Consider the following 72,089-nt stretch of genomic DNA (forward strand, 5'->3'; position numbering starts at 1 on the left):
CAGCTCTTGAGGCGTTTTTATAAAAGAGACCTCCCGCCCTGGGGCCCCTTCTCAGGATCCTCACTCGTCTCTCAAACGCTGCTCTAGTTCCGCCCCCGTTAATTACACGGGATAATGGGTTGGGATCAATGGATTTAACTCAAACACGTGGGTTAGACGTGTGTCACGACTTCCGCCGAAGTTGGTGCCTCTCCTTGTTCGGCGCGGCGTTCCGGCGGTCGACGTCATCCGGTTTTCTAGCCGCCACCGATCTACATTTCCATTTGTTTTGTCTTTATTGTACATACCTGGTTTCCATTACATTATAATGTAATTCTCTATTTAACCCTCTGGTTCCCCCCCTCTGGTTCCCCCCTCTGGTTCCCCCCTCTCTGGTTCCCCCCTCTGGTTCCCCCCTCTGGTTCCCCCCCTCTGGTTCCCCCCTCTGGTTCCCCCCTCTCTGGTTCCCCCCTCTGGTTCCCCCCTCTGGTTCCCCCCTCTCTGGTTCCCCCCTCTGGTTCCCCCCTCTGGTTCCCCCCCTCTGGTTCCCCCCTCTGGTTCCCCCCTCTCTGGTTCCCCCCTCTGGTTCCCCCCTCTGGTTCCCCCCTCTGGTTCCCCCCCTCTGGTTCCCCCCTCTGGTTCCCCCCTCTCTGGTTCCCCCCTCTGGTTCCCCCCCTCTGGTTCCCCCCCTCTGGTTCCCCCCCTCTGGTACCCCACTCTGGGTCCCCCCCTCTTGTTCCCCCCCTCTGGTTCCCCCCCCTCTGGTTTCCCCCTCTGCTTCCCCCCCTCTGCTTCCCCCCCTCTGGTTCCCCCCCTCTGGTTCCCCCCTCTGGTTCCCCCCCTCTGGTGTTGTGCGTGTTTGTTCTGTGTTTAGTTGTCGCTACTATTTTGTGAGCTGGATTGTTTTCCTTGCGTGGAATTTACTTTGTCGTCGTTTTGAGAAAAAGTCCGTTATGACTCGTCCTCCGTGTCCTGCGTCTGACTCCGTCCCACCAGCTGCACATCGACCCTTTTACAAAAAAAGCCGGTAAATCACGCCGGGCGTGGAAGTCGTTTTGGTTATAAACGCTTTACCTGAAAGCTAGTCATCACACCGACATTCATTGTCCTTATAGTAGACTGTGTGGAGGAAATTATTTAATTACCTTCTATGGGGTTTCATTGGATATACTGTTTTTACCCTGAGAATCGGCTGTTATATGTTTTTTTTTTTTTTTTGCTGGTACCCTATATGTGACTTAGTCTGAAGTCTGGTCGACAGATAAGAGCCGTTTGATTACAAACTTAGATGTGTGGAAACGTGCAGGAGGGTTTCTGGACAACGGTGCCAACGTCAGCAATCTTAAACTGAACGGACAAGCTTTTACACACGCCCCCCTGTTTCCACCCATCTGCCGAACTGTACTCTTTCTATAGGAGGAGAGAGACAACTCTGTTCGTTGGGCTTTCCTAACGATGCACTGTTGACTGGTTGTTATCGAAAAATCTTGTAATGAAGTTGTTTTTGAAGAATGCAGTCCTCTCTCCTTTTGGTGAGAATTACCATGACAACTATTGATTGTTAAATGTCTAAGCTGAAGTATGGAATTGTTTTAAGACGGTCGTACCATGGACCATTGAGCTATTTGATTTGGGATTTTAGAACCCCTTTAGATAACAATAAAATATATATTAAACAATTATTTGATAAAATATTGAATTTGGCTTTTACTACTAGAGCCCAGAGAAACTATAGCCCAGAGAAACTATAGCCCAGAGAAACTATAGCCCAGAGAAACTATAGCCCAGAGAAACTATAGCCCAGAGAAACTAGAGCCCAGAAAAACTATAGCCCAGAGAAACTATAGCCCAGAGAAACTGTAGCCCAGAGAAACTAGAGCCCAGAGAAACTAGAGCCCAGAGAAACTATAGCCCAGAGAAACTATAGCCCAGAGAACCTAGAGCCCAGAGAAACTAGAGCCCAGAGAAACTATAGCCCAGAGAAGCTAGAGCCCAGAGAAACTATAGCCCAGAGAACCTAGAGCCCAGAGAAACTACAGCCCAGAGAAACTATAGCCCAGAGAAACTATAGCCTAGAGAAACTATAGCCCAGAGAAACTATAGCCCAGAGAAACTAGAGCCCAGAGAAACTATAGCCCAGAGAAACTAGAGCCCAGAGAAACTATAGCCCAGAGAAACTATAGTCCAGAAAAACTAGAGCCCAGAGAAACTAGAGCCCAGAGAAACTATAGCCCAGAGAACTATAGCCCAGAGAAACTAGAGCCCAGAGTAACTATAGCCCAGAGAAACTATAGCCCAGAGAAACTAGAGCCCAGAGAAACTATAGCCCAGAGAAACTAGAGCCCAGAGAAACTATAGCCCAGAGAAACTATAGCCCAGAGAAACTAGAGCCCAGAGAAACTAGAGCCCAGAGAAACTAGAGCCCAGAGAAACTATAGCCCAGAGAACTATAGCCCAGAGAAACTAGAGCCCAGAGAAACTATAGCCCAGAGAAACTATAGTCCCAGAGAAACTAGAGCCCAGAGAAACTATAGCCCAGAGAAACTATAGCCCAGAGAAACTATAGCCCTGAGAAACTATAGCCCAGAGAAACTATAGCCCAGAGAAACTATAGCCCTGAGAAACTATAGCCCAGAGAAACTATAGCCCAGAGAAACTATAGCCCTGAGAAACTATAGCCCAGAGAAACTATAGCCCAGAGAAACTATAGCCCTGAGAAACTATAGCCCAGAGAAACTATAGCCCAGAGAAACTATAGCCCAGAGAAACTATAGCCCAGAGAAACTATAGCCCAGAGAAACTATAGCCCAGAGAAACTATAGCCCAGAGAAACTAGAGCCCAGAGAAACTATAGCCCAGAGAAACTATAGCCCAGAGAAACTATAGCCCAGAGAAACTATAGCCCAGAGAAACTAGAGCCCAGAGAAACTATAGCCCAGAGAAACTAGAGCCCAGAGAAACTATAGCCCAGAGAAACTATAGCCCAGAGAAACTATAGCCCAGAGAAACTATAGCCCAGAGAAACTATAGCCCAGAGAAACTATAGCCCAGAGAAACTAGAGCCCAGAGAAACTATAACCCAGAGAAACTATAGCCCAGAGAAACTAGAGCCCAGAGAAACTAGAGCCCAGAGAAACTAGAGCCCAGAGAAACTAGAGCCCAGAGAAACTAGAGCCCAGAGAAACTATAGCCCAGAGAACCTATAGCCCTGAGAAACTATAGCCCAGAGAAACTATAGCCCAGAGAAACTATAGCCCAGAGAAACTATAGCCCTGAGAAACTATAGCCCAGAGAAACTATAGCCCAGAGAAACTATAGCCCTGAGAAACTATAGCCCAGAGAAACTATAGCCCAGAGAAACTATAGCCCAGTGAAACTAGAGCCCAGAGAAACTATAGCCCAGAGAAACTATAGCCCAGAGAAACTAGAGCCCAGAGAAACTATAGCCCAGAGAAACTATAGCCCAGAGAAACTATAGCCCAGAGAAACTATAGCCCAGAGAAACTATAGCCCAGAGAAACTAGAGCCCAGAGAAACTAGAGCCCAGAGAAACTATAGCCCAGAGAAACTAGAGCCCAGAGAAACTATAGCCCAGAGAAACTAGAGCCCAGAGAAACTAGAGCCCAGAGAAACTATAGCCCAGAGAAACTATAGCCCAGAGAAACTATAGCCCAGAGAAACTAGAGCCCAGAGAAACTAGAGCCCAGAGAAACTATAGCCCAGAGAAACTAGAGCCCAGAGAAACTATAGCCCAGAGAAACTATAGCCCAGAGAAACTATAGCCCAGAGAAACTATAGCCCAGAGAAACTAGAGCCCAGAGAAACTATAGCCCAGAGAAACTAGAGCCCAGAGAAACTATAGCCCAGAGAAACTATAGCCCAGAGAAACTAAAGCCCAGAGAAACTATAGCCCAGAGAAACTATAGCCCAGAGAAACTATAGCCCAGAGAAACTAGAGCCCAGAGAAACTATAACCCAGAGAAACTATAGCCCAGAGAAACTAGAGCCCAGAGAAACTAGAGCCCAGAGAAACTAGAGCCCAGAGAAACTAGAGCCCAGAGAAACTAGAGCCCAGAGAAACTAGAGCCCAGAGAAACTAGAGCCCAGAGAAACTATAGCCCAGAGAAACTAGAGCCCAGAGAACCTATAACCCAGAGAAACTATAGCCCAGAGATACTAGAGCCCAGAGAAACTAGAGCCCAGAGAAACTATAGCCCAGAGAAACTATAGCCCAGAGAAACTATAGCCCAGAGAAACTATAGCCCAGAGAAACTATAGCCCAGTGAAACTAGAGCCCAGAGAAACTATAGCCCAGAGAAACTATAGCCCAGAGAAACTAGAGCCCAGAGAAACTATAGCCCAGAGAAACTATAGCCCAGAGAAACTATAGCCCAGAGAAACTATAGCCCAGAGAAACTATAGCCCAGAGAAACTAGAGCCCAGAGAAACTAGAGCCCAGAGAAACTATAGCCCAGAGAAACTAGAGCCCAGAGAAACTAGAGCCCAGAGAAACTATAGCCCAGAGAAACTAGAGCCCAGAGAAACTAGAGCCCAGAGAAACTAGAGCCCAGAGAAACTATAGCCCAGAGAAACTAGAGCCCAGAGAAACTATAGCCCAGAGAAACTATAGCCCAGAGAAACTAAAGCCCAGAGAAACTATAGCCCAGAGAAACTATAGCCCAGAGAAACTATAGCCCAGAGAAACTAGAGCCCAGAGAAACTATAACCCAGAGAAACTATAGCCCAGAGAAACTAGAGCCCAGAGAAACTAGAGCCCAGAGAAACTAGAGCCCAGAGAAACTAGAGCCCAGAGAAACTAGAGCCCAGAGAAACTAGAGCCCAGAGAAACTATAGCCCAGAGAAACTAGAGCCCAGAGAACCTATAACCCAGAGAAACTATAGCCCAGAGATACTAGAGCCCAGAGAAACTAGAGCCCAGAGAAACTATAGCCCAGAGAAACTATAGCCCAGAGAAACTATAGCCCAGAGAAACTATAGCCCAGAGAAACTATAGCCCAGAGAAACTAGAGCCCAGAGAAACTATAGCCCAGAGAAACTATAGCCCAGAGAAACTATAGCCCAGAGAAACTATAGCCCAGAGAAACTATAGCCCAGAGAAACTATAGCCCTGAGAAACTATAGCCCAGAGAAACTAGAGCCCAGAGAAACTATAGCCCAGAGAAACTATAGCCCAGAGAAACTATAGCCCAGAGAAACTATAGCCCAGAGAAACTATAGCCCAGAGAAACTATAGCCCTGAGAAACTATAGCCCAGAGAAACTATAGCCCAGAGAAACTAGAGCCCAGAGAAACTAGAGCCCAGATAAACTATAGCCCAGAGAAACTAGAGCCCAGAGAAACTATAGCCCAGAGAAACTATAGCCCAGAGAAACTATAGCCCAGAGAAACTATAGCCCAGAGAAACTATAGCCCAGAGAAACTAGAGCCCAGAGAAACTATAACACAGAGAAACTATAGCCCAGAGAAACTAGAGCCCAGAGAAACTAGAGCCCAGAGAAACTAGAGCCCAGAGAACTTATAGCCCAGAGAAACTAGAGCCCAGAGAAACTAGAGCCCAGAGAAACTAGAGCCCAGAGAAACTAGAGCCCAGAGAAACTAGAGCCCAGAGAAACTAGAGCCCAGAGAAACTATAGCCCAGAGAAACTAGAGCCCAGAGAACCTATAACCCAGAGAAACTATAGCCCAGAGAAACTAGAGCCCAGAGAAACTATAGCCCAGAGAAACTATAGCCCAGAGAAACTATAGCCCAGAGAAACTAGAGCCCAGAGAAATTATAGCCCAGAGAAACTATAGCCCAGAGAAACTATAGCCCAGAGAAACTAGAGCCCAGAGAAACTAGAGCCCAGAGAAACTATAGCCCAGAGAAACTAGAGCCCAGAGAAACTATAGCCCAGAGAAACTAGAGCCCAGAGAAACTAGAGCCCAGAGAAACTATAGCCCAGAGAAACTATAGCCCAGAGAAACTATAGCCCAGAAAAACTAGAGCCCAGAGAAACTAGAGCCCAGAGAAACTAGAGCCCAGAGAAACTAGAGCCCAGAGAAACTATAGCCCAGAGAAACTATAGCCCAGAGAAACTATAGCCCAGAGAAACTATAGCCCAGAGAAACTATAGCCCAGAGAAACTATAGCCCAGAGAAACTATAGCCCAGAGAAACTAGAGCCCAGAGAAACTAGAGCCCAGAGAAACTATAGCTCAGAGAAACTAGAGCCCAGAGAAACTATAGCCCAGAGAAACTAGAGCCCAGAGAAACTAGAGCCCAGAGAAACTATAGCCCAGAGAAACTATAGCCCAGAGAAACTATAGCCCAGAGAAACTAGAGCCCAGAGAAACTATAGCCCAGAGAAACTAGAGCCCAGAGAAACTATAGCCCAGAGAAACTATAGCCCAGAGAAACTATAGCCCAGAGAAACTATAGCCCAGAGAAACTATAGCCCAGAGAAACTATAGCCCAGAGAAACTAGAGACCAGAGAAACTATAACCCAGAGAAACTATAGCCCAGAGAAACTAGAGCCCAGAGAAACTAGAGCCCAGAGAAACTAGAGCCCAGAGAAACTAGAGCCCAGAGAAACTAGAGCCCAGAGAAACTAGAGCCCAAGAAACTAGAGCCCAGAGAAACTAGAGCCCAGAGAAACTATAGCCCAGAGAAACTAGAGCCCAGAGAACCTATAACCCAGAGAAACTATAGCCCAGAGATACTAGAGCCCAGAGAAACTAGAGCCCAGAGAAACTATAGCCCAGAGAAACTATAGCCCAGAGAAACTATAGCCCAGAGAAACTATAGCCCAGAGAAACTATAGCCCAGAGAAACTATAGCCCAGAGAAACTATAGCCCAGAGAAACTATAGCCCTGAGAAACTATAGCCCAGAGAAACTATAGCCCAGAGAAACTAGAGCCCAGAGAAACTAGAGCCCAGAGAAACTATAGCCCAGAGAAACTAGAGCCCAGAGAAACTATAGCCCAGAGAAACTATAGCCCAGAGAAACTATAGCCCAGAGAAACTATAGCCCAGAGAAACTAGAGCCCAGAGAAACTATAGCCCAGAGAAACTATAGTCCAGAGAAACTAGAGCCCAGAGAAACTATAGCCCAGAGAAACTAGAGCCCAGAGAAACTAGAGCCCAGAGAAACTATAGCCCAGAGAAACTATAGCCCAGAGAAACTATAGCCCTGAGAAACTATAGCCCAGAGAAACTATAGCCCAGAGAAACTAGAGCCCAGAGAAACTATAGCCCAGAGAAACTATAGCCCAGAGAAACTATAGCCCTGAGAAACTATAGCCCAGAGAAACTATAGCCCAGAGAAACTATAGCCCTGAGAAACTATAGCCCTGAGAAACTATAGCCCAGAGAAACTATAGCCCAGAGAAACTATAGCCCTGAGAAACTATAGCCCAGAGAAACTATAGCCCAGAGAAACTATAGCCCAGAGAAACTAGAGCCCAGAGAAACTATAGCCCAGAGAAACTATAGCCCAGAGAAACTAGAGCCCAGAGAAACTATAGCCCAGAGAAACTATAGCCCAGAGAAACTATAGCCCAGAGAAACTATAGCCCAGAGAAACTATAGCCCTGAGAAACTATAGCCCAGAGAAACTATAGCCCAGAGAAACTAGAGCCCAGAGAAACTAGAGCCCAGAGAAACTATAGCCCAGAGAAACTAGAGCCCAGAGAAACTATAGCCCAGAGAAACTATAGCCCAGAGAAACTATAGCCCAGAGAAACTATAGCCCAGAGAAACTATAGCCCAGAGAAACTAGAGCCCAGAGAAACTATAACACAGAGAAACTATAGCCCAGAGAAACTAGAGCCCAGAGAAACTAGAGCACAGAGAAACTAGAGCCCAGAGAACTTATAGCCCAGAGAAACTAGATCCCAGAGAAACTAGAGCCCAGAGAAACTAGAGCCCAGAGAAACTAGAGCCCAGAGAAACTAGAGCCCAGAGAAACTAGAGCCCAGAGAAACTATAGCCCAGAGAAACTAGAGCCCAGAGAACCTATAACCCAGATAAACTATAGCCCAGAGAAACTAGAGCCCAGAGAAACTATAGCCCAGAGAAACTATAGCCCAGAGAAACTATAGCCCAGAGAAACTAGAGCCCAGAGAAACTATAGCCCAGAGAAACTATAGCCCAGAGAAACTATAGCCCAGAGAAACTAGAGCCCAGAGAAACTAGAGCCCAGAGAAACTAGAGCCCAGAGAAACTAGAGCCCAGAGAAACTATAGCCCAGAGAAACTAGAGCCCAGAGAAACTAGAGCCCAGAGAAACTATAGCCAAGAGAAACTAGAGCCCAGAGAAACTATAGCCCAGAGAAACTATAGCCCAGAGAAACTATAGCCCAGAGAAACTAGAGCCCAGAGAATCTAGAGCCCAGAGAAACTATAGCCAAGAGAATCTAGAGCCCAGAGAAACTATAGCCCAGAGAAACTATAGCCCAGAGAAACTAGAGCCCTGAGAAACTATAGCCCAGAGAAACTATAGCCCAGAGAAACTATAGCCCAGAGAAACTAGAGCCCTGAGAAACTAGAGCCCAGAGAAACTAGAGCCCAGAGAAACTATAGCCCAGAGAAACTATAGCCCAGAGAAACTATAGCCCAGAGAAACTATAGCCCAGAGAAACTATAGCCCAGAGAAACTATAGCCCAGAGAAACTAGAGCCCAGAGAAACTAGAGCCCAGAGAAACTATAGCCAAGAGAAACTAGAGCCCAGAGAAACTATAGCCAGAGAAACTATAGCCCAGAGAAACTATAGCCCAGAGAAACTATAGCCCAGAGAAACTATAGCCCAGAGAAACTAGAGCCCAGAGAAACTATAGCCCAGAGAAACTACAGCCCAGAGAAACTATAGCCCAGAGAAACTATAGTCCAGAGAAACTAGAGCCCAGAGAAACTAGAGCCCAGAGAAACTATAGTCCAGAGAAACTATAGCCCAGAGAAACTAGAGCCCAGAGAAACTATAGCCCAGAGAAACTATAGCCCAGAGAAACTATAACCCAGAGAAACTATAGCCCAGAGAAACTATAGTCCAGAGAAACTAGAGCCCAGAGAAACTAGAGCCCAGAGAAACTATAGTCCAGAGAAACTATAGCCCAGAGAAACTATAGCCCAGAGAAACTATAGCCCAGAGAAACTATAGCCCAGAGAACCTATAGCCCAGAGAAACTATAGCCCAGAGAAACTATAGCCCAGAGAAACTATAGCCCAGAGAAACTATAGCCCAGAGAACCTATAGCCCAGAGAACCTATAGCCCAGAGAAACTATAGCCCAGAGAAACTAGAGCCCAGAGAAACTATAGCCCAGAGAAACTATAGCCCAGAGAAACTAGAGCCCTGAGAAACTATAGCCCAGAGAACCTATAGCCCAGAGAAACTATAGCCCAGAGAAACTAGAGCCCAGAGAAACTGATTGAATTACATTTTCATAAATGGTAAAATAGACAGTCCAGTAAATCAGAAGAAATAAGGTTTTAAAGTGTGTCCTTTAAATCTAGAACATTACAGTATAAGAAACAAGGTTTTAAAGTGTGTCCTTTAAATCTAGGACATTACAGTATAAGAAACAAGGTTTTAAAGTGTGTCCTTTAAATCTAGAACATTACAGTATAAGAAACAAGGTTTTAAAGTGTCTGTCCTTTAAATCTACTAGATATATATAAAAAACAGAGATTTGTAGACATATTTAACCCCTTTTTGTGTCGTCACAAAACTACCTTCATACGACCTTCATTTGTTGTTTTAAAAGTGGTACCGGTTCCCTTCAGACGAGTCCTGGGACACTTGTGGGAGATATAGAGCAAAACGGAGAACACCATCATGTTTGTGAGAATCTCCCCTTTCCACAGTGGGGTCACATAACATTGCTGTACTAATATTTTGGACGCAACAAACAGAAATTGGCACATCAACGGTACCCGATTTCAGACGAGTCCCGTGACCATTGTGGGGGTCGTAGAGCAAAACGGAGATGACCATCGCGTTGGTGAGAGTCTCCCCTTTCATTAGAGAGGTCATAGTTTCCCCCTTTCCATAACAGTGTTGTAGGTCAAACCGTTTGGACATTACAGACGTTTTTAGCTCTTTCACCTTTGACCTCGGATGAGGTGGATTGAGACTCATCCAAAGCAATGCAACAGAAACCTCTAGCTTAAAGGGACATCGTTGCGTCACTCGACTCTAAGGAGGTTTAACGTAAAATTATGTGTTTACCAGTCAGTCATTTGTCATGATATGTTTCAGTTGAACTACCACTGCTTTTACACAGTCCAACACAAGACTGGACTTCCCTTGGTATTCCCTCTAGGACAGGACTGAATCTGTGTCAGGGGACTTCCCTTGGTATTCCCTCTGGGACAGGACTGAATCTGTGTCAGGGGACTTCCCTTGGTATTCCCTCTAGGACAGGACTGAATCTGTGTCAGGGGACTTCCCTTGGTATTCCCTCTAGGACAGGACTGAATCTGTGTCAGGGGACTTCCCTTGGTATTCCCTCTAGGACAGGACTGAATCTGTCAGGGGACTTCCCTTGGTATTCCCCCTAGGACTGAATCTGTGTCAGGTGACTTCCCTTGGTATTCCCTCTAGGACTTCCCTTGGTATTCCTTCTAGGACAGGACTGAACCTGTGTCAGGTAACTTCCCTTGGTATTCCCTCTAGGACAGGACTGAATCTCTGTCAGCTGACTTCCCTTGGTATTCCCTCTAGGACTGAATCTGTGTCAGGTGACTTCCCTTGGTATTCCCTCTAGGACAGGACTGAATCTCTGTCCGTCACGTCAACCCTAATACTCTAAATATTCATTAAATGAGGTGATTAAATCTGGGTCCTTTAGTTAATAGCTGTGATCATGGAGCACAGCGACAGATTGGTCCGTGTTAGGAGATGATGCTGTTGGCTTGAAACAGGGTGAGGGGGTGAAGAGAGTGACATTCTCTCTCTCTCTCTCTGTGTGTGTGTGTGTGTGTGTGTGTGTGTGTGTGTGTGTGTGTGTGTGTGTGTGTGTGTGTGTGTGTGTGTGTGTGTGTGTGTGTGTGTGTGTGTGTGTGTGACATCCTCAGGTCTAAGGCCCACTGTAGGGAGTCTACCGTATGCCCACCTGGCACGTTGGCATCACCTGAGTCCTGCTGTCCACTTTTCCTCTCTGTGTCACACACACACACACACACATTATTAGTATTTGTTTGTGTGTATGTGTGTGTGTTTGTGTATGTGTGTTTGTGTGTATGTATGATGCGTGTGTGTGGTGTTTGGTGTGCGTGTGTGTGTGATTGTGTGTCTGTGTGTGTGTGTGTGTGTGTTTCTTGTGTGTGTGTGTGTGTGTGTGTGTGTGTGTGTGTGTGTGTGTGCTGTTAGATGTGTGTGTGTGTGTATGTAAGGTGCTATCCAGGTGCTTCCTATCCAGGTGCTTCATATCCAGGTGCTTCCTATCCAGGTGCATTCTGTCCAGGTGCTTCCTATCCAGGTGCATTCTGTCCAGGCGCTTCCTATCCAGGTGCTTCCTATCCAGGTGCTTCCTATCCAGGTGCATTCTGTCCAGGTGCTTCCTATCCAGGTGCATTCTGTCCAGGTGCTTCCTATCCAGGTGCTTCCTATCCAGGTGCTTCCTATCCAGGTGCATTCTGTCCAGGTGCATTCTGTCCAGGTGCTTCTTCTCGATGTCAGGGAGAGGAACAGTTTGTAAACCAGTTAATGACCGAACAGTCAAAGTGACTGACGAGACGTTATATCACAACGTGCCGTGATAGTACAGTTGATGAGCGTGCAGGGTAGATGTTATATCACAACGTGTCGTGATAGTACAGTTGATGAGCGTGCAAGGTAGATGTTATATCACAACGTGTCGTGATAGTACAGTTGATGAACGTGCAGGGTAGATGTTACATCACAACGTGTCGTGACAGTACAGTTGATGATGAGCGTGCAGGGTAGATGTTATATCACAACGTGTCGTGATAGTACAGTTGATGCAATCTAGGGGTTAGGGACTAGGGCAATCTAGGGGTTAGAGGTTAAAGGGGTTAGGGACTAGGGCAATCTAGGGTTAGGGACTAGGGCAATCTAGGGGTTAGGGACTAGGGCAATCTAGGAGTTAGAGGTTAAAGGGGTTAGGGACTAGGGCAATCTAGGGTTAGGGACTAGGGCAATCTAGGGGTTAGAGGATAAAGGGGTTAGGAACTAGGGCAATCTAGGGGTTAGATGTTAAAGGGGTTAGGGACTAGGGCAATCTAGGGGTTAGAGGTTAAAGGGGTTAGGAACTAGGGCAATCTAGGGTTAGGGACTAGTGCAATCTAGGGGTTAGGGACTAGGGGTATCTAGGGGTTAGAGGATAAAGGGGTTAGGGACTAGGGCAATCTAGGGGATAGGGACTAGGGCAATCTAGGGGTTAGAGGATAAAGGGGTTAGGGACTAGGGAAATCTAGGGGTTCGGGACTAGGGCAATCTAGGGGTTAGAGGTTAAAGGGGTTAAGGACTAGGACAATCTAGGGGATAGGGACTAGGGCAATCTAGGGGTTAGAGGATAAAGGGGTTAGGGACTAGGGCAATCTAGGGGTTAGAGGGGTTAGGGACTAGGGCAATCTAGGGCTTAGAGGTTAAAGGGGTTAGGGACTAGGGCAATCTAGGGGTTAGAGGTTAAAAGGGTTAGGGGTTAGTAATACTCCTTCCTGAGGACTGTTACTGTCTTCTAAAGCTGTGTAATACTGCTTCCTGACTCTTACTGTCTTCTAAAGCTGTGGAGTACTCCTTCCTGAGGACTCTTACTGTCTTCTAAAGCAGTGGAATACTGCTTCTTGACTCTTACTGTCTTCTAAAACTGTGGAATACTCCTTCCTGAGGACTTTTACTGTCTTCTAAAGCTGTGGAATACTCCTTCCTGACTCTTACTGTCTTCTAAAGCTGTGGAATACTTCTTCCTGAGGACTCTTACTGTCTTCTAAAGCTGTGTAATACTCCTTCCTGAGGACTCTTACTGTCTTCTAAAGCTGTGGAATACTCCTTCCTGAGGACTCTTACTGTCTTCTAAAGCTGTGTAAAATTCCTTCCTGACTCTTACTGTCTTCTAAAGCTGTGTAATACTCCTTCCTGAGGACTCTTACTGTCTTCTACAGCTGCTTAATTCTCCTTCCTGAGGACTCTTACTGTCTTCTACAGCTGTGTAATACTCCTTCCTGAGGACTCTTACTGTCTTCTAAAGCTGTGTTATACTCCTTCCTGACTCTTACTGTCTTCTAAAGCTGTGTAAAACTCCTTCCCGACTCTTACTGTCTTCTAAAGCTGTGTAATACTCCTTCCTGGGGACTCTTACTGTCTTCTAAAGCTGTTTAAAACTCCTTCCTGAGGACTCTTACTGTCTTCTAAAAGTGTGGAATACTCCTTCCTCAGGACTCTTACTGTCTTCTAAAGCTGTGTAATACTCCTTCCTGAGGACTCTTACTGTCTTATAACGCTGTGTAAAACTCCTTCCTGACTCTTACTGTCTTCTAAAGCTGTGTAATACTCCTTCCTGAGGACTCTTACTGTCTTCTAAAGCTGTGTAATACTCCTTCCTGAGGACTCTTACTGTCTTCTAAAGCTGTGTAAAATTCCTTCCTGACTCTTACTGTCTTCTAAAGCTGTGTAATACTCCTTCCTTGAGGACTCTTACTGTCTTCTACAGCTGCTTAATTCTCCTTCCTGAGGACTCTTACTGTCTTCTACAGCTGTGTAAAACTCCTTCCTGAGGACTCTTACTGTCTTCTAAAGCTGTGTTATACTCCTTCCCGACTCTTACTGTCTTCTAAATCTGTGAAATACTCCTTCCTGACTCTTACTGTTTTCTAAAGCTGTGGAATACTCCTTCCTGAGGACTCTTACTGTCTTCTAAAGCTGTGTAATGCTCCTTCCTGAGGACTCTTACTGTCTTCTAAAGCTGTGTAATACTCCTTCCTGACTCTTACTGTCTTCTAAAGCTGTGTAATACTCCTTCCTGAGGACTCTTACTGTCTTCTAAAGCTGTGTAAAACTCCTTCCTGACTCTTACTGTCTTCTAAAGCTGTGTAATACTCCTTCCTGAGGACTCTTACTGTCTCCTAAAGCTGTGTTATACTCCCTCCTGACTCCTACTGTCTTCTAAATCTGTTTAAAACTCCTTCCTGATGACTCTTACTGTCTTCTAAAGCTGTGTAATACTCCTTCCCGATGACTCTTACTGCCTTCTAAAGCTGTGTAATACTCCTTCCTGACTCTTACTGTCTTCTAAAGCTGTGGAATACTCCTTCCTGACTCTTACTGTTTTCTAAAGCTGTGGAATACTCTTTCCTGAGGACTCTTACTGTCTTCTAAAGCTGTGTAATGCTCCTTCCTGAGGACTCTTACTGTCTTCTAAAGCTGTGTAATAATCCTTCCTGACTCTTACTGTCTTCTAAAGCTGTGTAATACTCCTTTCTGAGGACTCTTACTGTCTTCTAAAGCTGTGTAAAACTCCTTCCTGACTCTTACTGTCTTCTAAAGCTGTGTAATACTCCTTCCTGAGGACTCTTACTGTCTCCTAAAGCTGTGTTATACTCCTTCCTGACTCTTACTGTCTTCTAAAGCTGTTTAAAACTCCTTCCTGATGACTCTTACTGTCTTCTAAAGCTGAGTAATACTCCTTCCTGAGGACTCTTACTGTCTTCTAAAGCTGTTTAATACTCCTTCCTGACTCTTACTGTCTTCTAAAGCTGTGTAATACTCCTTCCTGACTCTTACTGTCTTCTAAAGCACTCCAACCCTAACCCTTACCTTAACCATTCTAAAATTAACCCTAACCTTAACCAATCTAAAACTAACCCTGACCTAAACCACTCCAACCCTAACCCTAACCTTAAACATTCTAAAACTAACCCTAACCTCAACCATCCCATAAAGATAGACACTACTTTAGGTCTCAGGACGTCTCTATAGTTCTCATATGTCCTGATAGATAGACACTACTTTAGGTCTCAGGACATCACTATAGTTCTCATATGTCCTGACAGATAGACACTACTTTAGGTCTCAGGACATCACTATAGTTCTCATATGTCCTGACAGATAGACTCTACTTTAGGTCTCAGGACATCACTATAGTTCTCATATGTCCTGATAGATAGACACTACTTTAGGTCTCAGGACGTCACTATAGTTCTCATATGTCCTGATAGATAGACTCTACTTTAGGTCTCAGGACATCACTATAGTTCTCATATGTCCTGATAGATAGACTCTACTTTAGGTCTCATGACATCACTATAGTTCTCATATGTCCTGATAGATAGACACTACTTTAGGTCTCAGGACGTCACTATAGTTCTCTATGTCCTGATCTCTCTCAGACTCTCTCTGTGTCTCGCTCTCTCTGTGTCTCTTTCTCTTCCTCTCTGTCTCTGTCTCTGTCTCTCTCTCTCTCTCTCTCTCTCTCTCTCTCTCTCTCTCTCTCTCTCTCTCTCTCTCTCTCTCTCTCTCTCTCTCTGTGTGTGTGTGTTTTTTCCTCATTCTGACAGTCCTAGAAAATGCATCTCAACTGGCACCCTACGCCCTATAAAGTGCAGTATGTTTGACCAGAACCCGGGGAATTGGTGACCCAGACATTCACTTTTAAAATGTTATGCAGCCCGGTATCAGTCTGTTTGCCCTCTCTGGTTCAGCCTGGCGTGGTATTTGAAAAGCCGTTCATAAATAGTCTATTGAGCAGAGTTTATTGACACCAGGTCTGATCAATAAAGATATCCTTGGTGGATTGGTGCATCAAGACTGCAGGTGCACCAGATATCCCATTACCCCCCCCCCCCCCCCTCCCTGCCTCCGCCTTTCTCTATCTCCCATGACCTCTCTCTCTCTCTCTCTCTCTCTCTCTCTCTCTCTCTCTCTCTCTCTCTCTCTCTCTAACTCTGACACAGTTGAATCACATATCAATTTCAGGATGGAAAAGGTCAAACATTCCTGTCTCATTCTCTCTCACTCTGACATGAAAAGTCTCACTCTCTCTCTCTCGGAGCTCCAGTCAAAGCCAAAGAGAGAGGGGGAAAGATACTTTGATTTTTTTTGTCTTACTTTAATGAGACTTTAATGAGACATCCTCATTACACTAAAGTCACCTCAAACACCTCCCCCCCATTGTGTGCCACCACCTTCACACAGAAAGAGAGAGAGAGAGAGAGGGGGGGGGAGAGGGAGAGAGAGAGAGAGAGGGAGAGAGAGAGAGAAAGAGACAGAGAGAGAGAGTGGGGGAGAAGGAGAGAGAGAGAGAGATAGAGAGAGAGAGAGGGGGAGAGGGAGAGAGAGAGGGGGGAGAGGGAGAGAGAGAGAGAGAGAGGGAGAGAGAGAGAGAGAGAGAGAGAGAGAGGGGGGGGGGGAGAGAGAGAGGGGGGAGAGAGAGAGAGAGAGAGAGAGAGAGAGAGAGAGAGAGCGAGAGAGCGAGAGAGAGGGGGGGAGAGAGAGAGAGAGAGAGAGAGAGAGAGAGAGAGAGAGAGAGAAAGTATAATGTTTACTGTTAATGTTGTATTGTTTACTTAACTTTTCACGCAAGGGAGTTGTGGATCTGGGGAGTTGTGGATCTAGGGAGTTGTGGATCTAGGGAGTTGTGGAGCTAGGGAGTTGTGGATCTGGGGAGTTGTGGAGCTGGGGAGTGGTGGATCTGGGGAGTTGTGGATCTGGGGAGTTGTGGATCTAGGGAGTTGTGGATCTAGGGAGTTGTGGATCTAGGGAGTTGTGGATCTGGGGAGTTGTGGATCTGGGGCGTTGTGGATCTAGGGCGTTGTGGATCTAGGGAGTAGTGGATCTAGGGCGTTGTGGATCTAGGGCGTTGTGGATCTTGGGAGTTGTGGATCTAGGGAGTTGTGGATCTAGGGCGTTGTGGATCTAGGGAGTTGTGGATCTAGGGAGTTGTGGATCTAGGGAGTTGTGGATCTAGGGAGTTGTGGATCTAGTGAGTTGTGGATCTAGGGAGTTGTGGATCTAGGAAGTTGTGGATCTGGGGAGTTGTGGACCTGGGGAGTTGTGGATCTAGGGAGTTGTGGATCTAGGGAGTTGTGGATCTAGGGCGTTGTGGATCTAGGGAGTTGTGGATCTAGGGCATTGTGGATCTAGGGCATTGTGGATCTAGGGCGTCGTGGATCTAGGGCGTTGTGGATCTAGGGCGTTGTGGATCTAGGGTGTTGTGGATCGTTGTGGACGGGGATGTTGGACGGGCGTAAGCTTTTACCTCTGATTCCAAAAGTTGAAAGTTTAAATCCAGCGATAGTAATTTGGTTCAGAGTTAATGCCTATAAGCACTTGGAAATGTGCCGTTTGGAACAACTTCGCTGTGTGACGTTTGAGAACCATTCCTTCTTGACATGACAACGTGAGAGCTGGTAGCTTCTCTACTGTGTTAAACACTCAGTCCTCATGCAGTGTTGGATCCCTGTACAAGACAGCCAGCAGCTCAACTCTTGATCTCCTTTCTGTGAGGCTGTCTGTCAATGTGAGTTAGAGAGGCTGGCTCCATGGGCCTGCTTGTCTGGAAAATACTGTTCTGCTTCACAGTTACGTAAAGCACGGCTCCACAAGGAACGTTTACAGAGGTCCAAGGGCAATGTGAAACACACACACACACACACACACACACACACACACACACACACACACACACACACACACACACACACACACACACACACACACACACACACACACACACACACACCTACCCATCCAGGAAGGTAACAGCAGAGGACAATTATAAATAATTAACTAGAAATTACTTCCCCTTTTATTAGAGGTGTTTATTGTTTTTATCTTTCTCCCTCTGTTCTCTTTCTCCTTGTCTCCTGTCTCCCTCCCCCTCTGTCCTTTCTCTCTCCCTCTCTCTCTCTCTCTTTCCCCCTCTGTCCTTTCTGTCTCTCTCTCTCTCTCTCTCTCTCTCTCTCTCTCTCTCTCTCTCTCTCTCAGAGAGAGAGAGGGAGAGAGGGAGAGAGGGAGAGAGAGAGAGGGAGAGAGGGAGAGAGGGAGAGAAGGAGAGAGAAAAAGTAGTGGTGCCCAACCAGAGGTACAAGAGGGTGTACTCCAGAGGTAGTTGACCTTTCCAGGCCTCCAGAACTGATAACTGGGTCCCTATACGTCTTGATTACATCAACAGGTGACAGTGGCAGGAACCTGTCTACCAGCTGTTGTTTACGTTCCTTGTCACTCAGACACACACACACACACACACACACACACACACACACACACACACACACACACACACACACACACACACACTCAGACAAAGATATGGAAGACTAAAACCCATCTGTTAAAACACACCTTGGGGCTAATAAAAACACACTCTGCAGGTGTGTGTGTCTGTCAGGTAGCGATGTGTGTACAGTGCATTCGCAAAGCATTCAGACCTCTTCCCCTTTTCTCCACGTTGTGTTACGTTGCAGCCTTTTCTAAAATGGATGAAATACATATAAACAGTTGTTGTTTTTTTTGCAATATTACTATCAATTAAAATGTGAAATATCTTATTTACCTAATTATTTAAACTCTTTGCTATAAGACTCAAAATTGAGCTCAGGTGCATCCTGTTTCCATTGATTATCCTTGAGATGTTTCTACAACTTGCCAGGAGTCCACCTGTTGTAAATTCAATTGATTGGACATGATTTGGAAAGGCACACACCTGTCTATAGAAGGTTCCACAGTTGACGCATGTCAGAGCAAAAACTGGAACTGCATCACAATTCCAGTGGGTCATAAGTTTACATACACTAAGTTGACTGTGCCTTTAAAAAGCTTGGAAAATTCCGGAAAATGATGTCATGGCTTTAGAAGTCTCTTATAGACTAATTGACACAATTTGGGTCAATTGGAGGTGTACCTGTGGATGTATTTCAAGGCCTACCTTCAAACTCAGTGCCTCTTTGCTTGACATCATGGGAAAATCAAAAGAAATCAGCGAAGACCTCAGAAAAAGATTGTAGACCTCCACCTGTCTTTTTAAAATTTTATTTAACAAGGCAAGTCAGTTAAGAACAAATTCTTATTTTCAATGATGGCCTAGGAAGAGTGGGTTAACTGCCTTGTTCAGGGGCAGAAAGACAGATTTGTACCTTGTCAGCTCGGGGATTTGAACTTGCAACCTTCTGGTTACGATTCCAACGCTCTAACCACTAGGCTACCCTGCCGCCCCTGGTTTATCCTTGGGAGCAATTTCCAAACGCCTAAAGGTACCACGTTAATCTGTACAAACAATAGTACGCAAGTATAAACACCATGGGACCTACAGTATCTACAGTAAAACAAGTCCTATATCGACATAACCTGAAAGGCCACTCAGCAAGGAAGAAGCGACTGCTCCAAAACCGCCATAAAAAAGCCAGACTACGGTTTGCAAATGCACATGGGGACAAAGATTGCAATTTTTGGAGAAATGTCCTCTGGTCTGATGAAACAAAAATATAACTGTTTGGCCATAATGACCATCGTTATGTTTGGAGGAAAAAGGGGGAGACTTGCAAGCCGAAGAACACCATCCCACCGTGAAGCACGGGGGTGTCAGCATCATGTTGTGGGGGTGCTTTGCTGCAGGAGGGACTGGTGCACTTCACAAAATAGATGGCTTCATGAGGAAGGAAAATTGGGTGGCTATATTGAAGCAACATCTCAAGACATCAGTCAGGAAGTTAAAGCTTGGTTGCAATGGGGTCTTCCAAATGGACAATGATCCCAACCATACATCCAGAGGTGTGGCAAAATGGCCTAAGGACAACAAAGTCAAGGTATTGGAGTGGCCATCACAAAGCCCTGACCTCAATCCCATAGAACATTTGATGGCAGAACTGAAAAATAGTGTGAAGGATTCCGACAATCCTGACTCAGTTACACCAGCTCTGTCAGAAGGAATGGGCCGAAATTCACCCAACTTATTGTGGGAGGCTTGTGGAAGGCTACCTGAAACGTTTGACCCAAGTTTAACAATTTAAAGGCAATGCTACCAAATACTAATTGAGTGTATGTAAACTTCTGACCCACTGGGGATGTGATGAAAGAAATTAAAGCTGAAATAAATAATTCTCTCTACTATTATTCTGACATTTCACATACTTAAAAGAAAGTGGTGATCCTAACTGACCTAAACAGGGAATTTTTAGCAGGATTAAAATGTCAGGAATTGTGAAAAACTGAGTTTAAATGTATTTGGCTAAGGTGTATGTAAACTTCCAACATAGAGAGAACCTTCTATGACTAGGGTGACTGGAGTAGTTCTCCCTGTACGGAAAAGTGTGCCATTAGTACGCTGCAAAGGACTGTGGGAAAGTCCGGGTAGAGATACTTCCGCCATGTTCTATTAGTGACCTCTGCATGTCCTCCATTAACCTGAAGAAGCAGTGGTGATTCAGCAGGGTTCAACAGGAGAGCTTTTACTTCCTTCATATTTCTCTATATCGGATTTCTAAAAACACGTTTTCATTTTGCCATTGTGGGGTTTTGTGTGTAAGATGGCTGAGATTTCAACTCTTGTGGCATCATGTTCTCTAAATATCACTATCCCCCGCCAAAAATGTTAGATGTTTATTTACAGACGTGGCCATAAGCCAAAATAAACAGTTATCTGTTGCTGAGATTCACTGGCGGGCTCTGTTGGGAATATATATATATATATATATATATATTTATTTTTTTAAACCTTTTGTCATCTGAATTTGTCATTTGAGGCGACTTGAATGTAGATTGGTTTAGCCAGGCCTCAGAACATTTGAAGAAAATGTGTCTTGACTTCAACATGACCCAACTGATTGTAAAACTAATTCACGGGAACAAACCCAGCAAACTCCTCACTGATTGGCCTGATTCTGACCAATAGCCTCCACTAGTACTGTCCAGTGGTGTCTTTGCTAATCATCTCAGTGACCACTGTCCTATTAGAGAGACCAAACAGATGAACCCTAGCAATCCTTAGACCCCAGAAACAAATTAATTTACCTGCATGTTCAGCCCTGAAATTCAACCTGACAATGAAGTGATTTACCATGTTAGTTTCAGGACAACCAGAGCTACAAGCAGAATGTAGAACAATAGTTGCATTCCAGACTTTTATTGACGGAAAATTATTTAATTAAAAAATGTATACATATGAATCCTGTGAGTAAATAAATGGTTTGATCAGTGATGAATATCCAACTAGTCAGTGGGGAGGTGAATATCCAACTAGTCAGTGGGAGATGAATATCCAACTAGTCAGTGGGAGATGAATATCCAACTAGTCAGTGGGAGATGAATATCCAACTAGTCAGTGGGAGATGAATATCCAACTAGTCAGTGGGAGATGAATATCCAACTAGTCAGTGGAGATGAATATCCAACTAGTCAGTGGGGAGATGAATATCCAACTAGTCAGTGGGAGGTGAATATCCAACTAGTCAGTGATGAATATCGAACTAGTCAGTGGGAGATGAATATCCAACTAGTCAGTGGGAGATGAATATCCAACTAGTCAGTGGAGATGAATATCCAACTAGTCAGTGGGGAGATGAATATCCAACTAGTCAGTGGGGAGATGAATATCCAACTAGTCAGTGGGGAGGTGAATATCCAACTAGTCAGTGGGAGATGAATATCCAACTAGTCAGTGGGAGATGAATATCCAACTAGTCAGTGGGAGATGAATATCCAACTAGTCAGTGGGGAGATGAATATCCAACTAGTCAGTGGGAGATGAATATCCAACTAGTCAGTGGGAGATGAATATCCAACTATCCAACTAGTCAGTGGGAGATGAATATCCAACTAGTCAGTGGGAGATGAATATCCAACTAGTCAGTGGGAGGTGAATATCCAACTAGTCAGTGGGAGATGAATATCCAACTAGTCAGTGGGAGATGAATATCCAACTAGTGAGTGGGAGATGAATATCCAACTAGTCAGTGGGAGATGAATATCCAACTATCCAACTAGTCAGTGAAAGATGAATATCCAACTAGTCAATGGGAGATAAATATCCAACTAGTCAGTGGGAGGTGAATATCCAACTAGTCAGTGGGAGATGAATATCCAACTAGTCAGTGGGAGATGAATATCCAACTAGTCAGTGGGAGATGAATATCCAACTAGTCAGTGGGGAGGTGAATATCCAACTAGTCAGTGGGAGATGAATATCCAACTAGTCAGTGGGAGATGAATATCCAACTAGTCAGTGGGAGATGAATATCCAACTATCCAACTAGTCAGTGGGAGATGAATATCCAACTAGTCAGTGGAGATGAATATCCAACTAGTCAGAGATGAATATCCAACTAGTCAGAGATGAATATCCAACTAGTCAGTGGGAGGTGAATATCCAACTAGTCAGTGGGAGGTGAATATCCAACTAGTCAGTGGGATATGAATATCCAACTATCCAACTAGTCAGTGGGAGATGAATATTCAACTAGTCAGAGATGAATATCCAACTAGTCAGAGATGAATATCCAACTAGTCAGTGGGAGGTGAATATCCAACTAGTCAGTGGGAGGTGAATATCCAACTAGTCAGTGGGAGATGAATATCCAACTAGTCAGAGATGAATATCCAACTAGTCAGAGATGAATATCCAACTAGTCAGTGGGAGATGAATATCCAACTAGTCAGAGATGAATATCCAACTAGTCAGTGGGAGATGAATATCCAACTAGTCAGTGGGAGATGAATATCCAACTAGTCAGTGGGAGATGAATATCCAACTAGTCAGAGATGAATATCCAACTAGTCAGTGGGAGATGAATATCCAACTAGTCAGAGATGAATATCCAACTAGTCAGTGGGAGATGAATATCCAACTAGTCAGTGGGAGATGAATATCCAACTAGTCAGTGGGAGATGAATATCCAACTAGTCAGAGATGAATATCCAACTAGTCAGTGGGAGATGAATATCCAACTAGTCAGTGGGAGATGAATATCCAACTAGTCAGTGATGAATATCCAACTAGTCAGAGATGAATATCCAACTAGTCAGTGATGAATATCCAACTAGTCAGAGATGAATATCCAACTAGTCAGTGATGAATATCCAACTAGTCAGTGATGAATATCCAACTAGTCAGTGGGAGATGAATATCCAACTAGTCAGAGATGAATATCCAACTAGTCAGAGATGAATATCCAACTAGTCAGTGGGGAGATGAATATCCAACTAGTCAGTGGGAGATGAATATCCAACTAGTCAGTGATGAATATCCAACTAGTCAGTGGGAGATGAATATCCAACTAGTCAGTGATGAATATCCAACTAGTCAGTGGGAGGTGAATATCCAACTAGTCAGTGGGAGATGAATATCCAACTAGTCAGTGATGAATATCCAACTAGTCAGTGGGAGGTGAATATCCAACTAGTCAGTGATGAATATCCAACTAGTCAGTGGGAGATGAATATCCAACTAGTCAGTGGGGAGATGAATATCCAACTAGTCAGTGGGAGATGTATATCCAACTAGTCAGTGGAGATGAATATCCAACTAGTCAGTGGGGAGATGAATATCCAACTAGTCAGTGGGAGGTGAATATCCAACTAGTCAGTGATGAATATCCAACTAGTCAGTGGGAGATGAATATCCAACTAGTCAGTGGGAGATGAATATCCAACTAGTCAGTGGAGATGAATATCCAACTAGTCAGTGGGGAGATGAATATCCAACTAGTCAGTGGGGAGATGAATATCCAACTAGTCAGTGGGGAGGTGAATATCCAACTAGTCAGTGGGAGATGAATATCCAACTAGTCAGTGGGAGATGAATATCCAACTAGTCAGTGGGAGATGAATATCCAACTAGTCAGTGGGGAGATGAATATCCAACTAGTCAGTGGGAGATGAATATCCAACTAGTCAGTGGGAGATGAATATCCAACTATCCAACTAGTCAGTGGGAGATGAATATCCAACTAGTCAGTGGGAGATGAATATCCAACTAGTCAGTGGGAGGTGAATATCCAACTAGTCAGTGGGAGATGAATATCCAACTAGTCAGTGGGAGATGAATATCCAACTAGTCAGTGGGAGATGAATATCCAACTAGTCAGTGGGAGATGAATATCCAACTATCCAACTAGTCAGTGGGAGATGAATATCCAACTAGTCAGTGGGAGATAAATATCCAACTAGTCAGTGGGAGGTGAATATCCAACTAGTCAGTGGGAGATGAATATCCAACTAGTCAGTGGGAGATGAATATCCAACTAGTCAGTGGGAGATGAATATCCAACTAGTCAGTGGGGAGGTGAATATCCAACTAGTCAGTGGGAGATGAATATCCAACTAGTCAGTGGGAGATGAATATCCAACTAGTCAGTGGGAGATGAATATCCAACTATCCAACTAGTCAGTGGGAGATGAATATCCAACTAGTCAGTGGGAGATGAATATCCAACTAGTCAGTGGAGATGAATATCCAACTAGTCAGAGATGAATATCCAACTAGTCAGTGGGAGATGAATATCCAACTAGTCAGTGGGAGATGAATATCCAACTATCCAACTAGTCAGTGGGAGATGAATATCCAACTAGTCAGTGGGAGATAAATATCCAACTAGTCAGTGGGAGGTGAATATCCAACTAGTCAGTGGGAGATGAATATCCAACTAGTCAGTGGGAGATGAATATCCAACTAGTCAGTGGGAGATGAATATCCAACTAGTCAGTGGGGAGGTGAATATCCAACTAGTCAGTGGGAGATGAATATCCAACTAGTCAGTGGGAGATGAATATCCAACTAGTCAGTGGGAGATGAATATCCAACTATCCAACTAGTCAGTGGGAGATGAATATCCAACTAGTCAGTGGGAGATGAATATCCAACTAGTCAGTGGAGATGAATATCCAACTAGTCAGAGATGAATATCCAACTAGTCAGTGGGAGATGAATATCCAACTAGTCAGTGGAGATGAATATCCAACTAGTCAGAGATGAATATCCAACTAGTCAGAGATGAATATCCAACTAGTCAGTGGGAGGTGAATATCCAACTAGTCAGTGGGAGGTGAATATCCAACTAGTCAGTGGGAGATGAATATCCAACTAGTCAGTGGGAGATGAATATTCAACTAGTCAGAGATGAATATCCAACTAGTCAGAGATGAATATCCAACTAGTCAGTGGGAGGTGAATATCCAACTAGTCAGTGGGAGGTTAATATCCAACTAGTCAGTGGGAGATGAATATCCAACTAGTCAGAGATGAATATCCAACTAGTCAGAGATGAATATCCAACTAGTCAGTGGGAGATGAATATCCAACTAGTCAGAGATGAATATCCAACTAGTCAGTGGGAGATGAATATCCAACTAGTCAGTGGGAGATGAATATCCAACTAGTCAGTGGGAGATGAATATCCAACTAGTCAGAGATGAATATCCAACTAGTCAGTGGGAGATGAATATCCAACTAGTCAGAGATGAATATCCAACTAGTCAGTGGGAGATGAATATCCAACTAGTCAGTGGGAGATGAATATGCAACTAGTAAGTGGGAGATGAATATCCAACTAGTCAGAGATGAATATCCAACTAGTCAGTGGGAGATGAATATCCAACTAGTCAGTGGGAGATGAATATCCAACTAGTCAGTGATGAATATCCAACTAGTCAGAGATTAATATCCAACTAGTCAGTGATGAATATCCAACTAGTCAGAGATGAATATCCAACTAGTCATTGATGAATATCCAACTAGTCAGTGATGAATATCCAACTAGTCAGTGGGAGATGAATATCCAACTAGTCAGAGATGAATATCCAACTAGTCAGAGATGAATATCCAACTAGTCAGTGGGGAGATGAATATCCAACTAGTCAGTGGGAGATGAATATCCAACTAGTCAGTGGGAGATGAATATCCAACTAGTCAGTGATGAATATCCAACTAGTCAGTGGGAGGTGAATGTCCAACTAGTCAGTGGGAGATGAATATCCAACTAGTCAGTGATGAATATCCAACTAGTCAGTGGGAGGTGAATATCCAACTAGTCAGTGATGAATATCCAACTAGTCAGTGGGAGATGAATATCCAACTAGTCAGTGGGGAGATGAATATCCAACTAGTCAGTGGGAGATGAATATCCAACTAGTCAGTGGGAGATGAATATCCAACTAGTCAGAGATGAATATCCAACTAGTCAGAGATGAATATCCAACTAGTCAGTGATGAATATCCAACTAGTCAGAGATGAATATCCAACTAGTCAGTGGGAGATGAATATCCAACTAGTCAGTGGGAGATGAATATCCAACTAGTCAGAGATGAATATCCAACTAGTCAGTGATGAATATCCAACTAGTCAGTGGGAGATGAATGTCCAACTAGTCAGTGGGAGATGAATATCCAACTAGTCAGTGATGAATATCCAACTAGTCAGTGGGAGATGAATATCCAACTAGTCAGTGGGAGATGAATATCCAACTAGTCAGTGGGAGATGAATGTCCAACTAGTCAGTGGGAGATGAATATCCAACTAGTCAGTGGGAGGTGAATATCCAACTAGTCAGTGGGAGATGAATATCCAACTAGTCAGTGGGAGATGAATATCCAACTAGTCAGTGGGAGATGAATATCCAACTAGTCAGTGGGAGGTGAATATCCAACTAGTCAGTGGGAGGTGAATATCCAACCAGTCAGAGATGAATATCCAACTAGTCAGTGGGAGATGAATATCCAACTAGTCAGAGATGAATATCCAACTAGTCAGAGATGAATATCCAACTAGTCAGTGGGAGATGAATATCCAACTAGTCAGTGGGGAGATGAATATCCAACTAGTCAGTGGGGAGGTGAATATCCAACTAGTCAGTGGGAGATGAATATCCAACTAGTCAGTGGGAGATGAATATCCAACTAGTCAGTGGGAGATGAATATCCAACTAGTCAGTGGGGAGATGAATATCCAACTAGTCAGTGGGAGATGAATATCCAACTAGTCAGTGGGAGATGAATATCCAACTATCCAACTAGTCAGTGGGAGATGAATATCCAACTAGTCAGTGGGAGATGAATATCCAACTAGTCAGTGGGAGGTGAATATCCAACTAGTCAGTGGGAGATGAATATCCAACTAGTCAGTGGGAGATGAATATCCAACTAGTGAGTGGGAGATGAATATCCAACTAGTCAGTGGGAGATGAATATCCAACTATCCAACTAGTCAGTGGAAGATGAATATCCAACTAGTCAGTGGGAGATAAATATCCAACTAGTCAGTGGGAGGTGAATATCCAACTAGTCAGTGGGAGATGAATATCCAACTAGTCAGTGGGAGATGAATATCCAACTAGTCAGTGGGAGATGAATATCCAACTAGTCAGTGGGGAGGTGAATATCCAACTAGTCAGTGGGAGATGAATATCCAACTAGTCAGTGGGAGATGAATATCCAACTAGTCAGTGGGAGATGAATATCCAACTATCCAACTAGTCAGTGGGAGATGAATATCCAACTAGTCAGTGGAGATGAATATCCAACTAGTCAGAGATGAATATCCAACTAGTCAGAGATGAATATCCAACTAGTCAGTGGGAGGTGAATATCCAACTAGTCAGTGGGAGGTGAATATCCAACTAGTCAGTGGGATATGAATATCCAACTATCCAACTAGTCAGTGGGAGATGAATATTCAACTAGTCAGAGATGAATATCCAACTAGTCAGAGATGAATATCCAACTAGTCAGTGGGAGGTGAATATCCAACTAGTCAGTGGGAGGTGAATATCCAACTAGTCAGTGGGAGATGAATATCCAACTAGTCAGAGATGAATATCCAACTAGTCAGAGATGAATATCCAACTAGTCAGTGGGAGATGAATATCCAACTAGTCAGAGATGAATATCCAACTAGTCAGTGGGAGATGAATATCCAACTAGTCAGTGGGAGATGAATATCCAACTAGTCAGTGGGAGATGAATATCCAACTAGTCAGAGATGAATATCCAACTAGTCAGTGGGAGATGAATATCCAACTAGTCAGAGATGAATATCCAACTAGTCAGTGGGAGATGAATATCCAACTAGTCAGTGGGAGATGAATATCCAACTAGTCAGTGGGAGATGAATATCCAACTAGTCAGAGATGAATATCCAACTAGTCAGTGGGAGATGAATATCCAACTAGTCAGTGGGAGATGAATATCCAACTAGTCAGTGATGAATATCCAACTAGTCAGAGATGAATATCCAACTAGTCAGTGATGAATATCCAACTAGTCAGAGATGAATATCCAACTAGTCAGTGATGAATATCCAACTAGTCAGTGATGAATATCCAACTAGTCAGTGGGAGATGAATATCCAACTAGTCAGAGATGAATATCCAACTAGTCAGAGATGAATATCCAACTAGTCAGTGGGGAGATGAATATCCAACTAGTCAGTGGGAGATGAATATCCAACTAGTCAGTGATGAATATCCAACTAGTCAGTGGGAGATGAATATCCAACTAGTCAGTGATGAATATCCAACTAGTCAGTGGGAGGTGAATATCCAACTAGTCAGTGGGAGATGAATATCCAACTAGTCAGTGATGAATATCCAACTAGTCAGTGGGAGGTGAATATCCAACTAGTCAGTGATGAATATCCAACTAGTCAGTGGGAGATGAATATCCAACTAGTCAGTGGGGAGATGAATATCCAACTAGTCAGTGGGAGATGTATATCCAACTAGTCAGTGGAGATGAATATCCAACTAGTCAGTGGGGAGATGAATATCCAACTAGTCAGTGGGAGGTGAATATCCAACTAGTCAGTGATGAATATCCAACTAGTCAGTGGGAGATGAATATCCAACTAGTCAGTGGGAGATGAATATCCAACTAGTCAGTGGAGATGAATATCCAACTAGTCAGTGGGGAGATGAATATCCAACTAGTCAGTGGGGAGATGAATATCCAACTAGTCAGTGGGGAGGTGAATATCCAACTAGTCAGTGGGAGATGAATATCCAACTAGTCAGTGGGAGATGAATATCCAACTAGTCAGTGGGAGATGAATATCCAACTAGTCAGTGGGGAGATGAATATCCAACTAGTCAGTGGGAGATGAATATCCAACTAGTCAGTGGGAGATGAATATCCAACTATCCAACTAGTCAGTGGGAGATGAATATCCAACTAGTCAGTGGGAGATGAATATCCAACTAGTCAGTGGGAGGTGAATATCCAACTAGTCAGTGGGAGATGAATATCCAACTAGTCAGTGGGAGATGAATATCCAACTAGTCAGTGGGAGATGAATATCCAACTAGTCAGTGGGAGATGAATATCCAACTATCCAACTAGTCAGTGGGAGATGAATATCCAACTAGTCAGTGGGAGATAAATATCCAACTAGTCAGTGGGAGGTGAATATCCAACTAGTCAGTGGGAGATGAATATCCAACTAGTCAGTGGGAGATGAATATCCAACTAGTCAGTGGGAGATGAATATCCAACTAGTCAGTGGGGAGGTGAATATCCAACTAGTCAGTGGGAGATGAATATCCAACTAGTCAGTGGGAGATGAATATCCAACTAGTCAGTGGGAGATGAATATCCAACTATCCAACTAGTCAGTGGGAGATGAATATCCAACTAGTCAGTGGGAGATGAATATCCAACTAGTCAGTGGAGATGAATATCCAACTAGTCAGAGATGAATATCCAACTAGTCAGTGGGAGATGAATATCCAACTAGTCAGTGGGAGATGAATATCCAACTATCCAACTAGTCAGTGGGAGATGAATATCCAACTAGTCAGTGGGAGATAAATATCCAACTAGTCAGTGGGAGGTGAATATCCAACTAGTCAGTGGGAGATGAATATCCAACTAGTCAGTGGGAGATGAATATCCAACTAGTCAGTGGGAGATGAATATCCAACTAGTCAGTGGGGAGGTGAATATCCAACTAGTCAGTGGGAGATGAATATCCAACTAGTCAGTGGGAGATGAATATCCAACTAGTCAGTGGGAGATGAATATCCAACTATCCAACTAGTCAGTGGGAGATGAATATCCAACTAGTCAGTGGGAGATGAATATCCAACTAGTCAGTGGAGATGAATATCCAACTAGTCAGAGATGAATATCCAACTAGTCAGTGGGAGATGAATATCCAACTAGTCAGTGGAGATGAATATCCAACTAGTCAGAGATGAATATCCAACTAGTCAGAGATGAATATCCAACTAGTCAGTGGGAGGTGAATATCCAACTAGTCAGTGGGAGGTGAATATCCAACTAGTCAGTGGGAGATGAATATCCAACTAGTCAGTGGGAGATGAATATTCAACTAGTCAGAGATGAATATCCAACTAGTCAGAGATGAATATCCAACTAGTCAGTGGGAGGTGAATATCCAACTAGTCAGTGGGAGGTTAATATCCAACTAGTCAGTGGGAGATGAATATCCAACTAGTCAGAGATGAATATCCAACTAGTCAGAGATGAATATCCAACTAGTCAGTGGGAGATGAATATCCAACTAGTCAGAGATGAATATCCAACTAGTCAGTGGGAGATGAATATCCAACTAGTCAGTGGGAGATGAATATCCAACTAGTCAGTGGGAGATGAATATCCAACTAGTCAGAGATGAATATCCAACTAGTCAGTGGGAGATGAATATCCAACTAGTCAGAGATGAATATCCAACTAGTCAGTGGGAGATGAATATCCAACTAGTCAGTGGGAGATGAATATGCAACTAGTAAGTGGGAGATGAATATCCAACTAGTCAGAGATGAATATCCAACTAGTCAGTGGGAGATGAATATCCAACTAGTCAGTGGGAGATGAATATCCAACTAGTCAGTGATGAATATCCAACTAGTCAGAGATTAATATCCAACTAGTCAGTGATGAATATCCAACTAGTCAGAGATGAATATCCAACTAGTCATTGATGAATATCCAACTAGTCAGTGATGAATATCCAACTAGTCAGTGGGAGATGAATATCCAACTAGTCAGAGATGAATATCCAACTAGTCAGAGATGAATATCCAACTAGTCAGTGGGGAGATGAATATCCAACTAGTCAGTGGGAGATGAATATCCAACTAGTCAGTGGGAGATGAATATCCAACTAGTCAGTGATGAATATCCAACTAGTCAGTGGGAGGTGAATATCCAACTAGTCAGTGGGAGATGAATATCCAACTAGTCAGTGATGAATATCCAACTAGTCAGTGGGAGGTGAATATCCAACTAGTCAGTGATGAATATCCAACTAGTCAGTGGGAGATGAATATCCAACTAGTCAGTGGGGAGATGAATATCCAACTAGTCAGTGGGAGATGAATATCCAACTAGTCAGTGGGAGATGAATATCCAACTAGTCAGAGATGAATATCCAACTAGTCAGAGATGAATATCCAACTAGTCAGTGATGAATATCCAACTAGTCAGAGATGAATATCCAACTAGTCAGTGGGAGATGAATATCCAACTAGTCAGTGGGAGATGAATATCCAACTAGTCAGAGATGAATATCCAACTAGTCAGTGATGAATATCCAACTAGTCAGTGGGAGATGAATGTCCAACTAGTCAGTGGGAGATGAATATCCAACTAGTCAGTGATGAATATCCAACTAGTCAGTGGGAGATGAATATCCAACTAGTCAGTGGGAGATGAATATCCAACTAGTCAGTGGGAGATGAATGTCCAACTAGTCAGTGGGAGATGAATATCCAACTAGTCAGTGGGAGGTGAATATCCAACTAGTCAGTGGGAGATGAATATCCAACTAGTCAGTGGGAGATGAATATCCAACTAGTCAGTGGGAGATGAATATCCAACTAGTCAGTGGGAGGTGAATATCCAACTAGTCAGTGGGAGGTGAATATCCAACCAGTCAGAGATGAATATCCAACTAGTCAGTGGGAGATGAATATCCAACTAGTCAGAGATGAATATCCAACTAGTCAGAGATGAATATCCAACTAGTCAGTGGGAGATGAATATCCAACTAGTCAGTGGGAGATGAATATCCAACTAGTCAGTGATGAATATCCAACTAGTCAGTGGGGAGATGAATATCCAACTAGTCAGAGATGAATATCCAACTAGTCAGTGGGAGATAAATATCCAACTAGTCAGTGGGAGATGAATATCCAACTAGTCAGAGATGAATATCCAACTAGTCAGAGATGAATATCCAACTAGTCAGTGGGGAGATGAATATCCAACTAGTCAGAGATGAATATCCAACTAGTCAGTGGGAGATAAATATCCAACTAGTCAGTGGGAGATGAATATCCAACTAGTCAGAGATGAATATCCAACTAGTCAGAGATGAATATCCAACTAGTCAGTGATGAATATCCAACTAGTCAGAGATGAATATCCAACTAGTCAGAGATGAATATCCAACTAGTCAGTGGGAGATAAATATCCAACTAGTCAGTGGGAGATGAATATCCAACTAGTCAGTGGGAGATGAATATCCAACTAGTCAGAGATTAATATCCAACTAGTCAGAGATGAATATCCAACTAGTCAGAGATGAATATCCAACTAGTCAGTGGGAGATGAATATCCAACTAGTCAGAGATGAATATCCAACTAGTCAGTGATGAATATCCAACTAGTCAGTGGGAGATGAATATCCAACTAGTCAGAGATGAATATCCAACTAGTCAGAGATGAATATCCAACTAGTCAGTGATGAATATCCAACTAGTCAGTGGGAGATGAATATCCAACTAGTCAGTGGGAGATGAATATCCAACTAGTCAGTGATGAATATCCAACTAGTCAGTGGGAGGTGAATATCCAACTAGTCAGTGGGAGATGAATATCCAACTAGTCAGTGGGAGATGAATATCCAACTAGTCAGTGGGAGATGAATATCCAACTAGTCAGTGGGGAGATGAATATCCAACTAGTCAGTGGGAGATGAATATCCAACTAGTCAGTGGGAGATGAATATCCAACTAGTCAGTGGGGAGATGAATATCCAACTAGTCAGTGGGAGATGAATATCACACTAGTCAGTGGGAGAAGAATATCCAACTAGTCAGTGGGGAGATGAATATCCAACTAGTCAGTGGGAGGTGAATATCCAACTAGTCAGTGGGAGATGAATATCCAACTAGTCAGTGGGAGATGAATATCCAACTAGTCAGTGATGAATATCCAACTAGTCAGTGGGAGATGAATATCCAACTAGTCAGTGGGAGATGAATATCCAAATTGTCAGTGATGAATATCCAACTAGTCAGTGGGAGATGAATATCCAACTAGTCAGTGGGAGATGAATATCCAACTAGTCAGTGATGAATATCCAACTAGTCAGTGGGAGATGAATATCCAACTAGTCAGTGATGAATATCCAACTAGTCAGTGATGAATATCCAACTAGTCAGTGGGAGATGAATATCCAACTAGTCAGTGGGAGATGAATATCCAACTAGTCAGTGATGAATATCCAACTAGTCAGTGGGAGATGAATATCCAACTAGTCAGTGGGAGATGAATATCCAACTAGTCAGTGGGAGATGAATATCCAACTAGTCAGTGGAGATGAATATCCAACTAGTCAGTGGGGAGATGAATATCCAACTAGTCAGTGGGGAGATGAATATCCAACTAGTCAGTGGGGAGGTGAATATCCAACTAGTCAGTGGGAGATGAATATCCAACTAGTCAGTGGGAGAAGAATATCCAACTAGTCAGTGGGAGATGAATATCCAACTAGTCAGTGGGGAGATGAATATCCAACTAGTCAGTGGGAGATGAATATCCAACTAGTCAGTGGGAGATGAATATCCAACTATCCAACTAGTCAGTGGGAGATGAATATCCAACTAGTCAGTGGGAGATGAATATCCAACTAGTCAGTGGAGATGAATATCCAACTAGTCAGAGATGAATATCCAACTAGTCAGTGGGAGATGAATATCCAACTAGTCAGTGGAGATGAATATCCAACTAGTCAGAGATGAATATCCAACTAGTCAGAGATGAATATCCAACTAGTCAGTGGGAGGTGAATATCCAACTAGTCAGTGGGAGGTGAATATCCAACTAGTCAGTGGGAGATGAATATCCAACTATCCAACTAGTCAGTGGGAGATGAATATTCAACTAGTCAGAGATGAATATCCAACTAGTCAGAGATGAATATCCAACTAGTCAGTGGGAGGTGAATATCCAACTAGTCAGTGGGAGGTGAATATCCAACTAGTCAGTGGGAGATGAATATCCAACTAGTCAGAGATGAATATCCAACTAGTCAGAGATGAATATCCAACTAGTCAGTGGGAGATGAATATCCAACTAGTCAGAGATGAATATCCAACTAGTCAGTGGGAGATGAATATCCAACTAGTCAGTGGGAGATGAATATCCAACTAGTCAATGGGAGATGAATATCCAACTAGTCAGAGATGAATATCCAACTAGTCAGTGGGAGATGAATATCCAACTAGTCAGAGATGAATATCCAACTAGTCAGTGGGAGATGAATATCCAACTAGTCAGTGGGAGATGAATATGCAACTAGTCAGTGGGAGATGAATATCCAACTAGTCAGAGATGAATATCCAACTAGTCAGTGGGAGATGAATATCCAACTAGTCAGTGGGAGATGAATATCCAACTAGTCAGTGATGAATATCCAACTAGTCAGAGATGAATATCCAACTAGTCAGTGATGAATATCCAACTAGTCAGAGATGAATATCCAACTAGTCAGTGATGAATATCCAACTAGTCAGTGATGAATATCCAACTAGTCAGTGGGAGATGAATATCCAACTAGTCAGAGATGAATATCCAACTAGTCAGAGATGAATATCCAACTAGTCAGTGGGGAGATGAATATCCAACTAGTCAGTGGGAGATGAATATCCAACTAGTCAGTGATGAATATCCAACTAGTCAGTGGGAGATGAATATCCAACTAGTCAGTGATGAATATCCAACTAGTCAGTGGGAGGTGAATATCCAACTAGTCAGTGGGAGATGAATATCCAACTAGTCAGTGATGAATATCCAACTAGTCAGTGGGAGGTGAATATCCAACTAGTCAGTGATGAATATCCAACTAGTCAGTGGGAGATGAATATCCAACTAGTCAGTGGGGAGATGAATATCCAACTAGTCAGTGGGAGATGAATATCCAACTAGTCAGTGGGAGATGAATATCCAACTAGTCAGAGATGAATATCCAACTAGTCAGAGATGAATATCCAACTAGTCAGTGATGAATATCCAACTAGTCAGAGATGAATATCCAACTAGTCAGTGGGAGATGAATATCCAACTAGTCAGTGGGAGATGAATATCCAACTAGTCAGAGATGAATATCCAACTAGTCAGTGATGAATATCCAACTAGTCAGTGGGAGATGAATGTCCAACTAGTCAGTGGGAGATGAATATCCAACTAGTCAGTGATGAATATCCAACTAGTCAGTGGGAGATGAATATCCAACTAGTCAGTGGGAGATGAATATCCAACTAGTCAGTGGGAGATGAATGTCCAACTAGTCAGTGGGAGATGAATATCCAACTAGTCAGTGGGAGATGAATATCCAACTAGTCAGTGGGAGATGAATATCCAACTAGTCAGTGGGAGGTGAATATCCAACTAGTCAGTGGGAGGTGAATATCCAACCAGTCAGAGATGAATATCCAACTAGTCAGTGGGAGATGAATATCCAACTAGTCAGAGATGAATATCCAACTAGTCAGAGATGAATATCCAACTAGTCAGTGGGAGATGAATATCCAACTAGTCAGTGGGAGATGAATATCCAACTAGTCAGTGGGAGATGAATATCCAACTAGTCAGTGATGAATATCCAACTAGTCAGTGGGGAGATGAATATCCAACTAGTCAGAGATGAATATCCAACTAGTCAGTGGGAGATAAATATCCAACTAGTCAGTGGGAGATGAATATCCAACTAGTCAGAGATGAATATCCAACTAGTCAGAGATGAATATCCAACTAGTCAGTGGGGAGATGAATATCCAACTAGTCAGAGATGAATATCCAACTAGTCAGTGGGAGATAAATATCCAACTAGTCAGTGGGAGATGAATATCCAACTAGTCAGAGATGAATATCCAACTAGTCAGAGATGAATATCCAACTAGTCAGTGATGAATATCCAACTAGTCAGAGATGAATATCCAACTAGTCAGAGATGAATATCCAAATAGTCAGTGGGAGATAAATATCCAACTAGTCAGTGGGAGATGAATATCCAACTAGTCAGTGGGAGACGAATATCCAACTAGTCAGAGATTAATATCCAACTAGTCAGAGATGAATATCCAACTAGTCAGAGATGAATATCCAACTAGTCAGTGGGAGATGAATATCCAACTAGTCAGAGATGAATATCCAACTAGTCAGTGATGAATATCCAACTAGTCAGTGGGAGATGAATATCCAACTAGTCAGAGATGAATATCCAACTAGTCAGAGATGAATATCCAACTAGTCAGTGATGAATATCCAACTAGTCAGTGGGAGATGAATATCCAACTAGTCAGTGGGAGATGAATATCCAACTAGTCAGTGATGAATATCCAACTAGTCAGTGGGAGGTGAATATCCAACTAGTCAGTGGGAGATGAATATCCAACTAGTCAGTGGGAGATGAATATCCAACTAGTCAGTGGGAGATGAATATCCAACTAGTCAGTGGGGAGATGAATATCCAACTAGTCAGTGGGAGATGAATATCCAACTAGTCAGTGGGAGATGAATATCCAACTAGTCAGTGGGGAGATGAATATCCAACTAGTCAGTGGGAGATGAATATCACACTAGTCAGTGGGAGATGAATATCCAACTAGTCAGTGGGGAGATGAATATCCAACTAGTCAGTGGGAGGTGAATATCCAACTAGTCAGTGGGAGATGAATATCCAACTAGTCAGTGGGAGATGAATATCCAACTAGTCAGTGATGAATATCCAACTAGTCAGTGGGAGATGAATATCCAACTAGTCAGTGATGAATATCCAACTAGTCAGTGGGAGATGAATATCCAACTAGTCAGTGGGAGATGAATATCCAACTAGTCAGTGATGAATATCCAACTAGTCAGTGGGAGATGAATATCCAACTAGTCAGTGATGAATATCCAACTAGTCAGTGATGAATATCCAACTAGTCAGTGGGAGATGAATATCCAACTAGTCAGTGATGAATATCCAACTAGTCAGTGATGAATATCCAACTAGTCAGTGGGAGATGAATATCCAAATAGTCAGTGGGAGATGAATATCCAACTAGTCAGTGGGAGATGAATATCCAACTAGGCTGTGGGAGATGAATATCCAACTAGTCAGTGGGAGATGAATATCCAACTATCCAACTAGTCAGTGGGAGATGAATATCCAACTAGTCAGTGGGAGATGAATATCCAACTAGTCAGTGATGAATATCCAACTAGTCAGTGGGAGATGAATATCCAACTAGTCAGTGGGGAGATGAATATCCAACTAGTCAGTGGGGAGATGAATATCCAACTAGTCAGTGGGAGATGAATATCCAACTAGTCAGTGGGAGATGAATATCCAACTAGTCAGTGGGAGATGAATATCCAACTAGTCAGTGGGAGATGAATATCCAACTAGTCAGTGGGAGATGAATATCCAACTAGTCAGTGGGAGATGAATATCCAACTAGTCAGTGGGAGGTGAATATCCAACTAGTCAGTGGGAGGTGAATATCCAACTAGTCAGTGGGAGATGAATATCCAACTAGTCAGTGGGAGGTGAATATCCAACTAGTCAGTGGGAGGTGAATATCCAACTAGTCAGAGATGAATATCCAACTAGTCAGTGGGAGATTAATATCCAACTAGTCAGTGGGAGATGAATATCCAACTAGTCAGTGGGGAGATGAATATCCAACTAGTCAGTGGGAGATGAATATCCAACTAGTCAGTGGGGAGATGAATATCCAACTAGTCAGTGATGAATATCCAACTAGTCAGTGGGAGATGAATATCCAACTAGTCAGAGATGAATATCCAACTAGTCAGAGATGAATATCCAACTAGTCAGTGGGAGATGAATATCCAACTAGTCAGTGGGAGATGAATATCCAACTAGTCAGTGGGAGATGAATATCCAACTAGTCAGTGGGAGATGAATATCCAACTAGTCAGTGATGAATATCCAACTAGTCAGTGATGAATATCCAACTAGTCAGTGGGAGATAAATATCCAACTAGTCAGTGGGAGATTAATATCCAACTAGTCAGTGAGAGATGAATATCCAACTAGTCAGTGGGAGATGAATATCCAACTAGTCAGTGGGAGATGAATATCCAACTAGTCAGTGGGAGATGAATATCCAACTAGTCAGAGATGAATATCCAACTAGTCAGTGATGAATATCCAACTAGTCAGTGGGAGATGAATATCCAACTAGTCAGTGGGAGATGAATATCCAACTAGTCAGAGATGAATATCCAGCTAGTCAGTGATGAATATCCAACTAGTCAGTGGGAGATGAATATCCAACTAGTCAGTGATGAATATCCAACTAGTCAGTGGGAGATGAATATCCAACTAGTCAGTGGGAGGTGAATATCCAACTAGTCAGTGGGAGGTGAATATCCAACTAGTCAGTGGGGAGATGAATATCCAACTAATCAGTGAAAGATGAATATCCAACTAGTCAGTGGGAGATGAATATCCAACTAGACAGTGGGAGATGAATATCCAACTAGTCAGTGGGAGATGAATATCCAACTAGTCAGTGGGAGATGAATATCCAACTAGTCAGTGGGAGATGAATATCCAACTAGTCAGAGATGAATATCCAACTAGTCAGAGATGAATATCCAACTAGTCAGTGGGAGATGAATATCCAACTAGTCAGTGGGAGATGAATATCCAACTAGTCAGTGGGAGATGAATGTCCAACTAGTCAGTGGGAGACGAATATCCAACTAGTCAGTGGGAGATGAATATCCAACTAGTCAGTGGGAGATGAATATCCAACTAGTCAGTGGGAGATGAATATCCAACTAGTCAGTGGGAGATGAATATCCAACTAGTCAGAGATGAATATCCAGCTAGTCAGTGATGAATATCCAACTAGTCAGTGGGAGATGAATATCCAACTAGTCAGTGATGAATATCCAACTAGTCAGTGGGAGATGAATATCCAACTAGTCAGTGGGAGGTGAATATCCAACTAGTCAGTGGGAGGTGAATATCCAACTAGTCAGTGGGGAGATGAATATCCAACTAATCAGTGAAAGATGAATATCCAACTAGTCAGTGGGAGATGAATATCCAACTAGACAGTGGGAGATGAATATCCAACTAGTCAGTGGGAGATGAATATCCAACTAGTCAGTGGGAGATGAATATCCAACTAGTCAGTGGGAGATGAATATCCAACTAGTCAGAGATGAATATCCAACTAGTCAGAGATGAATATCCAACTAGTCAGTGGGAGATGAATATCCAACTAGTCAGTGGGAGATGAATATCCAACTAGTCAGTGGGAGATGAATGTCCAACTAGTCAGTGGGATACGAATATCCAACTAGTCAGTGGGAGATGAATATCCAACTAGTCAGTGGGAGATGAATATCCAACTAGTCAGAGATGAATATCCAACTAGTCAGTGATGAATATCCAACTAGTCAGTGGGAGATGAATATCCAACTAGTCAGTGGGAGATGAATATCCAACTAGTCAGTGATGAATATCCAGCTAGTCAGTTATGAATATCCAACTAGTCAGTGGGAGATGAATATCCAACTAGTCAGTGATGAATATCCAACTAGTCAGTGGGAGATGAATATCCAACTAGTCAGTGGGAGGTGAATATCCAACTAGTCAGTGGGAGGTGAATATCCAACTAGTCAGTGGGGAGATGAATATCCAACTAATCAGTGAACGATGAATATCCAACTAGTCAGTGCGAGATGAATATCCAACTAGTCAGTGATGAATATCCAACTAGTCAGTGGGAGGTGAATATCCAACTAGTCAGTGGGGAGATGAATATCCAACTAGTCAGTGGGAGGTGAATATCCAACTAGTCAGTGGGAGATGAATATCCAACTAGTCAGTGGGGAGATGAATATCCAACTAGTCAGTGGGAGATAAATATCCAACTATCCAACTAATCAGTGGGGAGATGAATATCCAACTATCCAACTAGTCAGTGGGGAGAAGAATATCCAACTAGTCAGTGGGAGATGAATATCCAACTAGTCAGTGGGAGATGAATATCCAACTAGTCAGTGGGAGATGAATATCCAACTAGTCAGTGGGGAGATGAATATCCAACTAGTCAGTGGGAGATGAATATCCAACTAGTCAGTGGGGAGATGAATATCCAACTAGTCAGTGGGAGATGAATATCCAACTAGTCAGTGGGAGATGAATATCCAACTAGTCAGTGGGAGATGAATATCCAACTAGTCAGTGGGAGATGAATATCCAACTAGTCAGTGGGAGATGAATATCCAACTAGTCAGTGGGGGATGAATATCCAACTATCCAACTAGTCAGTGGGAGATAAATATCCAACTAGTCAGTGGGAGATGAATATCCAACTAGTCAGTGGGAGATGAATATCCAACTAGTCAGTGATGAATATCCAACTAGTCAGTGGGAGATGAATATCCAACTAGTCAGTGGGAGATGAATATCCAACTAGTCAGTGGGGAGATGAATATCCAACTAGTCAGTGGGAGATGAATATCCAACTATCCAACTAGTCAGTGGGAGATGAATATCCAACTAGTCAGTGATGAATATCCAACTAGTCAGTGGGAGATGAATATCCAACTAGTCAGTGGGAGATGAATATCCAACTAGTCAGTGATGAATATCCAACTAGTCAGTGGGAGATGAATATCCAACTAGTCAGTGGGGAGATGAATATCCAACTAGTCAGTGGGGAGATGAATATCCAACTAGTCAGTGGGGTATGAATATCCAACTAGTCAGTGGGAGATGAATATCCAACTAGTCAGTGGGAGATGAATATCCAACTAGTCAGTAGGAGATGAATATCCAACTATCCAACTAGTCAGTGGGAGATGAATATCCAACTAGTCAGTGGGAGATGAATATCCAACTAGTCAGTGGGAGGTGAATATCCAACTAGTCAGTGGGAGATGAATATCCAACTAGTCAGTGGGAGGTGAATATCCAACTAGTCAGTGGGAGATGAATATCCAACTAGTCAGTGGGAGGTGAATATCCAACTAGTCAGTGGGAGGTGAATATCCAACTAGTCAGAGATGAATATCCAACTAGTCAGTGGGAGATGAATATCCAACTAGTCAGTGGGAGATGAATATCCAACTAGTCAGTGGGGAGATGAATATCCAACTAGTCAGTGGGAGATGAATATCCAACTAGTCAGTGGGGAGATGAATATCCAACTAGTCAGTGATGAATATCCAACTAGTCAGTGGGAGATGAATATCCAACTAGTCAGAGATGAATATCCAACTAGTCAGAGATGAATATCCAACTAGTCAGTGGGAGATGAATATCCAACTAGTCAGTGGGAGATGAATATCCAACTAGTCAGTGGGAGATGAATATCCAACTAGTCAGTGGGAGATGAATATCCAACTAGTCAGTGATGAATATCCAACTAGTCAGTGATGAATATCCAACTAGTCAGTGGGAGATAAATATCCAACTAGTCAGTGGGAGATTAATATCCAACTAGTCAGTGAGAGATGAATATCCAACTAGTCAGTGGGAGATGAATATCCAACTAGTCAGTGGGAGATGAATATCCAACTAGTCAGTGGGAGATGAATATCCAACTAGTCAGAGATGAATATCCAACTAGTCAGTGATGAATATCCAACTAGTCAGTGGGAGATGAATATCCAACTAGTCAGTGGGAGATGAATATCCAACTAGTCAGAGATGAATATCCAGCTAGTCAGTGATGAATATCCAACTAGTCAGTGGGAGATGAATATCCAACTAGTCAGTGATGAATATCCAACTAGTCAGTGGGAGATGAATATCCAACTAGTCAGTGGGAGGTGAATATCCAACTAGTCAGTGGGAGGTGAATATCCAACTAGTCAGTGGGGAGATGAATATCCAACTAATCAGTGAAAGATGAATATCCAACTAGTCAGTGGGAGATGAATATCCAACTAGACAGTGGGAGATGAATATCCAACTAGTCAGTGGGAGATGAATATCCAACTAGTCAGTGGGAGATGAATATCCAACTAGTCAGTGGGAGATGAATATCCAACTAGTCAGAGATGAATATCCAACTAGTCAGAGATGAATATCCAACTAGTCAGTGGGAGATGAATATCCAACTAGTCAGTGGGAGATGAATATCCAACTAGTCAGTGGGAGATGAATGTCCAACTAGTCAGTGGGAGACGAATATCCAACTAGTCAGTGGGAGATGAATATCCAACTAGTCAGTGGGAGATGAATATCCAACTAGTCAGTGGGAGATGAATATCCAACTAGTCAGAGATGAATATCCAGCTAGTCAGTGATGAATATCCAACTAGTCAGTGGGAGATGAATATCCAACTAGTCAGTGATGAATATCCAACTAGTCAGTGGGAGATGAATATCCAACTAGTCAGTGGGAGGTGAATATCCAACTAGTCAGTGGGAGGTGAATATCCAACTAGTCAGTGGGGAGATGAATATCCAACTAATCAGTGAAAGATGAATATCCAACTAGTCAGTGGGAGATGAATATCCAACTAGACAGTGGGAGATGAATATCCAACTAGTCAGTGGGAGATGAATATCAAACTAGTCAGTGGGAGATGAATATCCAACTAGTCAGTGGGAGATGAATATCCAACTAGTCAGAGATGAATATCCAACTAGTCAGAGATGAATATCCAACTAGTCAGTGGGAGATGAATATCCAACTAGTCAGTGGGAGATGAATATCCAACTAGTCAGTGGGAGATGAATGTCCAACTAGTCAGTGGGATACGAATATCCAACTAGTCAGTGGGAGATGAATATCCAACTAGTCAGTGGGAGATGAATATCCAACTAGTCAGAGATGAATATCCAACTAGTCAGTGATGAATATCCAACTAGTCAGTGGGAGATGAATATCCAACTAGTCAGTGGGAGATGAATATCCAACTAGTCAGTGATGAATATCCAGCTAGTCAGTTATGAATATCCAACTAGTCAGTGGGAGATGAATATCCAACTAGTCAGTGATGAATATCCAACTAGTCAGTGGGAGATGAATATCCAACTAGTCAGTGGGAGGTGAATATCCAACTAGTCAGTGGGAGGTGAATATCCAACTAGTCAGTGGGGAGATGAATATCCAACTAATCAGTGAAAGATGAATATCCAACTAGTCAGTGCGAGATGAATATCCAACTAGTCAGTGATGAATATCCAACTAGTCAGTGGGAGGTGAATATCCAACTAGTCAGTGGGGAGATGAATATCCAACTAGTCAGTGGGAGGTGAATATCCAACTAGTCAGTGGGAGATGAATATCCAACTAGTCAGTGGGGAGATGAATATCCAACTAGTCAGTGGGAGATAAATATCCAACTATCCAACTAATCAGTGGGGAGATGAATATCCAACTATCCAACTAGTCAGTGGGGAGAAGAATATCCAACTAGTCAGTGGGAGATGAATATCCAACTAGTCAGTGGGAGATGAATATCCAACTAGTCAGTGGGAGATGAATATCCAACTAGTCAGTGGGGAGATGAATATCCAACTAGTCAGTGGGAGATGAATATCCAACTAGTCAGTGGGGAGATGAATATCCAACTAGTCAGTGGGAGATGAATATCCAACTAGTCAGTGGGAGATGAATATCCAACTAGTCAGTGGGAGATGAATATCCAACTAGTCAGTGGGAGATGAATATCCAACTAGTCAGTGGGAGATGAATATCCAACTAGTCAGTGGGGGATGAATATCCAACTATCCAACTAGTCAGTGGGAGATAAATATCCAACTAGTCAGTGGGAGATGAATATCCAACTAGTCAGTGGGAGATGAATATCCAACTAGTCAGTGATGAATATCCAACTAGTCAGTGGGAGATGAATATCCAACTAGTCAGTGGGAGATGAATATCCAACTAGTCAGTGGGGAGATGAATATCCAACTAGTCAGTGGGAGATGAATATCCAACTATCCAACTAGTCAGTGGGAGATGAATATCCAACTAGTCAGTGATGAATATCCAACTAGTCAGTGGGAGATGAATATCCAACTAGTCAGTGGGAGATGAATATCCAACTAGTCAGTGATGAATATCCAACTAGTCAGTGGGAGATGAATATCCAACTAGTCAGTGGGGAGATGAATATCCAACTAGTCAGTGGGGAGATGAATATCCAACTAGTCAGTGGGGTATGAATATCCAACTAGTCAGTGGGAGATGAATATCCAACTAGTCAGTGGGAGATGAATATCCAACTAGTCAGTAGGAGATGAATATCCAACTATCCAACTAGTCAGTGGGAGATGAATATCCAACTAGTCAGTGGGAGATGAATATCCAACTAGTCAGTGGGAGGTGAATATCCAACTAGTCAGTGGGAGATGAATATCCAACTAGTCAGTGATGAATATCCAACTAGTCAGTGGGAGATGTATATCCAACTAGTCAGTGGGAGGTGAATATCCAACTAGTCAGTGGGAGATGAATATCCAACTAGTCAGTGGGAGATGAATATCCAACTAGTCAGTGGGAGATGAATATCCAACTAGTCAGTGGGAGATGAATATCCAACTAGTCAGTGATGAATATCCAACTATTCAGTGGGAGATGAATATCCAACTAGTCAGTGGGAGATGAATATCCAACTAGTCAGTGGGAGATGAATATCCAACTAGTCAGTGGGAGATGAATATCCAACTAGTCAGTGGGAGATAAATATCCAACTAGTCAGTGGGAGATGAATATCCAACTAGACAGTGGGAGATGAATATCCAACTAGTCAGTGGGAGGTGAATATCCAACTAGTCAGTGGAGATGAATATCCAACTAGTCAGTGATGAATATCCAACTAGTCAGTGGGGAGATGAATATCCAACTAGTCAGTGGGAGGTGAATATCCAACTAGTCAGTGGGAGATGAATATCCAACTAGTCAGTGGGAGATGAATATCCAACTAGTCAGTGGGAGATGAATATCCAACTAGTCAGTGGAGATGAATATCCAACTAGTCAGTGGGGAGATGAATATCCAACTAGTCAGTGGGGAGATGAATATCCAACTAGTCAGTGGGGAGGAGAATATCCAACTAGTCAGTGGGAGATGAATATCCAACTAGTCAGTGGGAGATGAATATCCAACTAGTCAGTGGGAGATGAATATCCAACTAGTCAGTGGGAGAGGAATATCCAACTAGTCAGTGGGGAGATGAATATCCAACTAGTCAGTGGGAGATGAATATCCAAATAGTCAGTGGGAGATGAATATCCAACTAGTCAGTGGGAGATGAATATCCAACTAGTCAGTGGGAGATGAATATCCAACTAGTCAGTGGGAGATGAATATTCAACTAGTCAGTGGGAGATGAATATCCAACTAGTCAGTGGGAGGTGAATATCCAACTATCCAACTAGTCAGTGGGAGATGAATATCCAACTAGTCAGTGGGGAGATGAATATCCAACTAGTCAGTGGGAGATGAATATCCAACTAGTCAGTGGGGAGATGAATATCCAACTAGTCAGTGATGAATATCCAACTAGTCAGTGGGAGATGAATATCCAACTAGTCAGAGATGAATATCCAACTAGTCAGAGATGAATATCCAACTAGTCAGTGGGAGATGAATATCCAACTAGTCAGTGGGAGATGAATATCCAACTAGTCAGTGGGAGATGAATATCCAACTAGTCAGTGGGAGTTGAATATCCAACTAGTCAGTGATGAATATCCAACTAGTCAGTGATGAATATCCAACTAGTCAGTGGGAGATAAATATCCAACTAGTCAGTGGGAGATGAATATCCAACTAGTCAGTGGGAGATGAATATCCAACTAGTCAGTGGGAGATGAATATCCAACTAGTCAGTGGGAGATGAATATCCAACTAGTCAGTGGGAGATGAATATCCAACTAGTCAGAGATGAATATCCAACTAGTCAGTGATGAATATCCAACTAGTCAGTGATGAATATCCAACTAGTCAGTGGGAGATGAATATCCAACTAGTCAGAGATGAATATCCAGCTAGTCAGTGATGAATATCCAACTAGTCAGTGGGAGATGAATATCCAACTAGTCAGTGATGAATATCCAACTAGTCAGTGGGAGATGAATATCCAACTAGTCAGTGGGAGGTGAATATCCAACTAGTCAGTGGGAGGTGAATATCCAACTAGTCAGTGGGGAGATGAATATCCAACTAATCAGTGAAAGATGAATATCCAACTAGTCAGTGGGAGATGAATATCCAACTAGACAGTGGGAGATGAATATCCAACTAGTCAGTGGGAGATGAATATCCAACTAGTCAGTGGGAGATGAATATCCAACTAGTCAGTGGGAGATGAATATCCAACTAGTCAGAGATGAATATCCAACTAGTCAGAGATGAATATCCAACTAGTCAGTGGGAGATGAATATCCAACTAGTCAGTGGGAGATGAATATCCAACTAGTCAGTGGGAGATGAATGTCCAACTAGTCAGTGGGAGACGAATATCCAACTAGTCAGTGGGAGATGAATATCCAACTAGTCAGTGGGAGATGAATATCCAACTAGTCAGAGATGAATATCCAACTAGTCAGTGATGAATATCCAACTAGTCAGTGGGAGATGAATATCCAACTAGTCAGTGGGAGATGAATATCCAACTAGTCAGTGATGAATATCCAGCTAGTCAGTGATGAATATCCAACTAGTCAGTGGGAGATGAATATCCAACTAGTCAGTGATGAATATCCAACTAGTCAGTGGGAGATGAATATCCAACTAGTCAGTGGGAGGTGAATATCCAACTAGTCAGTGGGAGGTGAATATCCAACTAGTCAGTGGGGAGATGAATATCCAACTAGTCAGTGGGGAGATGAATATCCAACTAGTCAGTGGGAGGTGAATATCCAACTAGTCAGTGGGAGATGAATATCCAACTAGTCAGTGGGAGATGAATATCCAACTAGTCAGTGGGGAGATGAATATCCAACTAGTCAGTGGGAGATGAATATCCAACTAGTCAGTGGGGAGATGAATATCCAACTAGTCAGTGATGAATATCCAACTAGTCAGTGGGAGATGAATATCCAACTAGTCAGAGATGAATATCCAACTAGTCAGAGATGAATATCCAACTAGTCAGTGGGAGATGAATATCCAACTAGTCAGTGGGAGATGAATATCCAACTAGTCAGTGGGAGATGAATATCCAACTAGTCAGTGGGAGTTGAATATCCAACTAGTCAGTGATGAATATCCAACTAGTCAGTGATGAATATCCAACTAGTCAGTGGGAGATAAATATCCAACTAGTCAGTGGGAGATGAATATCCAACTAGTCAGTGGGAGATGAGTATCCAACTAGTCAGTGGGAGATGAATATCCAACTAGTCAGTGGGAGATGAATATCCAACTAGTCAGTGGGAGATGAATATCCAACTAGTCAGAGATGAATATCCAACTAGTCAGTGATGAATATCCAACTAGTCAGTGATGAATATCCAACTAGTCAGTGGGAGATGAATATCCAACTAGTCAGAGATGAATATCCAGCTAGTCAGTGATGAATATCCAACTAGTCAGTGGGAGATGAATATCCAACTAGTCAGTGATGAATATCCAACTAGTCAGTGGGAGATGAATATCCAACTAGTCAGTGGGAGGTGAATATCCAACTAGTCAGTGGGAGGTGAATATCCAACTAGTCAGTGGGGAGATGAATATCCAACTAATCAGTGAAAGATGAATATCCAACTAGTCAGTGGGAGATGAATATCCAACTAGACAGTGGGAGATGAATATCCAACTAGTCAGTGGGAGATGAATATCCAACTAGTCAGTGGGAGATGAATATCCAACTAGTCAGTGGGAGATGAATATCCAACTAGTCAGAGATGAATATCCAACTAGTCAGAGATGAATATCCAACTAGTCAGTGGGAGATGAATATCCAACTAGTCAGTGGGAGATGAATATCCAACTAGTCAGTGGGAGATGAATGTCCAACTAGTCAGTGGGAGACGAATATCCAACTAGTCAGTGGGAGATGAATATCCAACTAGTCAGTGGGAGATGAATATCCAACTAGTCAGAGATGAATATCCAACTAGTCAGTGATGAATATCCAACTAGTCAGTGGGAGATGAATATCCAACTAGTCAGTGGGAGATGAATATCCAACTAGTCAGTGATGAATATCCAGCTAGTCAGTGATGAATATCCAACTAGTCAGTGGGAGATGAATATCCAACTAGTCAGTGATGAATATCCAACTAGTCAGTGGGAGATGAATATCCAACTAGTCAGTGGGAGGTGAATATCCAACTAGTCAGTGGGAGGTGAATATCCAACTAGTCAGTGGGGAGATGAATATCCAACTAATCAGTGAAAGATGAATATCCAACTAGTCAGTGCGAGATGAATATCCAACTAGTCAGTGATGAATATCCAACTAGTCAGTGGGAGGTGAATATCCAACTAGTCAGTGGGGAGATGAATATCCAACTAGTCAGTGGGGAGATGAATATCCAACTAGTCAGTGAGAGGTGAATATCCAACTAGTCAGTGGGAGATGAATATCCAACTAGTCAGTGGGGAGATGAATATCCAACTAGTCAGTGGGAGATAAATATCCAACTATCCAACTAGTCAGTGGGGAGATGAATATCCAACTATCCAACTAGTCAGTGGGGAGATGAATATCCAACTAGTCAGTGGGAGATGAATATCCAACTAGTCAGTGGGAGATGAATATCCAACTAGTCAGTGGGAGATGAATATCCAACTAGTCAGTGGGAGATGAATATCCAACTAGTCAGTGGGGAGATGAATATCCAACTAGTCAGTGGGAGATGAATATCCAACTAGTCAGTGGGGAGATGAATATCCAACTAGTCAGTGGGAGATGAATATCCAACTAGTCAGTGGGAGATGAATGTCCAACTAGTCAGTGGGAGATGAATATCCAACTAGTCAGTGGGAGATGAATATCCAACTAGTCAGTGGGAGATGAATATCCAACTATCCAACTAGTCAGTGGGAGATAAATATCCAACTAGTCAGTGGGAGATGAATATCCAACTAGTCAGTGGGAGATGAATATCCAACTAGTCAGTGATGAATATCCAACTAGTCAGTGGGAGATGAATATCCAACTAGTCAGTGGGAGATGAATATCCAACTAGTCAGTGGGGAGATGAATATCCAACTAGTCAGTGGGAGATGAATATCCAACTAGTCAGTGATGAATATCCAACTAGTCAGTGGGAGATGAATATCCAACTAGTCAGTGGGAGATGAATATCCAACTAGTCAGTGATGAATATCCAACTAGTCAGTGGGAGATGAATATCCAACTAGTCAGTGGGGAGATGAATATCCAACTAGTCAGTGGGGAGATGAATATCCAACTAGTCAGTGGGGTATGAATATCCAACTAGTCAGTGGGAGATGAATATCCAACTAGTCAGTGGGAGATGAATATCCAACTAGTCAGTAGGAGATTAATATCCAACTATCCAACTAGTCAGTGGGAGATGAATATCCAACTAGTCAGTGGGAGATGAATATCCAACTAGTCAGTGGGAGGTGAATATCCAACTAGTCAGTGGGAGATGAATATCCAACTAGTCAGTGATGAATATCCAACTAGTCAGTGGGAGATGTATATCCAACTAGTCAGTGGGAGGTGAATATCCAACTAGTCAGTGGGAGATGAATATCCAACTAGTCAGTGGGAGATGAATATCCAACTAGTCAGTGGGAGATGAATATCCAACTAGTCAGTGGGAGATGAATATCCAACTAGTCAGTGATGAATATCCAACTAGTCAGTGGGAGATGAATATCCAACTAGTCAGTGGGAGATGAATATCCAACTAGTCAGTGGGAGATGAATATCCAACTAGTCAGTGGGAGATGAATATCCAACTAGTCAGTGGGAGATAAATATCCAACTAGTCAGTGGGAGATGAATATCCAACTAGACAGTGGGAGATGAATATCCAACTAGTCAGTGGGAGATGAATATCCAACTAGTCAGTGGGAGATGAATATCCAACTAGTCAGTGGGAGGTGAATATCCAACTAGTCAGTGGAGATGAATATCCAACTAGTCAGTGGGGAGATGAATATCCAACTAGTCAGTGGGGAGATGAATATCCAACTAGTCAGTGGGAGGTGAATATCCAACTAGTCAGTGGGAGATGAATATCCAACTAGTCAGTGGGAGATGAATATCCAACTAGTCAGTGGGAGATGAATATCCAACTAGTCAGTGGAGATGAATATCCAACTAGTCAGTGGGGAGATGAATATCCAACTAGTCAGTGGGGAGATGAATATCCAACTAGTCAGTGGGGAGGTGAATATCCAACTAGTCAGTGGGAGATGAATATCCAACTAGTCAGTGGGAGATGAATATCCAACTAGTCAGTGGGAGATGAATATCCAACTAGTCAGTGGGAGAGGAATATCCAACTAGTCAGTGGGGAGATGAATATCCAACTAGTCAGTGGGAGATGAATATCCAAATAGTCAGTGGGAGATGAATATCCAACTAGTCAGTGGGAGGTGAATATCCAACTAGTCAGTGGGAGATGAATATCCAACTAGTCAGTGGGAGATGAATATTCAACTAGTCAGTGGGAGATGAATATCCAACTAGTCAGTGGGAGGTGAATATCCAACTATCCAACTAGTCAGTGGGAGATGAATATCCAACTAGTCAGTGGGAGGTGAATATCCAACTAGTCAGTGGGAGATGAATATCCAACTAGTCAGTGGGGAGATGAATATCCAACTAGTCAGTGGGAGATGAATATCCAACTAGTCAGTGGGAGATGAATGTCCAACTAGTCAGTGGGAGATGAATATCCAACTAGTCAGTGGGAGATGAATATCCAACTAGTCAGTGGGAGATGAATGTCCAACTAGTCAGTGGGAGACGAATATCCAACTAGTCAGTGGGAGATGAATATCCAACTAGTCAGTGGGAGATGAATATCCAACTAGTCAGTGGGAGATGAATATCCAACTAGTCAGTGGGAGGTGAATATCCAACTAGTCAGTGGGAGGTGAATATCCAACTAGTCAGTGGGAGATGAATATCCAACTAGTCAGTGGGAGATGAATATACAAACTAGTCAGTGGGAGATGAATATCCAACTAGTCAGTGGGAGATGAATATCCAACTAGTCAGTGGGAGATGAATATCCAACTAGTCAGTGATGAATATCCAACTAGTCAGTGGGAGATGAATATCCAACTAGTCAGTGGGAGATGAATATCCAACTAGTCAGTGGGAGATGAATATCCAACTATCCAACTAGTCAGTGGGAGATGAATATCCAACTATCCAACTAGTCAGTGGGAGATGAATATCCAACTAGTCAGTGGGAGGTGAATATCCAACTAGTCAGTGGGAGATGAATATCCAACTAGTCAGTGGGAGATGAATATCCAACTAGTCAGTGGGAGGTGAATATCCAACTAGTCAGTGGGAGATGAATATCCAACTAGTCAGTGATGAATATCCAACTAGTCAGTGGGAGATGAATATCCAACTAGTCAGTGGGAGATGAATATCCAACTAGTCAGTGGGAGATGAATATCCAACTAGTCAGTGGGAGATGAATATCCAACTAGTCAGTGGGAGATAAATATCCAACTAGTCAGTGGGAGATGAATATCCAACTAGTCAGTGGGAGATGAATATCCAACTAGTCAGTGGGAGATGAATGTCCAACTAGTCAGTGGGAGATGAATATCCAACTAGTCAGTGGGAGATGAATATCCAACTAGTCAGTGGGAGATGAATATCCAACTAGTCAGTGGGAGATGTATATCCAACTAGTCAGTGGGAGATGAATATCCAACTAGTCAGTGGAGATGAATATCCAACTAGTCAGTGGGAGATGAATATCCAACTAGTCAGTGGGAGATGAATATCCAACTAGTCAGTGGGAGATGAATATCCAACTAGTCAGTGGGAGATGAATATCCAACTAGTCAGTGGGAGATGAATATCCAACTAGTCAGTGGAGATGAATATCCAACTAGTCAGTGATGAATATCCAACTAGTCAGTGGGAGATGAATTTCCAACTAGTCAGTGGGGAGGTGAATATCCAACTAGTCAGTGGGAGATGAATATCCAACTAGTCAGTGGGAGATGAATATCCAACTAGTCAGTGGGAGATGAATATCCAACTAGTCAGTGCGAGGTGAATATCCAATTAGTCAGTGGGAGGTGAATATCCAACTAGTCAGTGGGGTATGAATATCCAACTAGTCAGTGGGAGATGAATATCCAACTAGTCAGTGGGAGATGAATATCCAACTAGTCAGTGGGAGATGAATATCCAACTAGTCAGTGGGAGATGAATATCCAACTAGTCAGTGGGAGATGAATATCCAACTAGTCAGTGGGGGATGAATATCCAACTAGTCAGTGGGAGATGAATATCCAACTAGTCAGTGGGAGATGAATATCCAACTAGTCAGTGGGAGATGTATATCCAACTAGTCAGTGGGAGATGAATATCCAACTATCCAACTAGTCAGTGGGAGATGAATATCCAACTATCCAACTAGTCAGTGGGAGATGAATATCCAACTAGTCAGTGGGAGATGAATATCCAACTAGTCAGTGGGAGATGAATATCCAACTAGTCAGTGATGAATATCCAACTAGTCAGTGGGAGATGAATATCCAACTAGTCAGTGGGAGATGAATATCCAACTAGTCAGTGGGAGGTGAATATCCAACTAGTCAGTGGGAGATGAATATCCAACTAGTCAGTGGGAGATGAATATCCAACTAGTCAGTGGGAGGTGAATATCCAACTAGTCAGTGGGAGATGAATATCCAACTAGTCAGTGGGAGATGAATATCCAACTAGTCAGTGGGAGATGAATATCCAACTAGTCAGTGGGAGATTAATATCCAACTAGTCAGTGGGAGATGAATATCCAACTAGTCAGTAGGAGATGAATATCCAACTAGTCAGTGGGAGGTGAATATCCAACTAGTCAGTGGGAGATGAATATCCAACTAGTCAGTGGGGAGATGAATGTCCAACTAGTCAGTGGGAGATGAATATCCAACTAGTCAGTGACAACTGTGTGGAGTTTGGAATTTGTGACAGCAACTACGTGAGTATACAGCCAGAAGTGGACTACCTCTGTGGAAAGTGAGACTCTCACCAATTCATGTTGGTTGTTTTGCTCCAGGATGCTCTAGGATGCCCCATAGGATGCCCATAGGATGCCCATAGGATGCCCATAGGATGCCCGTAGGATGCCCATAGGATGCCCGTAGGATGCCCATAGGATGCCTGTAGGATTCCCATAGGATGCCCCATAGGATGCCCTAGGATGCCCGTAGGATGCCCGTAGGATGCTCTAGGATGCCCGTAGGATGCCCGTAGGATTCCCATAGGATGCCCATAGGATGCCCGTAGGATGCCCATAGGATGCCTGTAGGATGCCAATAGGATGCCCGTAGGATTCCCATAGGATTCCCATGGGATGCCCGTAGGATGCCCGTAGGATTCCCATAGGATGCCCGTAGGATGCCCATAGGATGCCCGTAGGATGCCCGTAGGATGCCCGTAGGATGCCCGTAGGATGCCCTAGGCCTCACAATGCTTGTTTTGAAGGTTCCCCTGGTACCAGTTGTAAATAACATGAATGTGAAATATACTGTAGATGCCGTGTCGTCTTGTAACTCTACATCAAACAGATGGTCATTGGCAAACTTCAGACGGGCCTGGACATGCGGTGGCTTGAGCAGGGGGACCTTGCGTGCACTGCAGGATTTTAATCCGTGACGGCGTAGTGTGTTACTCATGGTTTTCTTTGAGACTGTGGTCCCAGCTCTCTTCAGGTCATTGACCAGGTCCTGCAGTGTAGTTCTGTGCTGATCCCTCACCTTCCTCATGATCATTGATGCCCCACGAGGTGAGATCTTGCATGGAGCCCCAGACCGAGGGTGATTGACCGTCATCTTGAACTTCTTCCATTTTCTAATAATTGCGCCAACAGTTGTTGCCTTCTCACCAAGCTGCTTGCCTATTGTCCTGTAGCCCATCCCAGCCTTGTGCAGGTCTACAATTTAACCCTGATGTCCTTACACAGTTTCTGGTCTTGGCCATTGTGGAGAGGTTGGAGTCTGTTTGGTTGAGTGTGTGGACAGGTGTCTTTTATACAGGTAACGAGTTCAAACAGGTGCAGTTAATACAGGTGATGAGTGGAGAACAGGAGGGCTTCTTAAAGAAAAACTAACAGGTCTGTGAGAGACGGAATTCTTACTGGTTGGTAGGTGATCAAATACTTATGTCATGCAATAAAATGCTAATTAATTACTTCAAATTCAAACAATGTGATTTTCTGGATTTTTGTTTTAGATTCCATCTCTCACAGTTGAAATGTACCTTTGATAAAAATTACAGACCTCTACATGCTTTGTAAGTAGGAAAACCTGCAAAATTGGCAGTGTATCAAATACTTGTTCTCCCCACTGTACGTGTTGTATGGTTTGTGAAGGGCGTATTTGGACTCTCGCTGTTTTGGCTTCTCTTGTGTGACATCAAAGAGGTATTTATGACCTCGGTGTTCGGGAATGTGTTCGCTTCCAACATCTAGCCAGTCAGTTTGGGGTCTGTAACACAGCTAGCCAGTCAGTTGGGTCTGTAACACAGCTAGCCAGTCAGCTGGGTCTGTAACACAGCTAGCCAGTCAGCTGGGTCTGTAACACAGCTAGCCAGTCAGTTTGGGTCTGTAACACAGCTAGCCAGTTGGGTCTGTAACACAGCTAGCCAGTCAGTTGGGTCTGTAACACAGCTAGCCAGTTGGGTCTGTAACACAGCTAGTCAGCCAGTTTGGTGTCTGCAACACAGCTAGCCAGTCAGTTGGGTCTGTAACACAGCTAGCCAGTCAGCTGGGTCTGTAACACAGCTAGCCAGTCAGTTGGGTCTGTAACACAGCTAGCCAGTTGGGTCTGTAACACAGCTAGCCAGTCAGTTGGGTCTGTAGCACAGCTAGCCAGTCAGTTGGGTTTGTAACACAGCTAGCCAGTCAGTTGGGTCTGTAACACAGCTAGCCAGTCAGTTGGGTCTGTAACACAGCCAGTCAGTTGGGTCTGTAACACAGCTAGCCAGTCAGTTGGGTCTGTAACACAGCTAGCCAGTCAGTTGGGTCTGTAACACAGCTAGCCAGTCAGTTGGTTCTGTAACACAACTAGCCAGTCAGCTGGGTCTGTAACACAGCTAGCCAGTCAGCTGGGTCTGTAACACAGCTAGCCAGTTTGGGGTCTGTAACACAGCTAGCCAGTCAGTTGGGTCTGTAACACAGCTAGCCAGTCAGTTGAGTCTGTAACACAGCTAGCCAGTCAGCTGGGTCTGTAACACAGCTAGCCAGTCAGTTGGGTCTGTAACACAGCTAGCCAGTCAGTTGGTTCTGTAACACAACTAGCCAGTCAGCTGGGTCTGTAACACAGCTAGCCAGTCAGCTGGGTCTGTAACACAGCTAGCCAGTTTGGGGTCTGTAACACAGCTAGCCAGTCAGTTGGGTCTGTAACACAGCTAGCCAGTCAGCTGGGTCTGTAACACAGCTAGCCAGTTGGGTCTGTAACATAGCTAGCCAGTCAGTTGGGTCTGTAACACAGCTAGCCAGTTGGTTGTGTCTGTAACACAGCTATCCAGTCAGTTTGGTGTCTGTAACACAGCTAGCCAGTCAGCTGGGTCTGTAACACAGCTAGCCAGTCAGTTGGGTCTGTAACACAGCTAGCCAGTCAGTTGGGTCTGTAACACAGCTAGCCAGTCAGTTGGGTCTGTAACACAGCTAGCCAGTTGGGTCTGTAACACAGCTAGCCAGTCAGTTGGGTCTGTAACACAGCTAGCCAGTCGGTTGGGTCTGTAACACAGCTAGCCAGTCAGTTTGGTGTCTGTAACACAGCTAGCCAGTCAGTTTGGTGTCTGTAACACAGCTAGCCAGTCAGCTGGGTCTGTAACACAGCTAGCCAGTCAGTTTGGTGTCTGTAACACAGCTAGCCAGTCCGTTTGGTGTCTGTAACACAGCTAGCCAGTTGGGTCTGTAACACAGCTAGCCGGTCAGTTTGGTCTGTAACACAGCTAGCCAGTCAGTTGGTTCTGTAACACAGCTAGCCAGTCAGTTGGGTCTGTAACACAGCTAGCCAGTCAGCTGGGTCTGTAACACAGCTAGCCAGTCAGCTGGGTCTGTAACACAGCTAGCCAGTCAGTTGGGTCTGTAACACAGCTAGCCAGTCAGTTTGGTGTCTGTAACACAGCTAGCCAGTCAGTTGGGTCTGTAACACAGCCAGTCAGCTGGGTCTGTAACACAGCTAGCCAGTCAGCTGGGTCTGTAACACAGCTAGCCAGTTGGGTCTGTAACACAGCTAGCCAGTCAGCTGGGTCTGTAACACAGCTAGCCAGTCAGTTGGGTCTGTAACACAGCTAGCCAGTCAGTTGGGTCTGTAACACACCTAGCCAGTCAGTTGGGTCTTTAACACAGCTAGCCAGTCAGTTGGGTCTGTAACACAGCTAGCCAGTCAGTTGGGTCTGTAACACAGCTAGCCAGTCAGCTGGGTCTGTAACACAGCTAGCCAGTCAGCTGGGTCTGTAACACAGCTAGTCAGTCAGTTTGGTGTCTGTAACACAGCTAGCCAGTCATTTGGGTCTGTAACACAGCTAGTCAGTCAGTTTGGTGTCTGTAACACAGCTAGCCAGTCAGTTGGGTCTGTAACACAGCGAGCCAGTTGGGTCTGTAACACAGCTAGCCAGTTTGGTATGTAACACAGCTAACCAGTCAGTTGGGTCTGTAACACAGCTAGCCAGTCAGTTAGGTGTCTGTAACACAGCTAGCCAGTCAGCTGGGTCTGTAACACAGCTAGCCAGTCAGTTGGGTCTGTAACACAGCTAACCAGTCAGTTGGGTCTGTAACACAGCTAGCCAGTCAGTTAGGTGTCTGTAACACAGCTAGCCAGTCAGTTGGGTCTGTAACACAGCTAGTCAGTCAGTTTGGTGTCTGTAACACAGCTAGCCAGTCCGTTTGGTGTCTGTAACACAGCTAGCCAGTTGGGTCTGTAACACAGCTAGCCAGTCAGTTGGGTCTGCAACACAGCTAGCCAGTTGGGTCTGTAACACAGCTAGCCGGTTGGGTCTGTAACACAGCCAGTCAGCTGGGTGTGTAACACAGCTAGCCAGTCAGCTGGTTCTGTAACACAGCCAGTCAGCTGGGTCTGTAACACAGCTAGCCAGTCAGCTGGGTTTGTAACACAGCTAGCCAGTTGGGTCTGTAACACAGCTAGCCAGTCAGCTGGGTCTGTAACACAGCTAGCCAGTCAGTTGGGTCTGTAACACAGCTAGCCAGTCAGTTGGGTCTGTAACACAGCTAGCCGGTCAGTTGGGTCTGTAACACAGCTAGCCAGTCAGTTGGTTCTGTAACACAGCTAGCCAGTCAGTTTGGTCTGTAACACAGCTAGCCAGTCAGCTGGGTCTGTAACACAGCTAGCCAGTCAGCTGGGTCTGTAACACAGCTAGCCAGTGAGTTGGGTCTGTAACACAGCTAGCCAGTCAGTTTGGTGTCTGTAACACAGCTAGCCAGTCAGTTGGGTCTGTAACACAGCCAGTCAGCTGGGTCTGTAACACAGCTAGCCAGTCAGCTGGGTCTGTAACACAGCTAGCCAGTTGGGTCTGTAACACAGCTAGCCAGTCAGCTGGGTCTGTAACACAGCTAGCCAGTCAGTTGGGTCTGTAACACAGCTAGCCAGTCAGTTGGGTCTGTAACACACCTAGCCAGTCAGTTGGGTCTTTAACACAGCTAGCCAGTCAGTTGGGTCTGTAACACAGCTAGCCAGTCAGTTGGGTCTGTAACACAGCTAGCCAGTCAGCTGGGTCTGTAACACAGCTAGCCAGTCAGCTGGGTCTGTAACACAGCTAGTCAGTCAGTTTGGCGTCTGTAACACAGCTAGCCAGTCATTTGGGTGTCTGTAACACAACTAGCCAGTCAGTTGGGTCTGTAACACAGCGAGCCAGTTGGGTCTGTAACACAGCTAGCCAGTTTGGTATGTAACACAGCTAACCAGTCAGTTGGGTCTGTAACACAGCTAGCCAGTCAGTTAGGTGTCTGTAACACAGCTAGCCAGTCAGCTGGGTCTGTAACACAGCTAGCCAGTCAGTTGGGTCTGTAACACAGCTAACCAGTCAGTTGGGTCTGTAACACAGCTAGCCAGTCAGTTAGGTGTCTGTAACACAGCTAGCCAGTCAGTTGGGTCTGTAACACAGCTAGTCAGTCAGTTTGGTGTCTGTAACACAGCTAGCCAGTCAGTTGGGTCTGTAACACAGCTAGTCAGTCAGTTTGGTGTCTGTAACACAGCTTTCCAGTCAGTTGGGTCTGTAACACAGCTCTTGTGATTCTCTCAAAGCTAAGTTGCGGTTCCACTGTAGAGCAGTTGGGTGAGACGTTGACCCGAGGTTAAGTAGAGCGATAGTGCTACTTAGCGTAGCCAGAGAGCCACACTCAAGACAACAGGCATTCAACCAATGAAAACAGGCATTCTACTCCAAACAGGCATTCTACCAATGAAAGCAGGTATTCTACTCCAAACAGGCATTCTACCAATGAAAACAGGCATTCTGCTCCAAACAGGCATTCTACTCCAAACAGGCATTCTACTCCAGACAACAGGCATTCTACTCCAGACAACAGGCATTCTGCTCCAAACAGGCATTCTAATCCAAACAAGCATTCTAATCAGACAGGCATTCTACCAATGAAAACAGGCATTCTACTCCAAACAGGCATTCTACCAATGAAAGCAGGCATTCTACTCCAAACAGGCATTCTACCAATGAAAACAGGCATTCTGCTCCAAACAGGCATTCTACTCCAAACAGGCATTCTACTCCAGACAACAGGCATTCTACTCCAGACAACAGGCATTCTGCTCCAAACAGGCATTCTAATCAGACAGGCATTCTACCAATGAAAACAGGCATTCTACTCCAAACAGGCATTTTACTCCAGACAACAGGCATTCTACTCCAAACAGGCATTCTACTCCAAACAGGCATTCTACTCCAAACAGGCATTCTACCAATGAAAACAGGCATTCTCCTCCAAACAGGCATTCTCTTCCAAACAGGCATTCTACTCCAGACAACAGGCATTCTACTCCAAACAGGCAGTCTTCTCCAAACAGGCATTCTACTCCAAACAGGCAGTCTTCTCCAAACAGGCATTCTACTCCAAACAGTCATTCAACTCCAAACAGATATTCTACTCCAAACAGGCATTCTACTCCAAACAGGCATTCTACTCCAAACAGGCATTCTACTCCTAACAGGCATTCTACTCCAAACAGGCATTCTACTCCAAACAGGCAGTCTTCTCCAAACAGGCATTCTACTCCAAACAGGCATTCTACTCCAGACAACAGGCATTCTACTCCAAACAGGCAGTCTTCTCCAAACAGGCATTCTACTCCAAACAGGCATTCTACCAATGAAAACAGGCATTCTACTCCAAACAGGCATTCTACTCCAAACAGGCATTCTACCAATGAAAACAGGCATTCTACTCCAAACAGGCATTCTACCAATGAAAACAGGCATTCTACTCCAAACAGGCAGTCTTCTCCAAACAGGCATTCTACTCCAAACAGGCATTCTACTCCAAACAGGCAGTCTTCTCCAAACAGGCATTCTACTCCAAACAGGCATTCTACTCCAAACAGGCATTCTTCTCCAAACAGGCAGTCTTCTCCAAACAGGCATTCTACTCCAAACAGGCATTCTACTCCAAACAGGCATTCTACTCCAAACAGGCATTCTACTCCAAACAGGCATTGGACTCTACCTCTAAAAGTCTAAGACATTATATTACAGGATATGCTCGTATTCAACCAATAGTTGTCTATATTTTAACATCTAATTAGCATAAATCCATTGTGACGATTGTGATCGATCTCTTTATATAAATGGGTCAATGAAATGTGTGTCCCAAATTGCATCCTACAATACGATCTATACAGATGCACTATTTTTGATCAGAACTTTATGGAGCCTGGTGAGAAGTAGTTGGGAACAGGGGTGCTATTTGGGATACACATGGGGTCTACAGGAAGTCTCTCCTCACCTGCCAGGATACAGTCAAAACACAGTGAACAATGATTCATCTTATAATGACTCTTTACAATATCTGTCTCTGTCTTCTATTCCATAAGTGATATTACTAGTGATGTCTATTCAATATCTGTCTCTGTCTTCTATTCCATAGGTGTAGTGATGTCTATTCAATATCTTTCTCTATGTCTCTGTCTTCTATTCCATAGGTGATATTACTAGTGATGTCTATTCAATATCTGTCTCTATGTCTCTGTCTTCTATTCCATATGTGATATTACTAGTGATGTCTATTCAATATCTGTCTCTATGTCTCTGTCTTCTATTCCATAGGTGATGGTACTAGTGATGTCTATTCAATATCTGTCTCTATGTCCCTGTCTTCTATTCCATAAGTGTAGTGATGTCTATTCAATATCTGTCTCTATGTCCCTGTCTCCTATTCCATAGGTGTAGTGATGTCTATTCAATATCTGTCTCTATGTCCCTGTCTCCTATTCCATAAGTGTAGTGATGTCTATTCAATATCTGTCTCTATGTCTCTGTCTCCTATTCCATAGGTGTAGTGATGTCTATTCAATATCTGTCTCTGTGTCCCTGTCTTCTATTCCATAGGTGATATTTCTAGTCTCGTTATGGTTATGTACATTTATTGTGTTACTTTTTGATTGATTAGATTATTTTTTATTTATTTAAGTAAATATTTTCTTAACTCTATTTTTTTGAACTGCATTGTGGGGGTTAAGGGTCTTGTAAAGGAATCATTTCACGGTAAGGTTCTACTACACCTGTTGTATTCGACGCATGTGACAAATAAAGTTCGATCTGATTTGATATATTGTCTCGCGCTGTCTAGTCACTAGGACAGCGTTACTACGACAACCTGATTATTCCCCCCGGTCTGCTCCCTGAATGCCAAATACTTCACCGGAAACGTATGTCAGAGACATACGACAACATTTTCCTCGGATAGAACAAAAAAAACAACCTAAAAATCAGCTACTTTCAAATTATGCTCGTCGGAAGGTTGACATTTTCCATTCTGTGTTTCATTTGCGGAACGTGAATATCACGTTGTCATCTGACAATAAAATGTTATATGTTTTTATTTTTAATAAAAACGCCCTGTCACTGTGGTAGTTGATTTGAACGCTAAACGCTTCGGGTTGTTGCCTGCGTGGTGAAGCGACAGGCCTGTGATGGGAGTCACCAAGCATTTAGCCGGACAGATGTAAATTGCTGGTATGTGTCAACATCCAGGGGTAGAGTCACCACACACAAAGGAACAGAACCACTTTCCATTAGCGCAAATTGAATTACGCAGAGAAAGTGATGCTTTCGTCGTTGTGCCATGGAAACTGTTTATTTTTTTAAAAAAACATGCTTTATTTGTTTTTCAATGCATAAATTAAATTGTTTGTTTATCAGCCTGTTTCATCATCATCATCGTCTCAGAAACTGTCCTCATGATTGTTGGAAACATTATTCAACCGTTTTGGACCAATTTACATGTACTACATACAGCAATACAATAAGAGCAACAACTCCATGTTTACACCTCTTGATACGAGGACAAGACAGATATTGTTTTACACCTCTTGATACGAGGACAAGACAGATATTGTTTTAGACCTCTTGATACGAGGACAAGACAGATATTGTTGACACCTCTTGATACGAGGACAAGACAGATATTGTTTTAAAAGTCTTGATACGAGGACAAGACAGATATTGTTTTAAACCTCTTGATACGAGGACAAGACAGATATTGTTTTAAACCTCTTGATACGAGGACAAGACAGATATTGTTTTAAAAGTCTTGATACGAGGACAAGACAGATATTGTTTTAGATCTCTTGATACGAGGACAAGACAGATATTGTTTTAGATCTCTTGATACGAGGACAAGACAGATATTGTTTTAGATCTCTTGATACGAGGACAAGACAGATATTGTTTTAGATCTCTTGATACGAAGACAAGACAGATATTGTTTTAGACCTCTTGATAAGAGGACAAGACAGATATTGTTGATATTGTTTTAAACCTCTTGATACGAGGACAAAACAGATATTGTTTTAAACCTCTTGATACGAGGACAAGACAGATATTGTATTAGACCTCTTGATACGAGGACAAGACAGATATTGTTGATATTGTTTTAAACCTCTTGATACGAGGACAAAACAGATATTGTTTTAAACCTCTTGATACGAGGACAAGACAGATATTGTTGATATTGTTTTAGACCTCTTGATACGAGGACAAAACAGATATTGTTTTAAACCTCTTGATACGAGGACAAGACAGATATTGTATTAGACCTCTTGATACGAGGACAAGACAGATATTGTTGATATTGTTTTAAACCTCTTGATACGAGGACAAAACAGATATTGTTGATATTGTTTTAGACCTCTTGATACGAGGACAAGACATATATTGTTCTAAACCTCTTGATACGAGGACAAGACATAAATATTGTTGTATCGTGTGTACATTTCAACCTCTTGATAAGAGGACAGATATTGTATATATTATTTTATCATGTGTACATTTAAACCTCTTGATACGAGGACAATAAATCAAATTTCAATCAAATGTATTTATATAGCCCTTCTTACATCAGCTGATATCTCAAAGTGCTGTACAGAAACCCAGCCTAAAACCCCAAACAGCAAGCAATGCAGGTGTAGAAGCACGGTGGCTAGGAAAAACTCCCTAGAAAGGCCAGAACCTAGGAAGAAACCTAGAGAGGAACCAGGCTATGACGGGTGGACAGTCCTCTTCTGGCTGTGCCAGGTAGAGAGGAACCAGGCTATGAGGGGTGGCCAGTCCTCTTCTGGCTGTACCGGGTAGAGAGGAACCAGGCTATGAGGGGTGGCCAGTCCTCTTCTGGCTGTACTGGGTAGAGAGGAACCAGGCTCTGAGGGGTGGCCAGTCCTCTACTGGCTGTACTGGGTTGAGAGGAACCAGGCTCTGAGGGGTGACCAGTCCTCTTCTGGCTGTACTGAGTAGAGAGGAACCAGGCTCTGAGGGGTGGCCAGTCCTCTACTGGCTGTACTGGGTAGAGAGGAACCAGGCTATAAGGGTTGGCCAGTCCTCTTCTGGCTGTACTGAGTAGAGAGGAACCAGGCTATGAGGGGTGGTCAGTCCTCTACTGGCTGTACTGGGTAGAGAGGAACCAGGCTCTGAGGGGTGACCAGTCCTCTTCTGGCTGTACTGGGTAGAGAGGAACCAGGCTATGAGGGGTGGCCAGTCCTCTTCTTACTGTGCCATGTGGAGATTATAACAGAAAATGGCCAAGATGTTCAAATGTTCATAGATGACCAGCAGGGTCAAATAATAATAATCACAGTGGTTGTCGAGGGTGAAGCAAGTCAGCACCTCAGGAGTAAATGTCAGTTGGCTTTTTATAGCCGATCATTCAGAGGTCGAGACAGCAGGTGCGGTAGAGAGAGAGAGTTGAAAACAGCAGGTCTGGTAGAGAGAGAGAGAGAGTCGAAAACAGCAGGTCTGGTAGAGAGAGAGAGTTGAAAACAGCAGGTCTGGTAGAGAGAGAGACTAAACAGCAGGTCTGGGACAAGGTAGCACGTCCTGTGAACAGGTCAGGGTTCCATAGCCGCAGGCAGAACAGTTGAAACTGGAGCCACAGCATGACCAGGTGGACTGGGGACAGCAAGGAGTCATCAGGCCAGGTAGTCCTGAGGCAAAGTCACAGGGCTCAGGTCCTCCGGGAGGGGAGGGAGAGGGTGGGAGTAAGAAATAGAGGGAGCATACTTAAATTCACACAGGACACCGGATAAGACAGGAGAAGTACTCCAGATACAACAGACTGACCCTAGCCCTCCGACTCTTAAACTTTTGCAGCATAAATATGACAAGACAGATATTGACATATATTGTTTTATCATGTGTACATTTTGAATGAGAAAAAACCCAATAACTTTTCTGTGGCCAAAATGTTTGTCTCTTTCTCTCCAACTCTATATGTACTTGGGCATTGTAGTCATGTAGCAGATGTTGTTATCTAGAGCGACTTAACAGGAACAATCAATCAGGGTTAAGTGCCTTTCTCATGGGAACATAGACAGATTTCTCTTCTTGTCGGCTTAAGGATTAGAACGAGCAAAACTTTAGGTTACTAGACCAACACTTTGAACCGTTAGGCAACCTGTCGCCTCTAACTCTCTGCTGTTCGGGGGACCTGGGACAGGACAGGTCTGTGTCTGTTGTTCTGGGGACCTGGGACAGGACAGGTCTGTGTCTGTTGTTCTGGGGACCTGGGACAGGACAGGTCTTTGTCTGTTGGTCTGGGGACCTGGGATAGGACAGGTCTTTGTCTGTTGTTCTGGGGACCTGGGACAGGACAGGTCTTTGTCTGTTGTTCTGGGGACCTGGGATAGGACAGGTCTTTGTCTGTTGTTCTGGGGACCTGGGACAGGACAGGTCTTTGTCTGTTGTTCTGGGGACCTGGGACAGGACAGGTCTTTGTTGTTCTGGAGACCTGGGACAGGACAGGTCTTTGTTGTTCTGGGGACCTGGGACAGGACAGGTCTTTGTCTGTTGTTCTGGGGACCTGGGACAGGACAGGTCTTTGTCTGTTGTTCTGGGGACCTGGGACAGGACAGGTCTTTGTTGTTCTGGGGACCTGGGACAGGACAGGTCTTTGTTGTTCTGGGGACCTGGGACAGGACAGGTCTTTGTCTGTTGTTCTGGGACAGGACATGTCTTTGTCTGTTGTTCTGGGGACCTGGGACAGGACAGGTCTTTGTCTGTTGTTCTGGGGACCTGGGACAGGACAGGTCTTTGTCTGTTGTTCTGGGGACCTGGGACAGGACAGGTCTTTGTCTGTTGGTCTGGGGACCTGGGATAGGACAGGTCTTTGTCTGTTGTTCTGGGGACCTGGGACAGGGCAGGTCTTTTACTCAATAACATGTTAAATGGTTGTTCTGTGGGTGAAATGTTGTATGTGTCCTTGGCTGAAGGGGTGTGTATGTGAGTCTAGGTGTGTATGTGTTTAGATGTGTGTGTTTAGTGTGTGTGTGTGTGTGTGTGTGTGTGTGTGTGTGTGTGTGTGTGTGTCTGACCCTTCTTTCTCCCGCAGTCTTCTGTAGTGTTTCCCAGCAGATAGAAGCATAGCAGGAGTCACCTCTACCTGTCACACCTTCAGCCTGGCCCTGACAGGTGGTCGCACACACACACACACACACGCACGCACGCACACACACACACACACACACACACACCTTCGGTACAGCAGTGTGGTAGAGCTGGTCTGGTGAGAGAGGAGGAGACTGACACATGGACAGCAGGTGGTCCAGACAGACAGTAAACAACAATAGCAAACATTTATGCGTAAATAAGTCTGGGGTCTGGAACACACAGGAGACTGACATACCAACTCTAGGAGGGTTGATATGGACTGGTAGATACAGGAGACTGACATACCAACTCAGGGAGGGTTAGATATGGACTGGTAGATACAGGAGACTGACATACCAACTCTAGGAGGGTTGATATGGACTGGTAGATACAGGAGACTGACATACCAACTCTAGGAGGGTTGATATGGACTGGTAGATACAGAAGACTGACATACCAACACTAGGAGGGTTAGATATGGACTGGTAGATACAAGAGACTGACATAACAACTCAGGGAGGGTTAGATATGGACTGGTAGATACAGGAGACTGACATACCAACTCAGAGAGGGTTAGATATGGACTGGTAGATACAGGAGACTGACATACCAACTAAGGAAGGGTTAGATATGGACTGGTAGATACAGGAGACTGACATACCAACTCTAGGAGGGTTAGATATGGGCTGGTAGATACAGGAGACTAACTTACCAACTCAGGGAGGGTTAGACTGACATACCAACTCTAGGAGGGTTAGATATGGACTGGTAGATACAGGAGACTGACATACCAACTCTAGGTGGGTTAGATATGGACTGGTAGATACAGGAGACTGACATACCAACTCAGATAGGGTTAGATATGGACTGGTAGATACAGGAGACTGACATACCAACTCTAGGAGGGTTAGACTGACATACCAACTCTAGGAGGGTTAGATATGGACTGGTAGATACAGGAGACTGACATACCAACTCAGGGAGGGTTAGATATGGACTGGTAGATACAACAGACTGACATACCAACTCTAGGAGGGTTAGATATGGACTGGTAGATACAGGAGACTGACATATCAACTCAGGGAGGGTTAGATATGGACTGGTAGATACAGGAGACTGACATACCAACTCTAGGAGGGTTAGATATGGACTGGTAGATACAGGAGACTGACATACCAACTCAGGGAGGGTTAGACTTACATACCAACTCAGGGAGGGTTAGACTGACATACCAACTCTAGGAGGGTTAGATATGGACTGGTAGATACAGGAGACTGACATACCAACTCTAGGTGGGTTAGATATGGACTGGTAGATACAGGAGACTGACATACCAACTCAGAGAGGGTTAGATATGGACTGGTAGATACAGGAGACTGACATACCAACTCTAGGAGGGTTAGATGTGGACTGGTAGATACAGGAGACTGACATACCAACTCTAGGAGGGTTAGATATGGACTGGTAGATACAAGAGACTGACATACCAACTCAGGGAGGGTTAGATATGGACTGGTAGATACAGGAGACTGACTCACCAACTCTAGGAGGGTTAGACTGCCATACCAACTCTAGGAGGGTTGATATGGACTGCTAAATACAGGAGACTGACATACCAACTCAGGGAGGGTTAGATATGGACTGGTAGATACAGGAGACTGACATACCAACTCAGGGAGGGTTAGATATGGACTGGTAGATACAAGAGACTGACATACAAACTCAGGGAGGGTTAGATATGGACTGGTATATACAGGAGACTGACATACCAACTCTAGGAGGGTTAGACTGCCATACCAACTCTAGGAGGGTTAGACTGACATACCAACTCAGGGAGGGTTAGATATGGACTGGTAGATACAGGAGACTGACATACCAACTCAGGGTGGGTTAGATATGGGCTGGTAGATACAGGAGACTGACATACCAACTCAGGGAGGGTTAGATATGGACTGGTAGATACAGGAGACTGACATACCAACTCTAGGAGGGTTAGATATGGACTGGTAGATACAGGAGACTGACTCACCAACTCTAGGAGGGTTAGACTGCCATACCAACTCTACGAGGGTTGATATGGACTGGTAGATACAGGAGACTGACATACCAACTCAGGGAGGTTTAGATGTGGATTGGTAGATACAGGAGACTGACATACCAACTCAGGGAGGGTTAGATATGGACTGGTAGATACAAGAGACTGACATACCAACTCAGGGAGGGTTAGATATGGACTGGTATATACAGGAGACTGACATACCAACTCAGGGAGGGTTAGATATGGACTGGTAGATACAGGAGACTGACATACCAACTCAGGGAGGGTTAGATATGGACTGGTAGATACAGGAGACTGACATACCAACTCTAGGAGGGTTAGACTGCCATACCAACTCTAGGAGGGTTAGACTGACACACCAACTCAGGGAGGGTTAGATATGGACTGGTAGATACAGGAGACTGACATACCAACTCAGGGTGGGTTAGATATGGGCTGGTAGATACAGGAGACTGACATACCAACTCAGGGAGGGTTAGACTGACATACCAACTCTAGGAGGGTTAGATATGGACTGGTAGATACAGGAGACTGACATACCAACTCTAGGTGGGTTAGATATGGACTGGTAGATACAGGAGACTGACATACCAACTCAGAGAGGGTTAGATATGGACTGGTAGATACAGGAGACTGACATACCAACTCTAGGAGGGTTAGATGTGGACTGGTAGATACAGGAGACTAACATACCAACTCTAGGAGGGTTAGATATGGACTGGTAGATACAGGAGACTGACATACCAACTCTATGTGGGTTAGATATGGACTGGTAGATACAGGAGACTGACATACCAACTCAGAGAGGGTTAGACTGCCATACCAACTCTAGGAGGGTTAGATATGGACTGGTAGATACAGGAGACTGACATACCAACTCTAGTTGGGTTATATATGGACTGGTAGATACAGGAGACTGACATACCAACTCAGAGAGGGTTAGACTGCCATACCAACTCTAGGAGGGTTGATATGGACTGGTAAATACAGGAGACTGACATACCAACTCAGGGAGGGTTAGATATGGACTGGTAGATACAGGAGACTGACATACCAACTCAGGGAGGGTTAGATATGGACTGGTAGATACAAGAGACTGACATACCAACTCAGGGAGGGTTAGATATGGACTGGTATATACAGGAGACTGACATACCAACTCTAGGAGGGTTAGACTGCCATACCAACTCTAGGAGGGTTAGACTGACATACCAACTCAGGGAGGGTTAGATATGGGCTGGTAGATACAGGAGACTGACATACCAACTCAGGGTGGGTTAGATATGGGCTGGTAGATACAGGAGACTGACATACCAACTCAGGGAGGGTTAGATATGGACTGGTAGATACAGGAGACTGACATACCAACTCTAGGATGGTTAGATATGGACTGGTAGATACAGGAGACTGACTCACCAACTCTAGGAGGGTTAGACTGCCATACCAACTCTATGAGGGTTGATATGGACTGGTAGATACAGGAGACTGACATACCAACTCAGGGAGGTTTAGATGTGGATTGGTAGATACAGGAGACTGACATACCAACTCAGGGAGGGTTAGATATGGACTGGTAGATACAAGAGACTGACATACCAACTCAGGGAGGGTTAGATATGGACTGGTATATACAGGAGACTGACATACCAACTCAGGGAGGGTTAGATATGGACTGGTAGATACAGGAGACTGACATACCAACTCAGGGAGGGTTAGATATGGACTGGTAGATACAGGAGACTGACATACCAACTCTAGGAGGGTTAGACTGCCATACCAACTCTAGGAGGGTTAGACTGACATACCAACTCAGGGAGGGTTAGATATGGACTGGTAGATACAGGAGACTGACATACCAACTCAGGGTGGGTTAGATATGGGCTGGTAGATACAGGAGACTGACATACCAACTATGGGAGGGTTAGACTGACATACCAACTCTAGGAGGGTTAGATATGGACTGGTAGATACAGGAGACTGACATACCAACTCTAGGTGGGTTAGATATGGACTGGTAGATACAGGAGACTGACATACCAACTCAGAGAGGGTTAGATATGGACTGGTAGATACAGGAGACTGACATACCAACTCTAGGAGGGTTAGATGTGGACTGGTAGATACAGGAGACTAACATACCAACTCTAGGAGGGTTAGATATGGACTGGTAGATACAGGAGACTGTCATACCAACTCTAGGTGGGTTAGATATGGACTGGTAGATACAGGAGACTGACATACCAACTCTAGTTGGGTTAGATATGGACTGGTAGATACAGGAGACTGACATACCAACTCAGGGAGGGTTAGACTGACATACCAACTCTAGGTGGGTTAGATATGGACTGGTAGATACAGGAGACTGACATACCAACTCAGAGAGGGTTAGATATGGACTGGTAGATACAGGAGACTGACATACCAACTCTAGAAGGGTTAGATGTGGACTGGTGCATACAGGAGACTGACATACCAACTCAGGGAGGGTTAGATATGGACTGGTAGATACAGGAGACTGACATACCAAATCAGGGAGGGTTAGATATGGACTGGTAGATACAGGAGACTGACATACCAGCTCTAGGAGGATTAGACTGACATACCAACTCTAGGAGGGTTAGATATGGACTGGTAGATACAGGAGACTGACATACCAACTCAGGGACGATTAGATATGGACTGGTAGATACAATAGACTGACATACCAACTCTAGGAGGGTTAGATATGGACTGGTAGATACAGGAGACTGACATACCAACTCTAGGAGGGTTAGATATGGACTGGTAGATACAGGAGACTGATATACCAACTCAGGGAGGGTTAGACTTACATACCAACTCAGGGAGGGTTAGACTGACATACCAACTCAGGGAGGGTTAGACTGACATACCAACTCAGGGAGGGTTAGATATGGACTGGTAGATACAGGAGACTGACATACCAACTCAGGGAGGGTTAGACTGACATACCAACTCAGGGAGGGTTAGATGTGGACTGGTAGATACAGGAGACTGACATACCAACTCAGGGAGGGTTAGATATGGACTGGTAGATACAGGAGACTGACATACCAACTCAGGGAGGGTTAGACTGACATACCAACTCAGGGAGGGTTAGATGTGGACTGGTAGATACAGGAGACTGAATTACCAACTCAGGGAGGGTTAGATATGGACTGGTAGATACAGGAGACTGACACACCAACTCAGGGAGGGTTGGATATGGACTGGTAGATACAGGAGACTGACCCACCAACTCAGGGAGGGTTAGATGAGGACTGTGTTCCTAATGGCATTATGTTCCCTACATATTACATTCATTCTGACCAGAGCCCAACGTGAACAGGGTGCCATGTAGGACACAAAATTGTCTGATATGTTGACCTACAGACGACCTCTAACCTTTACCCTGTAGTCTACATCTACCAACTGACCTACAGACGACCTCTAACCTTTACCCTGTAGTCTATATCTACCAACTGACCTACAGACGACCTCTAACCTTTACCCTGTAGTCTATATCTACCAACTGACCTACAGACGACCTCTAACCTTTACCCTGTAGTCTATATCTACCAACTGACCTACAGACGACCTCTAACCTTTACCCTGTAGTCTATATCTACCAACTGACCTACAGACGACCTCTAACCTTTACCCTGTAGTCTATATCTACCAACTGACCTACAGACGACCTCTAACCTTTACCCTGTAGTCTATATCTACCAACTGACCTACAGACGACCTCAAACCTTTACCCTGTAGACTATATCTACCAACTGACCTACAGACGACCTCTAACCTTTACCCTGTAGTCTATATCTACCAACTGACCTACAGACGACCTCTAACCTTTACCCTGTAGTCTACATCTACCAACTGACCTACAGACGACCTCTAACCTTTACCCTGTAGTCTATATCTACCAACTGACCTACAGACGACCTCTAACCTTTACCCTGTAGTCTACATCTACCAACTGACCTACAGACGACCTCTAACCTTTACCCTGTAGTCTACATCTACCAACTGACCTACAGACGACCTCTAACCTTTACCCTGTAGTCTATATCTACCAACTGACCTACAGACGACCTCTAACCTTTACCCTTTAGTCTACATCTACCAACTGACCTACAGACGACCTCAAGTCTTTACCCTGTAGTCTATATCTACCAACTGACCTACAGACGACCTCTAACCTTTACCCTGTAGTCTACATCTACCAACTGACCTACAGACGACCTCAAGTCTTTACCCTGTAGACTACATCTACCAACTGACCTACAGACGACCTCTAACCTTTACCCTGTAGTCTATATCTACCAACTGACCTACAGACGACCTCTAACCTTTACCCTGTAGTCTATATCTACCAACTGAACTACAGACGACCTCTAACCTTTACCCTGTAGTCTATATCTACCAACTGACCTACAGACGACCTCTAACCTTTACCCTGTAGTCTATATCTACCAACTGACCTACAGACGACCTCTAACCTTTACCCTGGTCTACTGTCCTCTGTAGGCCACATATTTCTCGACACATCTCCATGCATATTTCATGTCAGTATTTTTCCAATTGCAGCTCTGCTCCCTGGCTCTTGGGTTTGCAATCTTTGTCTGTC

This window comes from Oncorhynchus clarkii, chromosome 18 (genome assembly GCF_045791955.1).
Source record: "Oncorhynchus clarkii lewisi isolate Uvic-CL-2024 chromosome 18, UVic_Ocla_1.0, whole genome shotgun sequence".
Taxonomy (NCBI): Eukaryota; Metazoa; Chordata; class Actinopteri; order Salmoniformes; family Salmonidae; genus Oncorhynchus; species Oncorhynchus clarkii.